Source organism: Papaver somniferum, unplaced genomic scaffold (assembly GCF_003573695.1).
Source record: "Papaver somniferum cultivar HN1 unplaced genomic scaffold, ASM357369v1 unplaced-scaffold_65, whole genome shotgun sequence".
Lineage (NCBI taxonomy): Eukaryota > Viridiplantae > Streptophyta > Magnoliopsida > Ranunculales > Papaveraceae > Papaver > Papaver somniferum.
The window spans coordinates 2652470-2724558 of NW_020649304.1; the positions used below are offsets into that span (position 1 = coordinate 2652470).

At 37.3% G+C, this 72089-nt stretch overlaps 2 protein-coding genes across 2 annotated transcripts; one reads left to right on the top strand and one right to left on the bottom strand.

Annotated features, from left to right (window-relative positions):
- Positions 1-27125: 27125 nt before the first annotated feature.
- Positions 27126-30191, top strand: LOC113343648. The gene is made up of 4 exons (XM_026587778.1): positions 27126-27201; positions 27369-27545; positions 28431-29642; positions 29864-30191. The coding sequence occupies exons 1-4, from the start codon at positions 27187-27189 to the stop codon at positions 29891-29893; spliced, it is 1434 nt and encodes a 477-aa protein (XP_026443563.1). The 5' UTR covers positions 27126-27186; the 3' UTR covers positions 29894-30191.
- Positions 30192-31180: 989 nt separating this feature from the next.
- LOC113343764 (TORTIFOLIA1-like protein 4) lies at positions 31181-33516 on the bottom strand. The gene is made up of 4 exons (XM_026587897.1): positions 32513-33516; positions 32311-32422; positions 31645-32189; positions 31181-31515 (listed from the first exon to the last, which is right to left on the bottom strand). The coding sequence occupies exons 1-4, from the start codon at positions 33326-33328 to the stop codon at positions 31321-31323; spliced, it is 1668 nt and encodes a 555-aa protein (XP_026443682.1). The 5' UTR covers positions 33329-33516; the 3' UTR covers positions 31181-31320.
- Positions 33517-72089: the final 38573 nt, after the last annotated feature.

The following is a 72089-nucleotide window of genomic DNA, read 5'->3' on the forward strand; positions in this document are numbered from 1 at the left end:
GAGATTACAACTCGGTCACTAGGGCCACCTAGTGAGTTAGGATTTTATTTTCAAGATTAGTTTTGCTCGAGGACTAGCAAATAATAAGTTTGGGGGTATTTGATAGATACATTTTTGTGTCTAATTTGATCTCAATATTATATATTGTTGGCACTCGATTTTGTACTAATTTTGATGTTTTATGTGTTTGTAGGCATTTTTTGGGAAATAAACATTTTTGGAGAAATCGGCTCGAAAAGTTGTTAAAGGCACCTCTGGATGACAACTGCTATTCGGACCTCCACTTTGGTTAAGGGGCACCTCAGTTGCTAAGGGGTACCCACAGGATATTCGACACCCATGTACTTGGTTAAGAGCTGTCATTCTTCTCCTTCGATTGAAAACAGAAATTTGGCGGGAAATTATTATATTCACCTGCGTATTCTCTGTAATGATTTCTGTCAAGATTTTTGTGAGATATTTTCGTCAGAATCAGCTGGGAGTACCCTGTTGAGCTAAAACAGGAGCGGTAATTGACTCAAAACCGAAGAAACATGAGTCTGTTGCACACAACAAATCATGGGCATATATCGGGTTGTAACATGTTTTCCCGACAGTAACTGAGGTTGGTGTGTATATGGAGAGGATTCGACTCAATTTTCCCTGTGTTGGCAACATGTTTGAATGTGAAAGAGATAAAAAAGGAGAGTTGACTGCTTACAGACTCGTGACGATGTAAAACAGGGGAAGTATTTTCATGCAGATAGATTCCCGAGATTTTGAGCTATCTTTGGTCGATTTACGTGTGCATCACAGTGTTTGACTTCTTCTAGAGCATGTTTGAGCGTGTCAATAGCAATCCGACGCATTGAAAAGAAGAGAAAACGAAGTTATTCTCGTAACAGACGGTGGAGAATAAAAATAATTAAGGAAGAAGATACGAGAATTAAATTCGAGTTTTGTCCATCCTGTGAGTATATAAAGGTTGGTCAGAGGTCAGAAAAGATGATGGAGAGTCAGGGGTGAGAACATAGTGTAGAAATTAGAGTTGCAGAGAGTTGTTGCTGCTTCCATTAGAGAAGAACACGAAGAACAATAGAATGCAAGTATCAGTAGTTTTCTAGTTTCTTAAAACCGTTTCGTTTTCTTCCAGAAAAAGACTGTTTCTTCTGCGACTGTTTTGTGCTATAATTTTGTAACAGCTTCTTTGCAACATTTGTAACACCCGTGGACCATTGCAAATCTCTGTTTTATCTTATTTCTCCAATAAAAACACCATTTGAGCTATGAATTACCTTTTTTGAGTGTGTTTTCACTATGTGGAGCTAGAACCTATCCCTGGGACAACGGAGGAATCAGCTTTTCATGATTTTGGTAAATGAATTAATTCTTTATATTACTTTTTGCATAGATTTAATTGCTTTATGATTTTTATTAATTATTTGTTATTTTGTCTGATGTCGCATGTTTAGTTTAAATTACTTCTGATGCGTCATGCTTATGACTTACACATAATGTTTTATGAAATCTATTTTTGGCAAAGAATTAGAGTCACAACTTCTTTTGTTTGAGCTATATTGTCTAGAGTTAATGACTGAACCACAAGAATATGAAAAGTAGTGAAATCATGCGTCCTAGTGTCTCTTCATCTCGTGGCAATAATTTGTATATATATTTTTCTTTTATTTTAGTTTATTAATTCTTAAAATCAATCTCATCAAGTCCGAGTGAACGATAACTCTATTTACCACTATAAACATCAGATCAGGCATTCCCAAAATCAATGCAAAGATTGAAGGTGTATGTGGTGCCTGTTAAAAGGGTAAGCAAACGTAAGTTCACCAAAAATTATCTCGAGATATTCTCACTAAAGATCCACTTGATTTAATTCATATGGACCTCTTCGGACCATTCAACAACCCACTGTTGCTGGTAAGAAGTATGCTTTAGTTATGGTAGATGATTAAACCAGATTTACTTGGGTTGCATTCCTATCCCATAAGAATGAAACCCTCAGTGAATTCAAGATTATTGTTAAAAGGATCCAGAACGAACAAGGTCGCAAACTAAAGAAAATTAGAAGCGATCGTGGCACTGAATTCAAAGACACCAAGGTATTTGAGTTCTGTGAAGAACTGGGGATCATTCAACAATACTCACTACTAATTACTCCTCAAGCTAATGGAGTTGCTGAAAGAAGGAATAGGAACATCCAGGAAATGGCCAGGGTAATGCTCCACAACAAAAACTTACCTTTAAGATTTTGGGGAGAAGTTGTCTGTACAACATGTTACTTGATCAACCGTGTGTATTTACGGTAAAAAACCCTTAACACTCCTTATGAGTTATGGTATGGAAGGAAACCCAATCTACACTATCTCAGGGTGTTTGGAAGTAAGTGCTACATTCTGAAAGATCGAGAACAGAAAGGGAAATTCGACACCAAAAGTGACGAAGGTATATTTCTTGGCTATGCTTCTGATAGTCGTGGTTTTCGAGTTTTTAATCTCAGAACACAAGTCATGATGGAATCTGCTAATGTTATCATCGACGAAATTAGTAATTTTCGTCAAGATAGTTCTCCTACTGAGTTGCCTCCAACTGAGACAAATGAGAAAGTCAAAGAAATTCCAGAATCAGTTGAAGTTATCCCAACTGTTACTGATCCTGAAATTTCTAGTGATGAGGAGAAGAGCACTGATCAAGCCATTCCTGATGAACAAGAACGTGTCCCTACACGACATCTTTGGGTTCAAAGGAATCATGACCTCATCAGTATCATTAGGGGAAGGGATTCTACAACCAAAACAAGGGATCAACTTCAAAATATATGCAATTTTGGTTGTTATCTTTCGCAGGTGGAACCAAGGAATATTGATGAAGCTCTGAAATATTCCTTTTGGGTAAATGTGATGCATGAAAGAGTTAAATCAATTTGACAGACAAGATGTCTGGGAACGTGTACCTTGTCCTCCAAATGTCAATATTGTTGGTACCAAATGGATATTCAAAAACAAGTCTCATGAATTTGGCATAATTGTCAGAAATAAAGCTAGACTTGTCGCTCAAGGATATTCACAGATTGAAGGAATCAATTTTGACGAAACCTTTGCACCTGTGGCATGTCTTGAGTCCATTCGACTTTTATTGGCCCATGTCTGCTTTCTCAAGATTAAGTTGTTTCAGATGGACATAAAATCAGCGTTCCTGAATGGAATTTTAAAAGAGGATGTCTATGTCGCTCAACCTAAGGGGTTCGAAAACCCTGATTTCCCAGATCATGTGCTAAAGCTCAAAAAGGCGTTATATGGATTGAAGCAAGCACCAAGAGACTGGTTTGAAAAACTTACTACCTTTCTTATTAGAAAAGGTTTTTCAAGAGGAGGAGCTGATAAAACATTGTTTACCCAATGGAGTGGGAAAGATGTGGTCATTGCTCAAATCTATATAGATGATATCATCTATGGATCAACTTCTGAAAAATTCGCAAAAGATTTCCAAGTCTCTCTTGCTAAATAATTTGAAATGAGCAATGTTGGTGAATTGAAATTCTTCTTAGGATTACAGATTCAACAACATAAGGAGGGTATTTAATTATCCCAAGAGAAGTACGCACATAATCTTGTGTCAAGATTTGGTCTGGATAAGTCGTCTCCTAAGTTGACTCCTATGCCTACTACTGGTAAATTGCACAGGGATGAGAAAGGAGCAAAAGTGGATCAAAAATTATATCGATCCATTATAGGTAGCCTTTTGTATTTTACAGCTACTAGACCTGACATTTCTTTCAGTGTTGGTTGTTGTGCCAGGTTTCAGGCGGATCCAAAAGAATCTCATCTTGCAGCTGCAAAGAGAATCATACGATATATAAACCACACTGTTGGGTATGGTCTCTCGTACAATTTTGATACTAATGTTGACCTTTCTGCTTATTCTGATGCTGATTGGGCAGGATGTATAGAAGACAGAAAAAGTACATCAGGGGGCTTCTACTATGTAGGTCTCAATCTTGTAGCGTGGCATAGCAAGAAGCAAAACTCTCAATCCCTGTCCACATGTGAAGCAGAATATATTGCTGCTGGATCATGTTGTACTCAACTCCTATGGATGAAACAGATGCTTGCTGATTATGGAATTGATACTGGAATAATGAAGATCTTTTGTGATAAATCCAGTGCGATTCGAATTACTGAGAATCATGTTGAGCACTCAAGAACAAAGCACATTGACATAAAGTACCATTTTATTCGTGATCTTTATGAAAATGGTATCATCAGTATGGATTTTGTGCCTTCCGAACAACAATTGGCTGATATTCTCACCAAACCCTTAGACACTGCAACGTTTCAACACTTGCAGCAGTCTATTGGTGTTGTTTTGGTTTATTAAAACGTTTCATTGACTCTTGCCCCTATGCTTATCCTTATCTTTTGGGCAATTGAGTCTGAAACTCCAGTAGGTACTTTCCAGTTCAGTTTCTGTAGGATTGTCGTTACTGTCTTTTTAGTATCTCTTTAGTGTTTCAAAATCCTTTTTTTCTTTCGAAATTAAGGTCGCTCTTGTTGTTCCTTCGGGAATGACATCAAATGGGGGAGAGTTATTTTGAACTTGTGCTTAATGGTAATATCTTGCGGGGTGTGCGGCTGTGGAATTTTATAGGGGTTATCTTGTATCTTAAAACTCCTTGATGAATGCATTTAGCTTCGGCTTTATGATTCCATCTAAATTAAGTTGGTATGTATTTTTTCTTTTAGTCTATGAAATATCTCTTGTGGAAATTTCATTATGATCCCGTTCTTTTACCTTTTCCAATTTTATTGACAAAAAGGGGGAGAAATAATGTAATTCACACTACAAATACATATGGTTTTCGGATCATTTTGTAAGGGGGAGTGGTTTCCATGATCGAGATGGAGTATTGACTAAGGGGGAGTGATACTTATCACCATAGTATTGTTGTTAAAGTCGTGATGCAATTGGACTTTGATGTTACATAATGATACTATGACACTGTATAATAATGATCGAGAATCTCGATTTCTCTCATTGTTATAGCTACGGATCTTCAACAATGATGGTGCTAAACTTACAACCTTTGGGATCATTGGAGTACTTGGAAGGACGAAGATTTCAAGGAACGTTGAAGATTAGACTATGGAATAGGAGCCACTAAAGTTTATCTTTTTTGTATTCCATATGTATTAATATTTTTGTCACTAAAATTGACAAAGGGGGAGATTGTTAGAGCATAGATCGGTCGACCTCGCATGTGTTCCTATATCAAGCATGTTTGACAATGTTAATGATCAAAATTATGAGTCTTGATTTCTAGTCTATTATAGCTAAGTCTCGGACTAGGATAGAAAAGTGTAGTTGAGATCAAGGACTTCATGGAGATTCATCATATAACGACGAAGATCTAATCAAGGAACCGTGAAACTTCATCAACAAAAAGGTATGTGGAGAAATCTATCACTCAAAAGTCTATCTATTATATCTCCTACTTCTTATGAGACAAAAAGTTGTATGCTATATAGACTGGATCATATACATTTGACATTTCGAGCTGAGTATTCACTACTTATTTTTTTATCGAAATCGTGTGTTGGTAAAGCGTTTCGCTTTGATCAAGTTTATCTTCACCTAGTGACGAAAGTCATGAAAAGTTTCAATTACTTTGAGAATTGCTCTGACGTGAAACGGTCTGTGAATAAGGGCTATATAACGTCCTCTGAGAGTTTAGATTACATAACCATGTATTCCTTAATACGAAGTTTTCGAACTTTGTTGATTGAAAGAAACCGAAGGAATTGGCTTTGACAAGTCCGCGAACCCAGTTTGCGAACTCAGTCCGCGAACTGTCGGAAGTTCTTGTACCGAGAATTTCTACTGGGATTCCAAATTCGTTCATGAAGTTTAAGTCCACGAACCTAGTCCGCGAACTAGCGTAAGTCTCTTTTCCGAGATTTTCTGCTGAGTTTGGAAAACTCTGCTGGTCGCCTTAAGTCCGCAAACTTGTTTGTGAGCTTAAGTGGTTATGATATAAAGATGTGCTCTGAACATGAAACTTAAATTAGTAAGGAATGCTTTATGCAAACCGTGGATATAAAGTTCATGAGTCGATTCATCGAATCGAATCATCTTTATTTCAATTGTGTCTTGTGTAGTTACTTAAGATCTCATAGCAATTGAACAACTCTCCAACTAGTTCATTTGAGTCAATTGAACTAGTTATGGTGAAGAAGAACTAGGTTAATATGAATTGCTCATATGGTTAACCTTTTGGGTTCTATGTTGAACCAACATAAACGTACACGTTTGGGCACGGTTTTCACAAACCCAGTAAACGTCTACGCAAGTGTATGTGACAAGCTAAGTTTTCGATCTAACGGTTGAGAAATATTAGATTGAATCTAAATCAGATTTTCATCTAACGGTGAATACAGATTGCTTTGTAACTAAGGAAAAACCCTGATTTGAAGGCTATATAAAGGAGACATCTAGCATTGTGCAAAACTAATCCCCACACGTCTGTGTGATACTATTGCGCTCGCTAGAGTCGATTCTCCTTTAACCTTTGGTTTTCTTCTCTAAAACCAGGTTAACGACTTAAAGACTTCTTTGGGATTGTGAAGCCAGACCGATACTACTTTTATCGTAGTTGTGTGATCTGATCTTGCATCTTCTATCGTACGAGTACAATCTATTGATTGGCTTGAGATCGTGAGAGTTCTCCGATAGGCAAGATAAGAAGTCATAAACATCTTCGTCTCACTGTTTGTGATTCCCTGACAAACCGCTTGTGTAGTCAAGAAGGATTGTTGAGAGGTGATTGATTAATCTAGGTTGTTCTTCGGGAGTATAAGACCGGATTATCAATTGGTTCCTTTTCACCTTGATTTTATATCTTAAGACGGAACAAAAAACCTAGGGTTTTTCTGTGGGAGACAGATTTATCCTTTGATAGACTTTTCCGTGTGAGACAAATTTGTTTATTATCAAGTCTGTGATTTTGGGTTGAAGCAACTCTTAGTTGTGGGTGAGATCAGCTAAGGGAATCAAGTGCGCAGTATCCTGCTGGGATCAGAGGCGTAGGAGTACAACTGTACCTTGAATCGGTGGGAGACTGATTTGGGTTCAACTATGGTCCAGTCCGAAGTTAGCTTGTAGTAGGCTAGTGTATGTAGCGGCTTAATACATTGTGTATTCAATCTGGACTAGGTCCCGGGGGTTTTCTGCATTTGCGGTTTCCTCGTTAACAAAACTTCTGGTGCCAGTGTTATTTCTTTTCCGCATTATATTTTTTATATAATTGAAATAATACAGGTTGTGCGTTAAAGATCATCAATTAGAAATCCAACCTTTGGTTGTTGATTGATATTGATTGATCCTTGGACATTGGTCTTTGGTACTGTCCAAGTTATCTCTCTTTGATAAAGACTCGCAGATTTCCATTTGCTTGAGTAAAGATCAAATCGAGAGATTGAGATATAAACTCTTTGATATATATTTTTATTGATTGAGTCTAATTGTCTAGTTGATTCTCATAAAAAGTATATTGGAGTTTGTCCATACAGATTGTTATGCGAAATATTGTGTGGTGTTGTTAGACCCCCGCTTTTTCAGGAACAAGTTAAGTCTGTATTATTAACCTTGAACAGAAGGATGATGTGTTCGTTGATGATGATACGTCTTTAGGTTCTTCAGAGTAACACGACATTTCTAATATTCATAGTCTAGCCTAACAAAGTTGACTCTAGTAATCTAATCAATCATCCTCGAATTTTGGAGCTAAAATAATGGCAACCAAACTTGATATACCAACGCTTGATGGGTCCAACCGACCAATGCTAACATATATGGTGTATATAACTAGGCATTCATTAAATTTAATAAAATGAAATAAAATATAATAGTAAATAATACTGAGGGATTTTAGTTGAAAAAATTATGGAGAAAAGTAGAGTTTTTTCCCAACAAAATGGGACAAAAATGATGTTGTATAAATCGTCGGTTGTGATGCCGCTAGATCAAAAACAATCAAGTGGGTGAGTAAATGATTTCTTAATCTTATATCTCTTTAGTTTTTCAACTTCTGTGATGTTATATTTTATGATATTCGATGCTTTTTTAATCAATCCCCTTCTACTCTCATGTTTGGTATATCTTTTTTTACTCTCTAATCTTAGTTACTTTTTGTTACGGCGTATAAGAAATGGAACTAAAGAAGGAAAGTGAAAGTATATTGATGGGTTGTCAGCTATGTCAAAAAATTTCTTAACTTCCTAAAGTTATAAGTACGGTAATAATCAAGGGATTGTATAGAGAGCACGAAATTTTTTTTTTTTGTCAACTTCTTTCGTAATGAAAGACGTTTGTTTATTTTTTATCTAAAGATTCAATGATAAAGTAAGGACGATATTTAAGGAGTCATTATCCATCACTATACAAATGATTAATCAACAAGTCAGACTTATCTTTTTATCTTTCTATACCAACATTCCTAGAGCATCCCATCGTGGGCTTATTCCGCATAATTTTTAATCATCATGGACGCAAGAGTCACTTCTTGAGTCTTTCTCACTAAATAACCTGGCACAAGAGCCGCTTAAGTTTAACCTAATGAAAGCAATGGTATTTGTGAATCGGATTATTTTAAGCAAACTAGCGTAAGATCTATACAAATTTAATCTACGTTATGCTTCCACGTATATTTGCATTACAACTTCCCGTTATTAACAACTATACGACGCTAGTTGTGATTAAGTTAACTTGACAATTAATTATGGCTCAAACCCTAGAGGCCTAGACTAATTACCAATTTTCAACTTAAACAAACATGATTTCAATAAGACATGGCTATATGTAATAGAACATAATCGGTTAAAAAGAGCATAAAAGAATAAAACTTAGTTTTTCAGTTAAATCGTCATGTTTAGGACTTCATAGAACTACTAAAACCCATGGAAAATATACAAAGAAATAAGGAAAGAATAAAGAGAAAAGATCATAGTTCTCCCATTTAAATGGGTAAACCAAATTCTACCCTCTCATATGTTCGAGAAGTTGTATAGAAAATTGTATGTAGGTTCCCTTTTATATAGGGTTTTGCCACCTCCTCTTAATGTCAGATACTTACAGCTCCTCTTAATCCTTATCTAACTAGGATACTTAACCTCCTTTAAAAGCAACAAAAATCGATTTTCACATCTAAGTAGAGCCTAAAACGCAACTTCTTTTTCCCTTTTCACACAGGCCCAATCAGGCCCAACAACCAACAAAGACCAAATCCAAGTTGGTTTCTTTGTTTTGCTCATAACTTCTTCGCTTAAATCAAAACGACCTCATTTTTTATCCCTTGGATTCATCCTTCAATCATCTTCAAGAAAAAAAGCCAAAACTTCTGGGTTTGAACAAGTTACAGTTGGCCTTTGATTTTTCTTCATTTGCATATAAGCAAGATTTTACATTAAGAGTATGTAATTTGTGAACTTATCAAATTCCTTCACACTTACCTTTTACTAGTCCTCGAAACTACCTTACCTAAACTAACCTAACTAACTTTCGTACGAATCAAGGGTACATCGTGTACAACAAGCATTTAAACCCATAGGTGTCCTTAGTAGAGAGTTATAGTCTTGTCAGGGTTTACAGAAGATATACCCGCTAAATCTAATCCAACTCCTAAGTATACCATAATCTCAGGCATCCAAATAGCTATGAGGACATAAAAGTTTCTCCACCTAATGTCAAGAAGTTATAAGTACTACAAAAAATTTCAAATATAAATACGCTTATTGGAAAAAAACAAAAAGTAGTGTGTATTAAACTGAACCAATTCCAGCGATGCCTTTTGCTTACAATGGAAACCAGCATCAAGAGAAACTAGTAAGCATTTCTCCTCGACTTTCGCCTCACCGGTCGGTCACTCATAAACCGATAGATCGGAATAAAAATATTTACACTCAGAAAGGTGAAGCTTATTCTTAATTTCTAATGATGTCTAATAAAGAAACTTAACCATATGTGAGGATGAGAATGCTCACCCACCTTCTTATCTGATCTACATTCGATACTACTCTCACAGCGTTCAATAGGAACGTCTTCGGCATCAACTTTAAATGATAAACTTTCGAACTTGGTAGAACATTGTCAATTTGTATTATTTTCTTATTAAATTATTATTTATTTATTTATTTATTTATAGATTTCTTCTTCTCCACGGCCTTGATTAATGGATATATATTATGTATTTATTTATTTTTTGTTTTGTTTCTTAATATTGCCGCAAGATAAGGAACTTTTGCACTTGATTCTTCACAACTTTGGAATTGTCTTGGTAACGTAAACTTAAAATAAAAACTCACATTTTTTTTTGTTTTACTTTGGATATGAAATTTCTAACTTATTCATTGTTTCTTGTAAACCTTAAACGTCTTAAATTTCTTCATGAATTTGATGTTTCTTCACTTGTTGATGATGGTGGTATGTTTTTATTGTTATTTCTTCGAGAGTGGCACATCATGCAATTAATAATGAGGTTTATTCGCAATTATGACATCACCCTCATGATTGACAAAATTAGCACTTAAGAGATCAAAAAGTGTTGAAGGTGTGCGACGTTGAGTATCTCTTCACTCTAATTGTAATACCCTGTATTTTTAGTTACGGTTTCGGGTCGGGTTATATCCAAATTAGTTAACCATGTCGTTTAGGTTGTTTCCTTTGCCTTAACCTAGTTGGGTTGTTTGAACTAAAAAGGTTACAAATTAGGGTGGAAACAGAATAGTAATATTCAAAAAGGCGTTGGAGCCCAGCTTGTTGCTAGGTTGCCAACCAAAAGCTCTGTTTAAATCTTTAAAATATCTGAATTTAGTATAATTTAATATTAAATAAAATTAGGAGAAAAATGAAAAGACAAATAAATAAATAAAATAATTAAGATAATTAAAGTAAAAAAAAAGTAATAAATATGTGTTATTATAATTAGTATTTTAAATCTATATCTCATAATAAAAATGGGAGGAATAATTTTGTCAATCATGTAACATCCCGAGTTCCGGACCATGATCAAACCCATATGGAGATCAGAACTCGAAGCGTTACGGGTCGGAAGGAGACTTATTCATATAAATATTTACAAAATAATATTCAGATAAAATTACATTTCAAACAATACAATAAAACAATTCAATAACTAAGCTACTCAATCCTAGCTTCCGCTGCACAACTCTAATAAATCTGCAAAGAATGTCAATTGGGGTGAGGTGACAGCTCAGTAGAATGCATTCCCAATCTCAAAACAGCAAATAACATACAACATGAGCATACGACATAATTTCGATTAATCAATGATATATATTTTCTACCAACAAGATTACCACACATGTATTATTTTCTTTAAATCATCCAATTTCATATGTTCAATCATGAGTTCACAATACCAATAACAATTGTCGATAATTTATCAAATTAGATTTCAACACTTGAGTTCATAACACCAATAATATTTTCAACAATTCATACAATTAGATTTCACGTGTAAGTTCATAACACTATTAATATTTCATACAAATACTTCAATTCATATGTCAACGCTTGAGTTCATAAAACCAATAAGGTTTCCACAAATCATTCAATGAAAATTTCAACACACGATTCACAATTTAATGTTGTTACCAACAAATCATGATTTTACAATGCCAAAATATTTGTCAATAAGTCATTCATCAATGGTTCAACACATCTATTGACGTATTATTATAGTCACTGAGAAACCATGAGTCCACTAATCATCCATTTGGAATTTAACACATCAATTCACAATTCATCAATAATGTTTCCAACAACTCATCCTTTTAAGTTTCAAAACATAAGTTATATATTAATATTGTCACCTCAAACCATGAGTTCACGGTACGAAAACCTTGGTTCGTACACCCACCTATTGTTTATCGGCACGGACAGCCTCCATCGATGGTCAGGAACAAAAGTTCCTATGGGGATCATACCCATATGCTCTCGGGGATCATTACCCGTTTCATTCACGGTACGAAAACCTTGGTTCGTACATCCACCTATCGTTTACCGGCACGGACAGCCGCCATAGATCATCGGGAAACACAAGTTCCCATGGGGATCATTACCCATTTAACTCTCGGGGATCATTACCCGCCGTTAGCATGAAACCATATGGGGAAACACAAGTTCCCATGGGGATCATTACCCATTTAACTCTCGTGGATCATTACCCGCCGTTAGCATGAAACCATATTTCATCGAACGGTAAAACATGAACTCATTTCAATTTTTGAAATCATTTTTACAAACAATACAAGCAACCATGGCTTAATAGCATACTACAAACATTATGCATTTATCTCAGAAATTTTATCAAACACACTAACTGCATACATTTTACATTACGTGTTTCAGGTGATAACTTTGTCTGATCATCTTCATATTTTGCAGGAACATTCTTAATACACTAGATATCAAAAATTCACACAAAACCAATGGTTCAAACAAAATATATTCGGTTTATATGATCATTCTAAAAACTGGGCAGATTACATGTCATTACCAAACAATTCATGATAAATTCATAGAAATGTCAAATTGACTCAATCCAAAACACATTGATAGATAAATCACAAATCTACAACTTTTGTTAAGGACTCAAATCTTTTTAGCATCATTAATACTTCCTAAGAATATAAAAAACACAGCAAAGCGGAACTGTCCAGAATTTTAGAAACTATCATCCAAATTCAAATACACATCCAACGGTGAATTTGTGGTGTATTGTTCTCAAAATTTAACCATGGGTACCTAATCATGTTATCTAACAATTTCAAAATCCTGATCATCACTAGGAGATATATATTTGTGTGATTCAATTACTAAATCCCAACAATACAAAATCATACAAAATAAACACCCAAAGAAAACACCAAAAGAGAAAAGGGTTTCACATTCTACCTTTTATTAGCTATAATCTCCTCTACATTCTCCATAGAATTCTCCTCTAAAACCATGCTTCATCTTCTTCTCTAGCTTTTGGGTTTTCTATATCTAAAATTATTCCTCCCATTTTTATTACTCCTATTTATTACTTTTGGAGTATGAGATATAGATTTATAATACTAATTATAATAACACCTATTTATTACTTTTTTTTTACTTTAATTATCTTAATTATTTTTTTTATTTATTTGTCTTTTCATTTTTCTCCTAATTTTATTTAATATTACTATTCTATTTCTACCCTAATTTATAACCTTTTTAGTTCAAACAACCCAACTAGGTTAAGGCAAAGGAAACAACCTAAACGACATGGTTAACTAATTTGGGTATAACCCGACCCGAAACCGTAACTAAAAATGCAGGGTATTACACTACTTAGTGTGAATGCAGAAAAATACATACTCCCTCTTTCCTAAATTATTTGTCCTAATTTCTGTTTTAGTCTGTCCATTTTTATCTGTCCGCTCTGTTTATAGACATACTTTACCCTTAAACTATCAAATATACCCTTTATTTTTAATAATCATAAAATCATTTTTAATATAAACTTAATTCAAAATCTTAAATATTATCATCATATATAAGAAAAAAACTTACTCAATATCTTTTTTGTATTAATTGTCATTCCTTTTCTTTAAATAAAAACACTTATGGATAGTTATAAAATACTAATAAAACTTCTACTTATTCTTACATTGTGGATTTCATAATAAAAGCAGTATAATTTGCTTTTATTTCTTAAAATAATAATACTATCCAATTTAGAATTTTTAACACTAATAATTTTAGTTTTGGTAATAACATAACATTAAAAAGGCTAGTCAAGGGCTAGTCATGACATTTTAAAGGATTTCCTTAATATCTTGACAAAATCAAAACATACTGTTAATTTAGGACGGAGGGAGTACAAAACATGATATTGAAGGTTTGGTCCCTCACCCAAAGGGTAGTCTTCACTAATAATTGGTTAACTCTCTAATATTGCATTTTTTTTTCACCTAATCGTCACCGACATGGTTAAGTCAATCATAATTACTCTCTCAACGACCAAGAATCCCGGATATAAGTTCGTGCCTCAAATCTTGCAAAATACCCAAGTTATGGCAAAATATCGTCACATGTAAGCCCAAAACGCAATCCTTCTTGTCCTTCACTCGCATACCCAATTAGGTCTAACAAATAATAAAAGCCAAATCCAAGTGGGTTTCAGTGTAATTTTACCCATAACTTCTTTGTTCTGAATCTGAATTCAGTGATTGTTGGCTTGTTTGAATTGCATTTTATCTTGGTCTAGATGGACTAACCAAGATGTTTTCTCTTCCTTTATCCACCTTTGCCACGTATTCGTCGCTCTCCTTGGTCTTGGGGCCTTGGGTACTTGTAGTACTTCAATCTATTGGCATCTTTAGAGTTGTTTCCATTAATTTTTATATAATTCATCTAATTAAAATAAACAAAAATAAACAAGAGTAATACAAGGTACAAAATAACCAAAACAAGTATGAATTCAACATTACAAGTATATAAATTAGGAACTTATGAGCCCCTTTAGCTCCGTCTATACCAACCATTTTTATTGACAACACATGCTCGCTAATTTTAGTCAATCAAAAAATGAAAGATATTTATTTTTGACAATAAAAGAAATATTATTAATTTTGTAAGCTTAAATAGACACTAATGGATTAAAATGATAAAATACTTAATTTTCCTTACATATACATGACTACCTGCTCTAGGTGTCCAGGATGATAACGATGGGCTCTGATCAGACCTTATTTAGTTATCCTGTGAACATGCATGTTTCCTTTCGGGCATCTATCACCTAGGCTAAAGATTGATTACTTATTGTGTGAGATTGGGGATATAGTTTCATCATTCATCTTTTTATGCAAAATTAAAAGAATCATTTCATTAGTGAAGATTTTATGTGCCTTGAAAGTTATCACCATAATTAGTTATGTTGATTGCAATTCAAGCCTCAAATATTTTATGAACTGGGAGTTAATGATCCATGAACCATGAGTATATTTCATGTTTATTATATGGGTTTATGTTCTTAAAAGCACAAGTTAGATGAAACAATCAAAGTCGAAGACTTTAATATTGAATGAAATGCAATGAAGGTTCTTGTCACGGATTAGCTAATTTGGATAAGTTTAGTGAAGTTTCGATGTCAATGTTTTGCTTGTCGCTTTTAGAATCAATTAAGAATACTCTTATCAGTTTTTAAATTACACTCATTGAGTTTGCGAAACTAAGTTTTCAGTTCGTGAACCTAGAAGAGAGAAAGGTTCCTGAACTCCGGTTATTATTTGAGTTCGCGAACCTAGTGGAGAGGAAAAGGACCCTGAAACTCGACATCTTACTTGAGTTCGCGAACCTAAAGTGCTAACTCGTCCAAGACTCGTTTTCGGAAATTGTTTCAGTTTCCTTCTTTGTCTTAAAGGCAAACTTTTTACATGCTTTTGGTAGTCATTCTTGATGATAATTGTAATACTTGATTTTCATGATTATTTCTTTTGTATATTGCTTGGTTACTAAGAGATTGTTTAAATTACCATTTTTTTGTGGTTGATCTCATGATGAATCTTCAAAAGCTATGTTTTTAATCATTAAATTTTTAGTTGAAATAATCACTGTATAAGATGAGAAACTTTTGATGATTGAGTTTTAGCTTACATTTCCTAGTGAAATTTGCTAAATCCGAGAAATCCTTTACCTGAAAAAGGTCGCCTTTGTTGTTCTTTTTTGAGAATGACATCAAACGGGAAAGAGTTCTTCAATGAACTTGCTTTTAATTGACATTTTTGTGGGAAGTGTGGTTGTGGAATTTCCGAGAGAAAAGTACCTTAAAGATCTCCGTGGTGAAAGAAGCTAAGTTGCAATAATTAGTAGAATCATAATTCATGATATGTTGAATCTTTGGTTTTGGTTATCTCTTGATGACTTAATTCATAAAAAAACCTAATTCTCTTTACCCTTTGTCAACTTTGTAGTCTATTAAAGTCCGTTTCAAGCTAGATTAGATTAGGCAGTACAGTTTTAGGACTCTCTCAAGTTACCGTTGAAAACTGAAGATTAAGGATCATATGAAGACATCATTGAATAACTTCATAAACAAAGGTTATTTACCCTATTATGTAAACTCTTTCATTTTTTTAATCTTTATTTCTATTGAAGCAAAGAACTCACTTATTGGAACAATACTTATGACGATAGATATATGTTTCTTGTATATATATCCGGGAAGAATTGAGCCTAATACTTTAGCTAAAATGACCACTGACCTTTTAAGACATCCTGTAGAGAATGAAAATATGAATTCAACGAGCCTAGAATCACTCAATTCCGTTGTATAACAAAGAAGTTATGGATGAAATACACAAACTGAAGAAAAAAAAATAGTACGTCTAAAAATTGGTTCCCATACTAGGAAAAAGACCTAAAGCGTTGAGTTATTAAACCTAACCTCAGAAATGTAGCAATTATATTTTATTTAAGTTTTTGATGTTTCATTTCCTTGGAAAGGCGGCTATTTCCCCCACAAAATCTAGTGCTATGTTTGGCTAGTTTCTAAACTGTATAATGTATTTCTTCTTTCCTAAACCAAGATCTAACTAATTTTATATTATTAAGAGACAACTATACCTTAAGAAAGTACAATTTATGCTAGTAATTATTTATTTAATTAACTAAGCTAGTATTATACAACTGTGGAAAGTTAGAAGCCATCTTTGGAAGATTTTATTTATGTAATTACTTGATGCACAATTCTACAATTCTAAACTTAAGAAAGACTCCTTATGTAAGGAAAGGTTTTAATTAAGGAAGCAAACCTGTTTTGTAACCGAGAAAAGATCTTGTTTTAGAAAATATTGAGAATGCTTACAATTGGAAGAAAATTTTGCTTATATCTCAAGCGACCTATAGCTTTGGTCATTCACTATAAACAGAGAATTCATGTAGCTCTACAATTTATCCTTGGAAAATTGTATAAGTGTTGCATAAGGTTGTTTTTCATCTCTTCTGATCCTTTAGATCAAGGGTGATACTTTAACAACTTTACTTAGGGATCGTGAAGCACAACTTGAACTATCATTTTGATAGTTCTGAATTATTATCTTGATTTGGTCATTAATATAACTCTTTTCTATTATAAGGTTATTCTTTATGGTTATAATGTCATTCAAAAATTATTGATATGTTCATGATTCGATAGAACTTCAATCTAAGATTGTACTCCAAAACTTGTTAGTCGATATCTGGATTTGAAGTTTCCATAAGAATTCAACTAAGACTAGTTCAAGGTTAATTGTTCTTGTAATGTATATTTGGTAGAAGCCTTAAGGAAAAAACAACACGATTAGTTGTCATGTTGAAGTACGGTAAAGATAGTATTCTCGCCAAAGATATTGAGGAGCATCTTCAAAGAGAACATGTTTCTGCTAGAATATTTACAACAAGACTCCTAAAGATAATAAGCATTCTGCTAGGGGTTATCACAGGTGTATGAACACAACTGAAGCGGAGTAATTTGGAGGCTATACTTCGTCTCAATTACATTCAATACAAAGTTTGGTAATAGGAAAAAGGTGTAACAACTTAATTCAGTGTGTGTTCAAACTAGAAGAGGTCCTGGGAATTTCCTACACTTGCAGTTTTCCTCGTTAATAAAATCTCTGATGCCTTAATTTTATTTCCGCTTAATATTTAAGTGACTGATTGATATAACTGAAGTGGATTGAAATCTTGATTAAGTTCATCCAAGCATTGTCTTTTTTTTTATTTGAAGGGACAAGGGGCTATAGAGAGCCCCTAAGAACCATTATATTAGAAAACATCATTAAACTTGAGGTTTGAAGAAATACTAACAGTAGGTGACAATGAATCCCACCATCCTGAAACATTCTCATGAAAATCAAACTGACATAAATCACGAGCAATGAAATTTACATTTTCAACGACAAGGACAAATCTAACTTCTTCAAATCTGACTATGATATCTTTAAGCTTCATAACTGGGGAGTGAATGCTCCATTGAATACATATTTCCCTGATGTCTTCGACATTCAACCGTATATCAAATTCCATTGATGCATTGCTACAAACAACTTTTCCCTTGGACAGTTGAACAAACGATGAGAAATCGACTTCTCTTCTTGTATGAATTTCAAAAATGAATCCGATGATATTTGAAAAATGCCTTCTAGATTAAGATTTCGCCATTTTGGTTTATCTTCTCCTTCATTTAAATTAAAGTGTCCCAAGAGAGGATAATATGCACAGAACATCGTCATAACGATCACCACCGGTATCCATGGATTTTCAAGAGAATAGAAAATCCCGTCATGTTGAAGTGAATCTCCCCAAATAATAGATTTGACACGATTAAAACAAACGTATGAAACTCCCTCCAGAATAAAAGCATACAGAGATCAATCTTGTTTGGATGAAAAACTCATAAGAATTATTATACATACAAAAAGAAAACCCAAAGCATATCGTTTAATACCACGATTTGATTTATTGATACTAAATAGTAGAAATATGTACATTAAATACTGTATACTTCCCAGATCTTTAGGTATGAAGAATATCTGGGCAGGAAGTCGTGTATTTCACAGAAGATTCGATCTAAGAATTAATTTTCTGGAGAAGAATGAGAATAAAAAAGAAAAAAAAAACGGTTGTGCAGAGTTTTGTTTTTACGGTTTTGATTCTACTCTTTTTTTGTTTCTCTTTAAGTTCCAGATTATAGCTTCCACGCATTGTCTTAGATTAAAACGAAAAGGTTGGAAGTGTACTTGGTTACCCTCTCGTTTTTACCATAAATTATTTGGAAACTTCTATGTGTATACGCATTTTACATGTGGGGTGCATATATACGTTAACAGTTCAGTAGTGGGTCTATGTATTACGCGAACTTCACCTTTTCCAAAGCTAAAAAAAATTACTTATTTTCAGAAAATTCTTAAATACTCCAAAACTTTTGTTTCACTTTAAGTTTCCAAAACTTTATTTATACAATAATGTTATGATCAAAATAACTATAATCATCTATAAATCCATAATATGAAAATTTCTTTCCACGATAATAAGTCAGAAATTCAACTGAAAAATCTTTTTCTCACTCATCATTAACGTGGTCAGAGGCCAGAAAAGAAGTCAAAGAAGTGCATCTAGGACACTGAGGGGTTACAAAAACTAGAATCCTTCGGCAAATGCTAAAACCAAATTTGCCTTCTTCGACTGCGATGTCCTTGTTGATACATGAAAATATATCCCTTAACAGGTTTGGGGTGCCCCTAAGAATAGAAATGAGTTTGGTATAATGTATGGGGACTTGAGGACTTGGGGACTAAACCCAAGCCCAAATGGAAAATACCCATGAGGAAGGAAGGACAAAGAAGAGATTAATAAAGAAGAAGGAGGCTATATTAAGGAATAACATTAAGGGTAATTAAGAGAGGTCAGGGCATGTGTCATGATGTAGTAAAAAAAGGGCTTTTAGGAAAGCCTATATAAGAAAGGATAAGGTACAATAGAAAGGCAACTCTCTCTCCTACTATTCTTAGTATAGTGAGGTTATTTGGTGTGGCTAGGACGGGTAGAACCTGAAACCGAATTCACCCCTCAACATTTGGCGACTTCAATCGGAGGCTCGTGCCTAGCCCACCATGACACACCCGGAAGGAGCCAGCTCAGGCGCGATAGGAAACCAAGCGGCCAATCAGCCTATCAACCTCGACGAGGTAACAATGGAGGATGATGACAGCGAAGAAGAAACACCGATCCTAGGTGTTATCAAACAATTGACAAACCATAGATCCCAAAGCCGAGGGGCTGTAGCAACACAGGGAAAGAACACGCATGTAGTTCAATTATCGAAACCCACGTCATCAACTTTGCAGATCATGCAAGAAGAATTGAACGAACGCCTGCATAGGAGGCAAGAGCTGGAAGAGTGGATAGCACAAGCGGTGATGGCAGGACAAGACACCCCCGAAAAAGTAACAAAAAGTGGAGAACATAAAGGTGGCAAGACAGCAGTGATGGTGCAAGAAGAAATGGCAAAGTACTTAGAACAGAATTATCATGTGGTAAAACAAGACAATCACTATTGCGTAAGTATCCCATACCCCGCGTACATCCAAGAATATCAATATCCCGAAGATTACACCTCTACAAAGTTTAAAGCATATGATGGACAAGTAAACGCGCGAGAGCATCTTAGCCGATTCTTATCAACCATGAATGACAAAGCTACTGATAAAAGGTTGTGCCAAAAAGAATTCCCCAAATCACTAACAGGCACGACATTCACTTGGTATGAAAACTTGAAAGAGGAGAGCGTGGATTCCTTGCAAACTATGTCCACACTCTTCCTCCGGAAATTTTACTCATCCAAAAGGAAAATCACGGCGATAGATCTAAGCAAGAGCGGACAACTAATGGGAGAGGAGATAGTAAAGTACATTTTATGGTTTCGACGCTTGGCGCTGGATTGCCACGAAGATATCAATGAAGAAGCGCTCGTCGACATTTGTATACGCGGAATGATCCCAGCTTTCAGGGGGAGTTTGATTAATTTCAGATTCCAGACCTTCGTCGAGCTAGAAGAAGCAGCGGAGAGAATATCCGACTGTATAGAAGGGATGCCTATGGATTCCGCTTGGCGCACCACGGTTAGCACTATGTCTGAAGTCCCGCGCAATGTAAGGCCTAACACCAATAGGGAAAGGAGAGACCAATCCCAAAGTGACGGCAGGAACCAAGGGAGGAACGGAGGAGGTAGGCGCGACTTAAAACCACCGCCCCTCTTCCCTGCAGCAAAGAGCGTGCGATTAAACTACTAAATCAATGGGTCGCCGAAAGGGAAATCCAACTACCCCCGACTAACGTAGATATCGACAAAATGGATAAAAATTCGGCCAAGTCCTTCCACTATCACCGAAGGATGGGATACCCAATAGAAGAATTCTTTTCCATCCGGAGCATATTCGAACGTAAGCGTGCATCTGGGGAACTCGAGGCAACAAAACAGACAATCGAGCATGACCTTTTTCCTCGCCATTGATTCAAAAAAAGGGGAAAAGGGAGAAGGCGGACGATAAGACTTCAAGTTGTAAACGAATCTTTTTTTTTTTTAATGGTAAGAAAAACTTCTCCTTTTCGAAATTTGCGGGCAGACATCTAAAAAGGTCTCGGGTATGCCAAAGGCGCCCGATTGAATGACAAATTTAGAAAAGGTCTTGGGTACGCCAAAGGCGCCCAATCGACTGACAAATTCACAAAAGGTCTTGGTTATGACAAAGGCGCCCGATTGACTGGCAAATTTACAAAAGGTCTCGGGTACGCCAAAGGCGCCCGATTGACTGACAAATTTACAAAAGGTCTCGGGTATGCCAAAGGCGCCCGATTGACTGACAAATTTACAAAAGGTCTTGGGTCCCAAAGGCGCCCGATCGACTGACAAATTCACAAAAGGTCTCGGGTATGCCAAAGGCACCTGATTGACTGACAAATTTACAAAAGGTCTCGGGTACGCCAAGGGCGCCCGACTAACTGACATTCACAAGAGGTCTCAAGAACGCCAAGGGCGCTTGGTTGACCGACATGAAAAAGGTCTCAGGAATACCGAAGGCGCCTGCTGAACCAACAAGCCTACAAAACTTAGGAAAGCCAAAGGCACCTACACGACGAAGTGGACTTGTGTCCACCAACCAACACCACTCCGAAAAATAAAGGGGGCAGTAAGTGAGTTTACTAACGCCTGCTCCTCCCACCGCTTTGATAAAAAGAAAGGAATGAGCGCGTTTTACTAGCAATTCCTTTCTCCCACCGCTTCTAAAAAAAAGAGGAAAGGGAGTAGCCGCCCAGCAAATGGCATACTTAAAAAATAAAATAAAAAATGATAATAATAATAAATATACAATAATGATAATAATAAAGAAAATAGAAGAAAAAGAGAAATAATAGGGATGAGAGCACTCGCCCAGCCTCACGCACCTCCCAATAATAAGACAAGAGAACTACGCATATCCAAAGCAGTTAAGAATAATAAAAATACCAGTAACAGAAACAGTTAATCAAACACCACGAAGCATCCCACAATCCAAAAAAAAAAAACAAAAACAAACAAACAACGAGCGCAACACCTGAAAGGCAAGTTCAACGAAAGAAAATGAAAGGGAAGCCAACACAAGGACAAAGCGCCTCAAGCAATTTAGAGCCTATCTAGCTCCTGTTATTTCTTCTCAAGCTCAGCACGAACTGTCGCTTCGGCCGCCTCAACACGTAACACCTCGTCATTAACTAATCCGACATCAGCTAGTAATAGATTCAGCACCACCTTCTTGCTAGAAGTTGTCTCCGCACGCTTCTTCAACTCCTCTTCCAACTGAGAGATTTGGCCCGTAAGACGGCTACGAGGATCATTACGGCCCTTCACCTTCGCCAGCATCTCCTTCAGCCACATTATCGGGAACTTAACATTGAGTGCAGATTGCACAGCAGCCTCCCAACCGCGTAACATCGCTGCGTCAACATGATCATCCCCTAGGCGCGTAAGCTGGTCCGCGATCTCCAAAAGATTTTTACTCATATAGCACAAAATAGGAACGACCAAAAGGCCCTCCTTCGCCATGTGACCACCGCCGCGCTTGACGATATCCCTATAAGTGGAAGCAAAAACAGTTGGAACCCAAAAGCCATGAACGAGGGTGTGGGTAGCAGGGTCCACTCCAGCCTCGGCGACGCTCACCACAAGAGGAAACGAAACCGCGCGTCTTCAGAGTCTCCTGTTACAACAGGGTTGGTTGGTGTATCATAAATATGAGTATCCGTCTGTTTCTCTAAAGGAACAGACGAGTCGCTGCCATCCATCCTGACGCGCTTGGAGGAACCATCGCCACTAGGGACCACGCGCCTTGTGCCGTCCATGTCGGGCTTCGCGGTTTCCTTGCGCTTCTTACCCATATCCTGGCGCCAACAATGACATGTCAACAAAAGGAAGGGATAATAAATTGGCACAAGCAAAAAGGAAAGAAAAGAGACTAACCTCTGGAATCGACGAGCCTAGAGGAGTATCAACGACTTTAAGGCGAGACACAGAGGAACTAGAAGAGGACTCAGAGTCACTAGTGGATCCTGACAAATGAGAGAGGAATAACAAGAACGAAGACACATATTAAATATGGAGTTACCTGAAGGATCATTAACGGTTAATGCCACGTGGGATGAGGACCCACCAAAAACTGACCGGCTAGACCCAGTAAGGCTCATTGATTGCAGAATGGCACTAGGAGACACCGGAAGTTCACCCCTTCCACGAACGGTTTCAGCCCTAAGAGGGTGAACTGACGATATATGAAGGCGCGATGATACCCAACCAGCCCCCGTGGGGAGGCTAACCCCTAGATCCCTCAACTGGTCCACAAATGAAGGAGTTGCGCTGCTACTTTCACCTCCAGGAGGCTGTGACGCGCTTCCCCGATGGCTCGGCTGGGGCTGCAAATATGAGGTATCAGCAGAAAAACAAGGACGCAGAGCAGACGATTGATTTGCCTCTCGCCTGACCTTCTTCTTTAGACTCCTCTCAGTCCAATCACACTCGGTCTCTTCCATCACATAAGAAGGGTGCTTCCACCCAAGGCGATTGGAAGGAGGAGCTTCCTGAGAAAGTGATCCCCGCCAACCATTTCGTCAAAACATAGGGAGATGCGTAATAACAGATAACAGAAACGCAAAAAAAATAAAAGAAGAGAAGACAACAAGTACCTGTGATGCTAAAGGACTAGCGGACGATCTCACATCTATCCACGGAGGATTACGATCGGAAAATGCTCCCTTCTTCGGTTTTGCAGGCTCATGACCCTCGGGGCTCCGAGCGACCTTTATTAGCCAGAACAAGGCGGTGCTCGGCGGCTACATCATCATCAATTTTGATTCGGCCAGACGCATGAAGTTCTCAAAGATCTTGAACAGTCAAGTCACGAGGAGGAGACGATTCGCGCAAAAGAAAATTCAAATCTCGGCGTCGTAAGAAATCATGGTACTCGTGGGCCCTTTCAGTAACCGCTAAGGGCCGCGCGTAGATGTGCTGCTTAAACGAAAAATTAATTCCTCGATCGGACAAGCGAGTCGCCCTCTTAAAGACATAAAGATCAAAGCTGGCAACGACGTCCTCGATGTTGGAGTTTTCCGGAGGGGGAAACCTATAAGGAACCCCTTGGTCGAATCCAACTTGCCGAGCTGCACGATCAGGGTTGTAAGACATGGCGATGAACTTACCAGCATAAAAACCAGGAAGATAACCGGGCAACACAGCCATCGCTGAATCAAAATCCGCCTCTGACAAGAGCTTTGTTGAATCCAATTCCGCGTCAAAAGGTGCAAAAATATCATAATGCGCTGGACCCGATCGACCGTCTTGATAGGGAAATGGTTCAAAATCCTTAGCCACGTCCAAGTGCTTACCAAGATCGCCCTTGGGTATTTTTCCGTTCAAGTTCCAAAGAGCCATCCGCGGGTAACCGTAAACAACGGGAAGTCTTTTAACTGAACCATCGTCCTGCCTAATGTCTTCCTCGCGATAAATTGCAAGTTCATTAGGTTCAGGCGCGCATGGGGGAACATGTTCCCAATACCATGCATGCATGAAAGAAGCCGGGATATGGGTTTCGATCTTATGAGATAAACCTACTGTCTGAAGATCCCCGACATAATAGATCAAGATGACGGAATAAGCCACCTAAAAACATCGGCGCAAGCGGGAAAGAGACACCACGAGACAACAACACCGCTATTGGCACGAACTCACCCTTAATGGTATCCTGGGGACTGTATTCGAATACATCGTGACAAAGCCAAAACAAGATAAAGGAAGCTAACTCCGCGTGGGGATTCTTCTCTTTGCGTTTGGGAGGGAGCACTTTCCCATTAACTATCTGAGGAGCCCAATATTTTAACCAGAGGGGAAAAGAAGCACGGCGATTGATTTTAACAACCCATTCAGAATCAGCCTCTGTTGGAGCTGACGAGCCGCGAATCGCCTCATAGGCACGGATGGAGCTAGCTAGTAATCGATCGCCCGTTGAGCGCGCAGGAGGAGCTTTCTTCTCCTCCATCCACTTGGCTTTCCCCTTCACAGCGGACGAAGATGCCCCCTTTTTACCCAAGTTAGCGGCCTCATTGCCTTCGTTTCGCTTCGATGGCACCTTGTTCTTCTGTACTAGGTCACGACGGGAATCATCTTTACACTTCAACAAATAAGTACACGGCTCTTTATCCTCATCATCCAGCGCCCCGTAGATGGCCGCCTCATCATATGAATGACTGTCGTGAATAGGTAGCCCCGTAAGAGCGACTACATCTTCTAAGACGATGGTTGCTTCTCCCACGCCGTAAAAAGGGTATGAACGGAAGGAGCCCAACGGCAGAAAAGCCGCGTTATATAACGGATGCACCTATTCACTTCCCGCTTAAGGGATGAGTTTATAGCTTCATCAATACCCGCCCTCCGAAGGGCAGCAACGTGGCTAGGGTTGGAGCGTATGTGAGACGCCCAATGTGGCCACACCGGATGAGTCTTTGATTTGGACTGAATACCGATAGAAGGAAGATTGTAGTCGCCACGATGAATGGACATCCGTGGTACTGTTTTGAACGCAAAAGCGTCCATGGTCTCCGACTCGGGTCGTATGAGCCATCCAAGAGCGGAAGGATAAGGCAGCACAAGAGGATTTAGAAGGCGAGGAACTAGGACATCCTCAAGAGGGAAAACACGCTTACCTCCGCGGAGCTCTCTTAATCTCAGCGCGCGCTTCAAAGCGGGTCCACTCGTAAACTCCGCGATTGTATATGATCTACCGTCCGCTGGGGCAGGTAAGATGATTTTATCCTGCTCGGAATACTCGGTCTCTTCGGAACCCTCGTTCCTGGACTCTTCGGATTCACTAGACTCTTCAGATGAAGAACTACTGGATGAACTGCTAGATATGGCGAGTGTATGGGTACGTTTGAAAGAAAGGAAGAAGAAGAAAGATAAAGGGGAAAACAAATTGACAGCTCTCTATATAGAGAGCTTCAGGGATTGAACGTGGCAGTTATACACAGGGGATAATAACCGTCAGAAACCGAAAAGAAGAAGGAAATTTTGCACAATGGGAGGTTAAACGTCGCCCACGATCATAGACTCAACAAAAGGAGGAGAACCACCACGTTAACGGGCCATTAAGGGAGGCGCTCGAAAAAGATTCTTTGACTATTGGATCATCTGATAATTGACCCAATAGTCAGGGGACTAATGTTGATACATGAAAAAATATCCCTTAACAGGTTTGGGGTGCCCCTAAGAATAGAAATGAGTTTGGTATAAGGTATGGGGACTTGGGGACTAAACCCAAGCCCAAATGAAAAATACCCATGAGGAAGGAAGGACAAGGAAGGAATTAATAAAGAAGAAGGAGGTTATATTAAGAAATGACATTAAGGGCAATTAAGAGAGGTTAGGGCATGTGTCATGATGTAGTGAAAAGAAGGGCTTTTAGGAAAGCCTATATAAGAAAGGACAAGGTATAATAGAAAGACAACTCTCTCTCCTACTATTCTTAGTATAGTGAGGTCATTTGGCGTGGCTAGGACGGGTAGAACCTGAAACCGAATTCACCCTCAACAGTCCTAAGAAGTTATTTTCTTGGCAAATATTAGAAATCCGAATGGTTATTTTCTTGGCAACTTGTTGTTAACCGTGCCACTTGACAGTGGACACAACACAAACCACCATATCTCTACCTGTTAAAGAATCTCATGATCCTTCTCCCAAGATTGCCTTCGTGCATAGGGTGCATTATAAGACCCAGACGGAAATCCAGCGATAATTAAAACTCCAAACCAAGGCCAGCATGAGAAACATACTAAAATTCAAAGTCGTTACCTCGAGTCAAACACTAGCAACACATTCATGGCGCGTTTTATAGTCAAAACTGGTAAAACCTAACTCAACCGTAGTGTCGACACCGTAATTCCAGTCAAAATAAAGGGTAAAAATGTAATCTGAAACAGAATTTTCAGTTCATAACAGAATAGACATTTTGCAAGGCATAATAGAAAAACAAGGACAATCTCTCTTACTCTCGCTGCACAACCTAAGTCGAAACCGAAACCCATTCATCAACAATGGAAGAAGTTGAGGTACATACAGAATCCAACAGCCGATCAAATTCTCAATAACTCGCTTTTTATATCACACGAAATGCTTCAATTTTGATAAGTTTAACTCATTTTAAAGATTGGATTTTCAGGTTTTTGGTAATGGGGTATTGTTTTGATCTTAGGTTTTTTTAATCTAAATTTTGCAGAAAATGGAGGCTTTAAAGAAAGCTTATGCAGATATAATTCTGAATACAGCAAAAGAGGCGGCTACTAGAATTATGATTGCAGAAAGAAAAGCTATCGGTTTTCAACAACAAGTTTTTAGTGTTAAAGATGAAGCACTTAATATGCTTCTTAGACTCAAACAAATGTCTGATTCTAAGGTAATGGGTTTGATTTCGTTTGGATTCTGAAATGGGTTTTGATTGGGTCTCTTGAAACGTTCTTGTTTGTTTCCTTGGAATTTCGATATAAATGGTCCTTCTTTTTGAAGAATTTAGGTATTTCTTGATTGTTGTTTGATGATGAAATGAATTAGCTTTTGCTTAGAGTGTAATGAGATTGGATTTATGTAACTGTTAGTTATATATAGTTCTTTTGTTTTACAGTTATCGACGTGTTCTAGTTTTATTAACTTTCGGGTTTCATCTATTGTCACAAGTGATTCTGTTGAGTTCCGCATTGGTACGAAGTTTCTTTTTCAGCGAATTTGATTTGCTTCCTTTTCTAATAGCGCGACGGTTTAAACTAAATATCTTTGATCAAGGGTTAGAATTTGTGTGAGTTACAGTGCTGTTTGAGTTCTTTCGGTTCTATGGAGGCATATCTTAGGTGATTTCGGTGATCTATTTCTCCCTGTTGGGTCACTGTTTGTACTCTAGTTTCTTATCATTACTGAGTCTTCTCCGTAGTGTTTACACTTGAGATCCACATTGATAATTTATGTTTTCTTTGAGTACTTGCGTTTTGTTTGCAGTTTTTGTTTCTTTCTTCAATAATGAGCTTAACTTGACATTTAGAGCTGATTGAATTACTGATTGGAGACATGACTATCTTGAGAAGCTAAAATAGTACGAAAGAAATTATGACTGTGGAGTTACTTCCTTCTAGTATCATGTAAACAAACTACCGATTTTGTTGATCACATTCTCTACTCACGAGTTGAGGCAGTGGAAGCTTTACCTTTCTTCCTTGCTACAAGTGACATGTTTGGTTATTCCTACATTTCCTTAAAGAATTTCTACTAATAATGCAAACGTTTTGTATAGGTTGCTCAAATTGAAACTGAATCCGCGAATCAAAGAAAAAGGATCAAAGAGCTGGAAGCTCAGTTAAATGAAGCGAAGGCTATTGAAAGAGACCTAAGAGTAGAGTTGAAAGGAGCACAGGTTGAATTGGAGGAGGTAAAGAACAAATCGATGCAGACTGCTAGTGAGTTACCAGTATCTCCTGGCACTAGTAATGCAGGTATGAATCTGGAAAATACAGGTGATAACTGTTGTTCCATTCGTGAAGATTCTACAGAACCAACCGAACAAGTCACAAGAGATTTGGAACTATTCGATGACAACACTGATTTAACCTCTTTAATAATGAGAAGCAAAAAGCCTGAACTGTACAAAAATGGTTGTACTCAAAGAATTCGTGCATTTGAACGGAAGTTAAACAAGAGAAATGTGTCTAATCCAGGGCTAGCAGATCCTCAGTTTACAGATCCTATTAAAGAGGATGGTGCTGTTGATGGAAACTGTGGTGTAGCCGCGCCTAAGGATGAAAACATGGGTTTCAACGAGAAGAAGCTTACTAAATCCAATGGTCAAGTGAATAATTTTTTACGAAGATCTTGTAGAAAAAGAAGATCTAAGTACAGTGTTATTGAAGTTATTTCCAATAAATATAAGAAATCTAAGGAAGCATCATCTAAAATTGCTCGTTGCTCAAATCCCAATGGCATAGTTGAATTGGGTAAAGGGTTACCAAAGATGATTGGCGAAAGGGGAAAAAGAAAGTCCAAGTCACCCTTGTTTGCCGTATCCTCCTTAACTTCAACCAGCATTATTTCATCCTCAGAATGTGAAGATGGCACTGAGAATAAGCCGTGTGAAGTTCTGGTTGCTGTCAAAGACAGGGAGTTGACAGATGCATCACTGGTTAGTCGCAGTGTAGTTGAAGAGAGCTCCAGGGTTTCAGATTGTGAACAGCCTATGGAAGTTGGTGTCTCGTTGATGGATTCTAATTTCAATGATGCTAAAAAACGTGAATTGAATAAAAGTACAGATGATAAGCTACTCAAGTATACATTTACGCGTAAGCGAAAGAAGGAATCCTTGACTAGCCCTGACAAAGGGGCATCATCTGTTGAAATAAAGAACACTACAAAAAGAAGGTCTGGGGAGAATCAAAACAGTGATCCAGAACCTCAAAAACCGCTCAATGACTCTTCTCGGGATAGTCGACGACTGGCCCAAGTTGCTCGTCAGGTTTGTGGAAATGATCTTTTTTGCATTTCTATTTCAATCTCTTTCTTTTTTTCAAACCAAAATATGTTGCTTCTTTGTGTTCGACGTTTTATTGGAGAAAAGTTTTATTGTTGGCGTTTGCATATCAGCAAACCCACGTACATATAAGGACGTTGAACACATTGTTCATTCCAAACAACCCAGTCTTGTCTTCTAATCTTTTGTTTCTTTGTATTGGACAGCTCATTTCTTTGTCTGAGAAGAGATGGTGATTATAGTCTTTAGAGCTGGCTGTTTCGAAAACCAAATAGAAGAAAGCTTCGTGAAAGCTGCGAATGAGAAACAACCCCCATTGCAGGATTTGGTATCACAAGGATGCCTCTTTTTATAAGAATGGTCGACGCTTGTGAAATCAAGTCTGTCATATTCAAGTAATAATGTAAGCATATACTATGCAATAAGCTGCGGTGGACTCATTCTTTATTCTGTAACTTGCCCTTTATAGTTATCTCATATCCCTTCTGTTTGTCTTCATCTTCTGATTGGAGATGAAGCATTGGCATTAATTGTCATCGTGTTGTTACCACGTAGACAATTGTAAAAAGCTAAGTATCTGAATATCAATATGACTCTAAGCAGAGTCCACTGAAGTATGCAAATGAGTCCTATTTTGTTCAAATACTCTTGAGCTTGATAACCTTTTGATATTGGTTGTTTGCATTCTTGTTCGCCAACTTGAGCAAAGCATCCTTGACAAAGCAGCAACTGGAAGTACTTGTCGCGCAAAATCGAAATAATACAAGTTTTGACTATGTTGTGGTTGTATGTCATCACCAGCGTTACAACACATTGAAATTTGTGGCCCATTTAAAATGTACTTACTGTGTAGATAATTAACATCCTTCAGAGTTGAACAATTTAGGGGCAGACAAAAAGTATAGAGGTCTAAGTAACAACTTTTAGCTCGAGGTATCCATAAAACTAGATGTGAATCAGTTATCTAGTCTTCGGCATAAGTTGCTGTCTGGACGGGTACATGCTCCACTAAATGTATTCTTTGGAGTATGGAGATGGAAGATGAAGATAAGCTTTTTCAGAAATGCAGATTTTCAGGAGAGATCTGGAACGTATCTTGTTCAACTTGGTTATGCAAGATCAATGAAGCTAACATGGACTGAGGAATTGCAGCTGTGTGTTGATTCTTCCAAGTGGTTTAACAATATTGCCGCTCTAAAGAAGCCATCATTAAATAGTTTCAAGAAACTTAGAGGAACCCCAGCATCTGGTGATCTTAGATTCAATTGTTTCGGACTTGACTGATTGAAAGATAGCCAGATTAATGTCGAAGACCATCCTGCATTTTCAAGATACATGGGATGTGGCTTGCAATTGGAATATGCAGGAGGGGAAAGATTTGTACATGGCCATATTCAAAACATGAAGAGGTGGTGTGATTTATACCGATGGGTCCTTCAGTGATGGATCATGTGGGTGGTTCTAGAGCAACTAGTAAAGATTGTAAGATATAAGATTCAATACTAACTGTTAACTTGCCAAGCTGGGATCAAAGTGGACTTGCGATGTTCCTTATTGTTCTGGTTTCGAAAAAATTACTGTGAAATATGATTACATGTGGGTAATAAAAAAATGCTCTCTCTAATAGTAAAACATTGTGTATACACAAATTATGCTCACTCAGTCACTCTTCATATCTTCTGTAATCGTCCTGAAACAACGGGGATTGGATTCCAAATCTACCGGACCAACATTCACCATCTGGCACCCTTCTTGAGGACATCGCTAAGTCGTATGAGATACCGTCCAGTGCCATTTCTAAACCAAGTACACGCGTTTCAAGAGATTTAATACCATTCCTGGAGCTTCCAATGAATTTCTGAAATCAAGAACACAAGAAGTTAGCAAAGCATTATCTTGTTTACATGTCAAGTATGGTTAGTTGAACAAACTAGTAGGATGCCAAGAGAATGCTTGAAAAAGTAAAGAGAAGATATCAAGTGCATACCTGAAGGATATCAAAAAGATTAGATTGTTGATTCTCTATATGAAGAAGCTGCTTCCTAATGAACAATATTTCCTCATTGTCTTTTTCATTGTCGTCGAACTCCTTGGTAACACGACTGACAGAAGCTTTGGACTCTGAATTATCCTCCTCCTGCACCGCAAACACGCGAGAACCGGCCTTGTCCATGCCAATCTTCCGCATCTTCCCTTCACTCTTGTTACTTAATGGAACTCGTTTGTTCTCAACCTTCAGGCAACCAATAATTTTCTCTTCAAATAATTCCGGCCTACCCAAATTTATCTCACTAAGTTCCTCCTCAGTAGAAGATGCATTTTGATCATCGACCATTTTATTACTAAAATCCAATTTTCGAAACAGTACTGGACTAGATTTCACATCATTATTACTCTTCTTCCTGGCAGTCGTGGTCGTCGTAGACGCAGAATCACGTGGAGGAGATTTACTTATTGGAGATGATTTTTTCCTACTACCCCGGTGAGATTCATCGGTTGTAGTGGTACTAGAACTTCTGGAACTAAAATTCTCTGTCACAGTACAATCAAAAACTCAGTCAATTAAATTGAAAATACACCACTAGAAAATTTGGAAGAAAAAAAAAATGACAACTCTTCCAAGTTCCTAGGCTACAATGCTTCAAATTCTTACCAGTTGACGATGAAGATTTTGACAACGAAGGCGATGAAATCTCATTAACACATTCAGGAATGTCTTTCCAAACTTCAATCATCTCATTCATCCTGTCCCTAACAACCTTAACCTGTACCAACAAGTAAAAATCAGATTTCAACAAAACTCGATGAAAAAATTCTCATAAAAACAGAAGAAAAATTAATTATTTCTAACTTACCTTATCGAATCTTCTACTCTCAAAAGCATTAAGACAAGGAGATTTAAACTCAACTAAGATGTCTTTTTCTTTAACACCTAATTTGGAAAAAGTTTCAGCAGCAGCTTTTCTAGTATTCCAATCTTCATTACTTAAAAACTCAATCAAACAAGGAATTAAATTTTCCAAAACATTACTCACAATTCCACCAACACCCATAATGCTTCCAATCAAAGTTATTAAAGCTGGTTTCGCTTTAAAACTATCACTTTTCAGTAACTTAATCAATTTAGGTAAAACTCTTCTCAATTGCACCAACTCAGGATCATTAGAGCCTTCAATTACTGAACTCAAACAAAGGGCTGAACCTATTTGAATATTGAAATCCTGTTCAAATTGAATCGCTTCCATTAACGGTTTCGTGAAGCTTGTAAAAGGAACGTTTTCAATCTGATTCACCATAGCTGAGATCGAATCAACACAAGCTAATCTAACAGCAGTATCTGAGTCACGTAATCTCTTTATAATGTTTAGAACCATCTTGTTTACGAATGGATTTAATGAATCACCATGAGTTTCTGATAAGAATCCCAGAATTTTCACACATTGTTTACGAACAGGTGTTTTTTCTGATGAATCGGTGTCGTAAATACAATTCAAAAACGGTAAAAATGATTCATGACTCAGGTTTCTTGCTATTGATTCTAACTCTGCTGTTGCTATTGTTTGGGTATCTCTATCTGATAATTTGTTTAAGCATGTAATGACTCGTTGCTTCAGATTTTGAGTCGACGCGGTTTGGTTTTGTGTTTGCGTGGATCGTTTTGGAAAAGCCATTGCGCTGGTTGTGGTTGAGACGGTGGCGGTGGCGGTTGCGGGAGAGGGGGTTTATGTGTGTGTAAGATTCTGGTGAACTATTCTACAGAGGAAGTGGTGGCGACTCTTGTTTTTCTTCCCACAACAATACAACATTATATGGTTGAGTTTTTCTTGTTCGGGTGTCTCTCTCTTAAATTGAAAGGAGTGTCTGCTTTCCAAACTTTATATACAAAACGAGGGAAAGTAGTTTAGCAAGTTTCCGTTTTTAATTTTGTTTAATTTATTAAGGCGAGCTTCTATATTTTACTTTTTCTATTCTTTTATTATTTTATTTTTCTATTTTTAATTATCAAATAATTTTTTTGTCCGAGTTACATCCAAACGATATCACTAGCTGGATATTCTGTTTATTTTTTTTTATTTTTTTTGGATAAGCTAGGATCCTTTTCATTAATGAAAATTCGAGGTTACAATCAGTTTAAGATCGAAAATAAGAGAATACAAAGTAACAAGAACATACCGTAAAAGTACAATACCGAGAAATCCGACAAGAGAAAAAGAAGGATTATCGGAGTAAGACAAATACAAGTATGAATAAGATCTGATTAATCGGAAGAAGGATGGTTTTTCTCAGAATTAACTTCCAACCATTTAGTTTGATTTTTTTCTATAGAAAGATGCGCTCCCAAAGTAGGAGTGATTTGCTCAAATCTCTTGTAACTAGTGATGAAGTTTCCGTCGTCAAAAAGATCACCTATGGAGATTCCGTCGCCGGATAAGTTGATGATGAAGATTCCGATGAAGATTCCGTCGCCGGAGACAACCAAGATAAAGATTTCGTCGTTAGAGAGCATGGAGAGCACCACTATTGATCTTAAAAGCCAACCCAATAACCAAGAATCACCATTAAAGCGAAGATAAACCTCAAAAGAGTAGATAAAACCACCATAATGGTGTAGATAAGTAAGAAACATGATAAAAACTACATTAAACTACTAGCTAACCTAAAAAACAAGGAATAAAGAAGAAATCTGCTCGGATCTAGTCAATTTCTTGATGGTTTTGTTGGAGAAGAAGTGAGAGAGAGAGGAGAGAGGAGGAGAGAGAAAATAAAAGGAATGTTAATTCTTTTTAATATTAATGTTTTCCCAACAAATTAATTCAAAAACAAAATATACAAAAATTCTCCCTTAGGAATTAAGAGAAAGGCTCGTGCCATTTTGAGTCATGAAAACCTTTTTTTTTTAGCACAAACCATTTGTAGGACGTCAAGCTACAACAGTGTAAGTTATATGTAAAAGCAAATCTAATGATGAAATCCAAGATAATTCGAGCTTGGAAAATGGGTGGAGTGTCAAGTTTAATGACTTTCAAGTTGGTATTATTCATATTTTTTTTTCAAGATATGTTCCAAGTTTATGGAAGATAGGTTGGAATAAATGCTAAAACGCAGTTTGAATTTCGTTGAGAGTCATTCTGAATCGTGCTCAATTTTGTGGTTGAGTTTGTTTCGAAAGGATTATTCCTTTTTAACCGTCGATTTTGTGAGCTAAGATTGAATGCAATTTGAAATGGCTTTCAAAGCAATTCGGCTTGGCATTTTGGAGTTCATTTTACCTTCCGTCAATAGACTTGGACTTGCATATATACCTAATCCAAGTGTTGAGCTGTCATGGAACTTGGAGGAATTCTTCAATCATAACACTCACTTTAAGAACAACCTTGGGGATTACAGAAAGTTACTCAACTGATCAAAAAAATAAACATAAAAAGTATTCTTATATGACGCCTTCTCTTGTATGGAGGTTGTTATAAATGTAAATATTCAACAAATATGTAACTTGGAATCTTGGGAGTGTTCAAGTATAAGAAAAAATTTCGACTACTTTTGGTATATTATATACAGTGAATTAAGTTAGTTTACACAATTCATACAGAATATAAATTTGTGCACCCATATATATCCCTTTTGTTATTGGTTGGTTCATTCTAAAGACCATTATGCTTTAACTACGAATAGAAAGAATAATAATTTTAAAATCAGTCACCCAATAAAAGAGTGGTATTTATGCATCCCCGTTTTTATGGGGTGAACAAATCTGCATTCATTCATATAGTTACCAATCGTAGACTATATTTGCATGCTTAAAAGATAACATCAACTATATTTTCTTTAATAATATATCATATTATTCTTATATAGAGGTAAAACTTTAGGACATGAAAAACTATAGTTATTCGAAATTTTGGTGACTCAGTGGATTAGTTATCTCATGTCTAATTTTCAAGGAAAAATACCAATTAAAATAACAAAAAGTTGAATTTAACAAAAATAACTTGGACCATTTGGTGCGAAAGAAATACTCGTGTCTTCTGATAAAAATCAAGAAACTTTTTTAATGTGGTGGCATATCATTTGTTCTCTTAGACTTTAGCTATTAAATATTTTGAATATCTTCTATAAACGAATGTTGATTTTTATGACAAAATTCATTAATATTAATCATTATACAAAGCTTTTGGTTGGTAACCTAGCAACAAGCTGGGCTCCAACACCTTTTTGATTAACTCAAATGACTTATTTTTTAAATCTCATACTCGTCTGCTCATGCTTTTTGTTTCACTAGCTTAATCGGGTTTTGTGTATTTCATCTTTAGGTGGTTCAATCTTTTTTAACTCATCTTTTAATCAATAAATCTTCTTTGTTGTTCAAAAAAAAAAAAAAAAAAAAAACTTTTAGGGAAATATTATTTTGAAGAAAGAAAAATGAGGTGCTTTTTTTTATCGATCACTAGAAATATAGATGAGCTAAATTTCATGTTACACCATACAATGCTATTAAAAAATATATGTTATGCATAGATTATTGTTGTCTAAGAACTCAGGAGTATGTCTTTCTTACTTATATGGATATGGGACTATGTATCAGACATTCAACATGTAGACGACTCCGACTCGTGCCCAATATGTCGTGGACAAAACACATGTGTGTGTGTTCCATATTTTTTAGGGTTTTGGGACTCCATGTAGGATATTTATTCGTTTAGCAAAGAATAAACCATCAAATTTGCACAGTATAATTGAACCTCCTTAATAAGGGTTATAAAAAAATACTACATATTATACAGTTATATTCAATAATCCAACTGCATATGTTAATGAAGACATGAGTATCGATGAAAACCATGAGGGTTTAGTGTTCCTTAAACAATTTAGGAAGTTTTTCCAACTTTTCAAGAGATTTTCCTCCTCAAGTTTATTAAATTTTTTATAACTTCTTATCTATTGTTAGAGAATTGTTTTATATTCAGTAAATTTATTATAAATTCATGAAATTTCTAGATTCATATTTAACGCTTCCTCGTAAGTTATTATTTTGAGATTTTACATGTCCTCGTAATGATATCGTGTCGTCTTATATCATGTTTGTACAACATAGACATGAGAAATGTTTTGAAATAATTTACTTTATCTCATTAAATTCTGAAAATTCAGTATCTCAAATTACTGTTATATCTCTAGTCAATCTTAAAACTTAAATCGGCTCGGATTCCTAAATTACCATCGCTAACAAATGTTGGTGACTCAGCCGGGGAAAATTTAACGGTCTGTTTGATGATATATATATATATATATATATACCGTTCTTATATCGTCTTGTGCTTGTGTTTTCTTTTGTTAGCAAAAGCTTTGAAATCTTCGATTAACGGTTTTAACCTTTATTACAGAAATTTGATTTGACTTTGTTATCCACTATGTAAACATGACATAAAGAAGGCTTGAAGTTTCCAAGCAGACGATGCTTGTTATGATATGAATTCCTTAATCACAAAAACGCTGAAATTTATGTTCTTGGTAGTGTTAACTATAAATTAGTATATTCGCAACATGCCTAAAAAAATTCACCAAAATTTATGGAAAAACTCATAGTACTGATAACCATGAAATTCACATATCTATTCTTTTGGTAAACACTTCCCTTCTTGTTTTATTTATACCTATTGACTTAGAAAATAAAAATAATATAATTATTTTATTCTTTTATCTGTGCTTTTTTCTTGAAAATACTTTGAAGAGTAAAAAATTAAGGTTTAAACTTTAATGAAACTGACTAATAGTTACTTTATGGTTGAAAATGTCAATCAAACATCGAAAGGAAATTAAACCGATTTTATGTGATGTATTTGAAAAAATAAGAATTGATTTCAGTTTCCTCTAAAAAATACGTTCGCAATTAAACTTATTTTCCTAAAACTAGCTTCTCTTGAATCCTGGTTTCTCTTTCTCTTTCTTAAGAATATGTCACCAAGCTCTTAGTCTTCCTCTCCCTGTTGGCCATGTTCAGACATACAATTCTTCCCAATGTGGTAATCTACCGTCAAATCAGGTATTAAGTAACAATCTGTTTTATATAAGTTAGATTGAAAAATGTTCAAGCAATATGTGAGTAAAATCTTTTCCAAAATCAAAGAAATATTTCTCGTTTCACAGACACTTATCAGATTCATAAGCCCCGATAATGTGAAGTTGTAATATTAGTGTAACATGAAAAATTTCATGATTGCTATTTAAGGGTATCAAAATTCATATAAATGAAAAAGTTCTTTTATCTTATATTATGTACCATCAATCTAGCATCTCCATCAGCAACATTGGAAATTTTGCACTTGCTAAATTCCCCTTGACGCCATGCTGCAGGGACACAACATCAACTAAGTCGACATGAAAATAGTCTCATATTACTAATATAGCACCGATTAAAAATAGGTAGAATATTAGGTGCTGTGTCAGTGCAAGAATCAGGTAGAGATTTATCTAGTCAAGCTGATGTTCTCTTTTTCTTGTGAAAAAGAGTCAAGCTAATGTTAGTACCACACATGTACTACTGTGACCAAGAATAAAGATTTGATGATGTGGGTAGTTGTCCTACCTCTAGCACAATGGTTATTTAGTCATGACTCATGAGCACATTTGGATGTCTACATACGATTTGACATGCGTCATACATATATTTCCAACACATCATATGACTGCTTTTTGAACAAGCGAGTCTTACAGCAAAATCTCCATCATTTTATTGAGATGACATGAGTTAGGCCAATTTACCTTTTCCCCTTGGAGTTTGATTATGCTCATTCAACTTGAGATGACGCATCGAAGCCTTACTTGCGGACCATTTATCAGGCCATCTGATTTGTCACCCAAAGAAATTTGCATTATCATCGATAAAATTACCAAAGGCACGCATCATTCTGACTTGACTCGGCCTAGTAGTGAGCATAACACGCCAGAATCATATGACTATAAATCATAGGTGACACACCTAACTGGCAAGTTTAAATGACGAGTCAACAAAAACAAACTTTCTGTACGAGTCCATCTCTGGCCATCAGTGTCATGTTCTCCTTCACATTTGTTGTCTCACTGTTACAAACTTCCGCCCCATGTTGCTCTGCATTTATGAGTTTTAGGTGCAAGTGCCGAAAAACTTGACTCATCCATCCATAGAAGATGATCATTCATTTCAAGTGAAAGCAATTAGAAAGACAAAGAAAGAAATTGACTGTTTCTTTCTTTCACAAAAAAACTGTTTACAACTTTTTTTACTTTTGTATCCCTTGAGGTTTTTAAGAGGGGGGAGGGCGGTAGAGATAACGACACTGAATAGAATAAGTTGAAACCATGTCTGAACTGACATCGTCAATTTGCTCGAGCTGTTATTATCAGATCATGTTAATTTGTTGAAATAACAAAACAAAACAAAAAACAATTATATAGTCACAAGTATATTTGTTTGGTATCTTTCGTTATTAGAAAGTATAGATATTCATGTTTATTCAATGAACAAACATTAATTCCATTTACAGCTTGATCGTGATGTAACCCTAGAACCAAACACAATTGTAAAAATTTATATAATTGACTGGGTGGGCAGCAGCAAAAGTGTGGTTACCAATTAACACATGAAGTTATCACGAGAACCAACGGTTTAAACTAGAAACATCCATCAGTTGAAAAGAAAACTAGCTAGAAACATCACCCCATTAATCATTTTCTCATGGTTATAGAAATCGAAAAGGAGGCTGAATTACATAAACAAGAGTTTGAAGTAACAGAAGAAGGCTGTATGCATTGCATGGGAAACAAAAAATGAAGAGCTTTAGTCATTTTGTTTGTCAGGTGTAAGCAATCTGTTGCAGTTCCGGAGAGAAGATAAGGGGGAGTTAATATCAGATAGAGTAGAGCAAGGCCAAAGGAGGTTAAAGGATGGGGGGGAAGGAAGATGGATAGCTAGATAGATAGTTAGGATTTGGGGTTTTCATCTCTGTCACACAGTGTCCTCTCATGTTATGTTGGTTGACCCAAAGACACTCCCGTCTTACAAGCTTACAATGTTCACATGGGGATAGGACCGACCTAGCTTATTGTCCCATTCCTTCACTCTGCCTGCTTCCGTTGCTAGATCAATGCTCTGATCAAGCACTGGTACTAATTGGTTTAACCCAAAAACCAATAAAACACTGACAAGTATGCATAAGATAAGATTGGACCCAAATGTTTTGAATATTCACCTATTTTGTACAGTGTGGTCCACATGTGATTAATACAAATGGCAGTGTTGTATTGGATGGTTTTTTTTTTTGACACTATTGATCGCATCCAATATTTACATATGCTCTATCCATTTCTTTGCTCACTCTTTTCCATGTGCATCTTCCTTCTCAAGCGCGACATTTTCACATGCTTCGGTATAGAGACAGTGGCTAAAGAAAGAAAAACATTCTCCCAAAGATGCTTGTGTACCAAGCACATGGTTTTAATAAAATTCAACAGTTCTAGCTAGCTAGGCAACTTGATGAGTTATGGGCAACCCAATGAGTGGCGACGGAGCAAGGCAATGGCGTCTTAAATACGAGAGGTTATGTTCCGTAAATAAGCAAAATGTCCTCGAATTGATTAGATACACTCCATAGAAGAAAAGGATTTATGTTTCCAGAAAACTACTAGTAGAAAGTTCCTTCGGGGATGAACTATTGGTAAATCCTAGGCTCTTGCCTCTTGGCATATCTGTGGGAACTCGAAGTGAGGTAAAACTTCCACGGTAAGTTGGTTTGCAGGATAGAATAGTGAACCAAGGACGTGGAACGCAGAGAAAGAGAATAAACTGGAATCTTACCGTAGTACCAAGTCCCGAATATAGTACGGCAGAACTAACTGCTGCTGAGCAACATGTATATTGATTCGATCAAGAACATGGCACCAACTGTTTTCTCTCAGTACAGCGTTTCCATTAAACTATGTACTGAAGCGGCTGAATTTGTCGGTCTATACGATTTATATTACGTCATTATTAGATTAGTCTAGTTAAGATCTGTAAATAAATACGTTGTGAAAATCTACGAGGTTGGCATGACTACCGTGTTATGCTGGAGCTCGAGCATCAATGTTGTGGGCGCCAACAACTTGCACAGTAGAGTGACCAGTCCCCAGTTTGTGGGCAGTATTAGAATTACGTAAGAAACATATTCATGAATTTGTCAAATCTGCATTAGAAAATAGAAAATCACCCAAGTACTTGGATACCACCGCCGCACACTCTAGCACTTGCTCCATTCATTTATAAGAATTTCTTTCCGACACGGATTTAATTTGAATCTACACCTAAAATCACCCAAGAAAAAATCCGATGCAAAAAGAAGCAAATATATTGGAAAACCCCCGAAGAATGAAACCAAAATCACTTTAAAGGGGTTTAACTGGATCTTATAGTAGTTCACTTCATTTTAAGGAATTAACTTCAAATGGGGATGAAAAGAGATCTAATAAGCTTGCTGATAGGGTTTAAGAAAGCTGCAGTGACTTATATGAAAAATGACAGAACATATGATTGACCATGTGGTTTATTGTGTTGGTTGGTGTGGTACATGCTATGGACCCGTTGTGTCGGATGCCATGTATACTGTATACAAAATATACAGTAGGTACGCTCACTAGCCACATATTTTTTAATCATAGCCTTCTATTACTCCACATGCAGATTAATCATGGAGAATAAGTCATTCTTAATGTTATGAAAAACAAGAAATATCGAATCTAAATTATTTGATTTGTTTATATCCTTTCGAATTTGTATATCTCTTTCGAAAATTGGCCAGTCCATGGAGAAACAAAAATGGCTAAGATGTCTCTATCCGTGGATAGTTAAGGTGTGTCTATCAGTAGTCGTAGATTATTCAGAGATTAAAATTTGAATTTCTTTTCTTTTTTTCTCAAATAGGGCAGAAATCAGCTCACCACTAAGATAGCGAAGAGATTGAAAAAGAGATACAAAAGAGAGTCATTTGGCTTAATCCAGAGAAGTAAAATTGTCAAACACACTGGTAAAAATGAAATAAAAACTGAGAAACTCAGAACATATATTATCTCATTATAGCTTCTCAATTATGAAGCACTTTGTTTAGAGAGATGTCTCCAAACACACTAGTTCCAATGCACCAATTGTAGATGTAAATCTTCACACTGTCAATGATATATCCAAAGTGTTGTATTTTCAATTGAAAACCCTTTCATTTCTTTCAATCCAAATTGCCCACCAAATAGCAAATGGATACAAGTCCTAGATACTCCTCCTTATAGAAGAATTCTTGCACTTTTTCTTCTTCCATTCCCACATATTACTTCTGACTGAGTCATGAAACACCCATTTCATATTATAGAAATCCAAGAATTAATGCCATACATACCTTGTAGTTTCATAATGCAGAAAAACATGCTGGTTTGACTCAGCTGCTTTCTTACACAATAATCACCCTTTCTCCATTATGATATACCTGCAAGAATCCATTGTACGAGCTGCATTATAACATAGAGTCCAAACAAAGAAGATAACCTTCTGAGGAATTTTTGGGTTCCACAGACACTTATAAGGAAACATTAACAGACCATCATCCTCAAAAGCCTTATAGCATTCAGCCACAGAAAACCCCTTAGTCCCTACATGCTAAACTCTCTTATCACCACCACTATCCCTGTCAATTGTAGGAAGTAAATTTAAAAGATGAGCAACTTCTTCAATTTCTTCCTCCTTAAGTACCCTGCAAAAAGAAAAGTTCCAGATGTATTTGTTGCTAACAACCATCATATCCTGTAGAGTTGCATGCTTCTTATTACTGATCTTAAAAAGAGAAAGAAACAAAATCTTTGGAGCTTGACCATTCAACGTCCTTCCAAAACAACCCCTTGTTGCCATTATTTACTTAAATAGTAGAACATTGCTCCACACTAAAATATGATTTGAGAATACCATCCCACAAGCTCTTTCCCACAGACTTCTTACTTGGATTAGAAAAAAAAGTTCTAGGGTCCCACCAAATTTTTGGTTCACAATTCTTCTCCTCAAAGCATTTTCTTCGTTTCCATACCTCCAAATCCACTTGGCATGGAGTCCCCTGGCTCAGATGGTTTCACCATGGAATTTTTCAAAGAAGTTTGGGACATTATAAAACAGGATTTGATGGCTGCAATGAAGGAGTTTGAAACAACAGGTTCTTTGGATTGGATATTGAACTGCACAAACATAATTCTTATTCCTAAGTGTGAAGGGGCTACAAGTATTCCCAATTTCAGGCCGATAAGTCTTATTTGGGGTGTTTATAAGATAATTTCTAAATTACTTGCAGATAGGCCGAAGACATCATATATCTACTTGAGTTTGGTAACACAAGACTTGACTTGTTTCCAATTCTATATCGTTACTTTCAAGTCGTTTAGATTGAAAACATAACATATGAAGTTATATACATGAAACTCTAGTATTAGAGATTTGATCATATTATTATGATCAAAGTGTCCAGGAAAAATATATAAGTTGTTGTAGAACTTCGGTATATTGATTTACGAAGTATAACGCTTATCTTTTGAACTTCGTAATTGCGACATAGACATAATTTTTGTAACTTGTTTACTAGATTGTGTAATGAATTTAGGATAGATTTCATGCCTAGAAAACTATGTTTGATTACATGAGTTTAAGGAAGTAGATTTACGAACTTGTTTCGTAGTTGAAAGAAATCAATAGGACTTGTGGTCTATTCTTCATTGAATATCTAAGGAATGACCAATCCTTACTTATGTTGGGAGTTAAGGTGGTACCAATGCTTACCTATATTGGAAGTCAAGGTAATACCGATCCTAACCTATATAGGAATCCAAGTACAACCGATCCCTACCTCCATTGAGAGTCAAGGTAGAACCGATCCCCATATGCAAAACCGATAATTATTAGTCACATACACTTAAGGTTTGTGTGACTTTGGAAATTGGTTTTGAAAAATAGGAAAGTTGAATATGTCGACATAGTGAGTAATTTGAACACGTGATTAAATATTATATTTTGTTGTTCAAAGATATTCCTTGATACTCAAGGTGAGATCCCAAACTGAAATGTTTGAGAGTCTGTTGTTAAGATTTTCGAATATATATGTTATGTTTTTCCAGCAAGCAAAACATATATCTGAAAGATATATTAGTTAAGTATCTTGTATGATATCTAATATTGAGTTATATCTAAGAGGGATTTCGGTTATACAGTTGAATATTGGTTGGAATTAGAAAAAACTTAATTTAGGTGCTTTATTGCATATCTTGAGAATATATTCGGTTATGGAAATTCCTTGGTGTCCAAACTACCTTGGGCTTTAAATAGTGAAGTTTGTTCTTCTTACAAACTTATCCTAAGGCTGGAACTTTATCTTGTAGTCACTGATATAGGCGACTAATATTATTACTTGTAATACTATCTTGGAGAGGAGAGTAACTTAATTAGGAGTAATCTCTTACGTCCGCTAGTTTAAAGACTTCTTTAGGATTAAGAAGCGTATACTATTTCCGTTGGTGGGAAACTAGAATTGTATTGTTATTTTAGTTCTCGGTTATTAATTTTGTGGACTAACGGTTGTTAACTCTTGATTGCACCTAGTTTGATTATTCTTGAGAGCCTTTAATTCTGACATAAGGTCACTCAAACTAGATCAAGAGATTAGCGGTAGTTCAGATCTGTTTTTAGATCTGACATAGTCTTGTAATCATTCATTGTTAATAGACGACATTCTATGTGTGATCGATCATAAGTTGGAATCAAGTTTGTTTGTGCAGGTACAAAAGAAGACATTGAAGAATTGAAGACAAACAAATTTCTTATTAATTTCTTATCTTTGTGATTTGCTTCATGCACAAACTTGATCGACTAGGATCCGAATATATCTCATTTATCTTTGATAGCCGATTGATTGGATAGTCGTAGTAGATCAACAAGTTATCATTTGGTGGTATTATTCAGTATCCGAATCTGATAGCTTGTAAATATAGATCTGATTATTTCAGTAATTCAGATCTTGATTAATCTAAACCAGACAAGGGATTTTATTATTTTAAATGGAAGATCCTTTGTCGTACTCAATAAAATCTCTGATTTACTTCTTGAGATTGATAGAGCGGTTACGAAACAAATTAGTCATTTACTGTTTGGAAGACGATCCGAAGGAGTTGAGTGCTTGAAGTCTTCACAGTGACTAAAGCAACTTAAGATAGTAGACTTTATCTTAGGTTTCGCGTGTGTTGGACAGATTGGTTGTAGGCGCAGGGATACTGATAAAAATAGGTAACTAGGGGTAGATTACTTGGCCTCAACTATACAAAGTTGGTAGTGTTCTTTGTATAACGACTTAGTTCTAAGAGTATTCAAAACTGGAGTAGGTCACGGGGTTTCTCTGCATTTGTGGTTTCCTTGTTAACAAAATCTTGTTGCGTGCTTTTACTTTACTTTTCGCATTTGTTTAGGTTATAATTAAAGTAATTACACTTGTACGTTAATCCAACACTTGGGTTGATCCATATAGTTGTGTTCGGTTTCGAACCAAAACAATATATAGACCAAGTGTATACCTTGTGGTTTTCTATCTTCTTGACAGTCTCTGTTTAGATCACACAAGGTATGAAACTTATAGGTTGATATCGAAAAGATTGTGGTATACTTGGTACCCTCGTCATTTCATCTTCGATATATTTTCAATTTCGGTGAATCTTTTTCATTTCCTAAATAATTACCAAATGGACATAGGATATATATCAAAACACCATTTGAATGGGTTTTGAAACTGTAATAATATGTTTTGGTTTCCGTGGATCATACTAAATTTTTTTTTTTTTTATGTTTACCAAGAATTTTGTTCGAGCATTATTCGGTCCAAGCTTGTTGTCAATTTTAGATGCACCAAAACGATATTTTGATTCCTAGTCCACTAAAGTCAAGTCTCTAACTCGGATTAGAGCATGGTAGTTGAGTATCAGAAAGAGGTACGTGAAGAGTAACCTATCATACTAATTTTCGTACCTTTGTCAATTTTATTGACAAAAAGGGGGAGAATTAATGTGTAGTTCACACTACAAATACATATGGTTTTCGGATCATTATGTAAGTGGAGTGGATTTCATGTGAGATGAAGTATTGACTAAGGGGGAGTGATACATATCGACATAGTATTGTTTTCAAAGTTGTGATACAATTGAACTTTTATGCTGTGTAATAATACTATGACACTGTATAACAATGATTGAGAGTTATAGTTTCCTCATTGTTATAGCTACGGAACTTCAACAACAATGATGCTGAATAGAATACCTTTAGAATCATTGGAGTACATGGAAGTGACGAAGATTTCGAGTAATGTTGAAGAACCAAGGAGATCAAGCATTTGAATGAGAAGCTACAAAGTTTATTATTTTGTATTCCATATGTATAGATAGTTTTGTCACTAAAATTGAAAAATGGGAGATTATTAGAGCATTGCTCGATCGAACTCGCAAGCGTTTCTATCTCAAGCTTGTTTGTCAAGTTTAGTTTCCAAAACTATAAGTCTTGATTTCTAGTCTACTTATAGCTAAGTCTAGGATTAGGATAGTAAGTGTAGTTGAGCCTTAGACTCCACGGCGTTCATCGATCGAAGATGAATAAAGACTACAGGGAACTTGTGGAACTTCATTAACAAAAGGTATGTGGAGACCTGAACTTATATATTACTCAAAAGTCTATATATTCTATATCCTATTTTGAGACAAAAGTCGTATTGTTATATAGACTTCAATTATACACATTTTCTATTTCGAGCCGAGATTATCTCGCTTATCAATTTATCGAAATATGTGTTGATAAGCTTTCGCTTTAGCCAAGTTCATCATTACTCGTGACGAAAGTGATGTTGATTATTTCAATAACTTGAAAATGGCTTTGATGAAAATAGTTCGTGAATAACAACTATTTTAACATCCTCTAAGAAAGTTTCAATGATTGAAATGAGAGTTTAAAACATGTAAACATCTTTGGATATAAACATAGTGTGTTCTTATATTTGTCCAAAAGTCCAAAACTGGGAACCCAAGTATGCGTACCCGTACGCCTACTGGAGGTTGTTGGAAATCCGGGTGAGTATGCGTATCCGTACGCATACTGGCGGAAAGTTCACGTCAGTGAATTTCTGCTGGAGTTTGAAAGTGAAAAACAAACTCAATGTGGTTACTTAAGTATGTGTACCCGTTTGCATACTTTGGTAGGTTACTTTCTAAAATCGGTTTGTTCATGAACTAAAACATTTATATAATAAGGAACGCAATTTTTGCAAACCGTGGCTATAATGTTCATGAATCGATTCGAGTGAATCAAAACCGATTTTGCTTCGATTGAGTCTTGTATACTTCTATAAGATCTAAGCAATTGAACAACTCTCTAACTAGTTCATTTGAGTCATTTGAACTAGTTATGGTGAAGATGAATAAGGTTGATACGAAAGTGCTCATATGGCTAACCATTGGTTAACTATTGTTGAACCAACTAAGTGTACACGTTTAGGTACGGTTACGCAAACCTAAATGAAATTACATTTCATTTGTGTATAACAAGCTAAGTTCGATCTAACGGTTGAAAGATATTAGCTTGAATCTAATCAGGTTTTCATCTAACGGTGAATATTGAATGCTTTGTTACCAAGATAACTTAGATTGCAAACCTTGATTTGAAATCTATATAAAGGAGAACTCTAGAAACTGATAAACCTAATCCCCACACCTCATGTGTGATACTAGTTGTATAAGCTAGAGTCAATTCTCCTTTAACCTTAGTTTTTCACGAAACCCTGTAGGTTAACGACTTAAAGACTTCATTGGGATTGTGAAGCCAAACCCAACTATTTTCTTTGTAGTGGTGTGATCTGATCTTGATGTTTCTATCGTGTTTGAGTACAATCATAAGATTGGCTTGAGATTTATATCTTTGATAGGCAAGATAGAAAAGTAGTCACAAACACCTTCGTCTCATCGTTTGTGATTCCACAATATCTTGTTTCGTTAATCGATTAATATTATCGTGAGGTGATTGATAATTCTAGGATGTTTTTCGGGAATATAAGTCCGGGTTATCAATTGGTTCCTGTTCACCTTGATTTATCAAAAGACGGAACAAAAACTCGTAGGTATATCTGTGGGAGACAGATTTATCTATTCAATAGACTTTTCTGCGTGATACAGATTTGTTTATCAAGTCTTCAACTTTGGGTCGTAGCAACTCTTAGTTGTGGGTGAGATCAGCTAAGGGAATCAAGTGTGTGGTATCCTGTTGGGATCAGAGGCGTACGGAGCGAAACTGTACCCTGAATCAGTGTGAGATTGATTAGGGTTCAACTACAGTCCAAACCGAAGTTAGCTCTGTAGTAGGCTAGTGTCTGTAGCGGCTTAATACAGTGTGGTGTTCAAATCTGGACTAGGTCCCGGGGGGTTTCTGCATTTGCAGTTTCCTCGTTCATAAAACTTTTGGTGTATGTGTTATTTATTTTTCGCATTATATTTTGTTACATAATTGAAGTATCACGGGTTGTGCGTTGAATCGATCAATTGGTAAATCCAACCTTTGGTTGCTGATTGAAATTGAATGATCCTTGAACATTGGTCTTTGGTACCGTTCAAGTTATCTCTCTTATATTTAATCGGGCTCACAAATTATTATTTGTTTGATTGCGGATTTAATTGATAGATTGAGATATAACTCTTTGATATACTTTTTATTAAAATTGAGTCTGACTGTCTAGTTGATTTTATTGAAAGTATATTGGAGTTAGTCCATACAGATTGCTAAGCGAAATATTGGGTGAGGTTGTTAGATCCCCACTTTTTCACATTACTTTTGTGAATTCTTCATGTCTCAGGTATACAACTACAATGTGTCCAACAACACTTTCTGGATTCTTATGGTTATGTCGATCATTCGCAACATGATTTTTCCATAGATTTTTAGTCGTGCAAAAGTTGAATACAAGATTGTCGTAGCATTTACTTCTTTGCTTTAGTCTTATATACTCAAAGTGTTGCTTTTTATAAAGATAATCCTTTGGATTGTGAGCAATGCTTCCTACTTCACTTGCAAACCAACTTAAAGTGCATAAGCTTTGATTTTTTTGTTTGTGAGTACTACGCATATGATTTCTCTTTCCTTTTCCACACCCTAATATTTTGTCTCTTTTATAATTTTAAATTTTTATATATTGTGAAAACAAAAAATTATAAAACTTCGAAAAGCATATAGATATTAATCTACCAAATCATTAGAAAACTTGCTTCAAAAGTATTTATTAGAAAACCTACCAAATTATTAGAATAGTGTTGGAAGTATTGGGTGCAACTGAAACACGAGATCAGACTGATCAGTATTTGTTGTTACATTCTACAAAAAAGAATCTGTTGTTAGTTAAAATAATAAGAAATTAATATAATCGCCGACAAGGTCGAAGGTACACACCATGCCTACGTGAGATGATCTCCACAGTCGTAAGTTCACTCATTCACATTGTATTTTTCACGTTAAAGTTGGCTTTATGTTCCAAAATACCAACGGGTCGGCAGGGGATGAAAATGCACACTATAATTATTGTGGTACTTAACACACTTGTACGATTGTTTAAGTCCCACAGTCAAAAACGTCTATTGGACATGTTTTCTGGGTCCAAATCAACAAAATTCTGCAAGGAGTTCTGAAAAGATGAGGGTACCCAAATACACCATAATATTTAATTTATCCACCTATAATTCCTCTTACCGAAAGTGATTGTCTATGGACAAAGTCGAGACAATACTATAAATCGGTATTCACACTTTGTGAGATTTCTATGGATACGAGATCGAGACAATACGACTACCAAAGTGTGATTACTTTATAATAGGTTCGGACTTAACCAAACTCTATAGGATCACTATCAAGTAAAGCGGAGTTAACGTTTGTGTATTTTACTTCTAATTATAATAAACAATTATAATTTCGGAAATAGAAAAATAAAAGACACAACAAGATTTTGTTAACGAGGAAACCGCAAGTGCAGAAAAACCCCGGGACCTAGTCCAGAATTGAATACTCTCAGAATTAATCCGCTATACAAAATCTAAACCAACTTCGTATAGTTGAGACCAAGCAACTAACCCTAGTTCACTTAGTTTCCTCAGTATCCCTGCGCTTTCGACTTCGATGAGTGCATGCACTGGAACAATTCCTTTGGATCGTATTCCAAACAGTAAAGGAACAAAAAATCTGTTTGGTAACAACTCTATTGATTCTTTAAGATAAGATATCTCAAGTCATATGCAAAGGCTCTTCCGTTTAAGCTAATAAACTCTTTTTCCTGGTTAGATCAATCTATCCAATAACCACAAAAGTAGTCAAGTTTAGATTCGCAATCAATCGATATATATTCCAACAAGAAACTATAAACTGATGCCGGTCTCACACAACTAATCAATCGAATAAATTCGATTCTAGTTGGATCCCAGCCGGTCAAGGTTTGTGCAACACAAAGATATGAGAAACTAATAAGAAATCTTTTTCGTCTTCAAATCTTCTTTAATCTTCAATTAAAACCTGTATAACACCACTTGAAACTCTTCTGATCAATCACGCATAGAACGAATTCTGTTAACAATGGATTATCACAAGATGTCTTTAGATCTACAAACAGTTCTAAAGATCTCGTCAATACTTCGTTCTAGTTTGAGTGAATCTTATATCAGAAGAGAAGATTCTCAAGAATAAACAAACTAGGTGCAATCAAAGTTTCAACAACCGTTAGTTAATCAAATCAATCGAAAATTAATAACACTACAATTATCTAGTTTCCCACCAACAATACTCGTAGAGCTTCTTGATCCCACATAAGTCTTTAAACGAGCGGTCGTAAGAGACTTCGCCTAATTAGGGTACTTTTTTCTCCGATTAGACGTCTCCACCAAAAACAATAAGAATATAAAGTTTGTTTGGCTCTTAGGATAGTTTGCTAGTGTTGATACATGAAAAATGAAACCCCCTTAACAGGCTAGGGATGCCCCTAATGGGAGAGACAAACCTAGTGTGAGATATGGGGACTAGGCCCAAGTCTAATAAAGGAATACCCTTGAGGTAAAAAGGACAAAGGAGGAATTAAAAAATAAGAAGGAGGTTATATTAAGGAATGGCATTAAAAGTAATTAAGGAGGTTTAAGACATGTGTCATGATGACATAAAAGGAGGGACTTTTGGAAAAGTCTATATAAAGAAGGACAAGGTACAATGGAAGGACAACTCTCTCTCTCACTATTCTTAGTAAAGTGAGGTCACTTGGCTAGCTAGGACGGGTAGAACCTCAAACCTAAAATCACCCCTCAACATTTGGCGACCACATCCGGAGGCTCGTGCCTAGCTAACCATGAAAACCCTGGTACAGTAGAGAATCAAATAACCGACCGACCCATCAATTGAGAGGAAGTAGAAATAGAGGATGTCAACGAGGAAGAAACATTGATCCAAGGCATTATCAAACGACCGACTGGATATGGGTCCCAAAACAGAGAGGTAACGACAACACAAAGAAAGAACACACAAGTAACCCAATCGCTGAAACCCATATCACCAACCCTGCAAGACATGCAAAAGAAAATGGAAGAGCGCTCACGCAAAAGGAAGGAGCTTGAAGAATGGATTGCACAAGCAGTAATAGCAGGGAAAGACACCCCCGGAGAAAAGACGAAGGGTGAGGAGTACAAAGACGACGAGACAATGGCGATGTCGCAAGAAGAAATAGCGAAATACTTGGAGAAAAAATACCATGTGGTGAAACAAGACAATCATTGTTGCGTAAGTAGCCCATACCCGATGGATATCCGAAAATACCAATACCCCGAAGACTATACATCTCCAAAATTCAAGGCATATGACGGATAAGGAAATGCCCGAGAACATCATAGCCGATTTCTATCAGCAATGAATGATAGAGCCTCCTACGGAAAGTTATGCCTGAAAGAGTTCCCCAAATCGCTCACAGGCACGGCATTCACTTGGTATGACAACCTAAAGGCAGAAAGTGTGGATTCCTGGCCAACCATGTCCACGCTCTTCATTCAGAAATTCTACTCAAATTTGAGGAAAATGACGACGATAGATTTAAGCAAGAATGGACAGCGGATGGGGGAAGAAATAGTAAAGTATATCTTATGGTTCCGGCGCCTGGCTCTAGACTGTCATGAAGAAATCAATAAGGATACATTCGTTGAAATTTGTGTACGGGAAATGATCCGGCCTTCAAGGGGAGTTTGATAAACTTCAGATTCCAAACCTTTGGCGAGCTAGAGGAAGCAGCTGAAAGGATCGCCGACTGTGTAGAAGAAATACACATAGACTCTACTTTGCGCCATACAGTCAGTACCGTATCTAAGGGATCGCGCAACGTATGACCCAACACTAACAAAGAAATGAGAGAGAAATTCCGAGCAGGCGGAAGGGGCCAAGGAATAAACGGAGGGATTAGGTGCGATTTTAACCCACCGCCTCCTCTCCCTTGCAGTAAAGAGCGCGCGGTCGAATTACTAGATAAGTGGGTCACCAGAGGAAAAATACAGCTTCCCCGACGGTACTGCCACTATCATCGAAGATTAGGACACCCAACAGAAGAATGTCTCGCTATAAGAAGTATATTTGAACGTAAGCGTACCTCTGGAAAACTCGGGCCAGCTAAGCAAACAATCGAGCATGACCTTTTCCTCACCACTGATGTGAAAGAAAGGAAAAGAGGGAGATTGTGAGTATAACACCAGAATTGTAAACAACTTCTTTTTGTGGTAAGTACAATGTTCCCTGTCAACAACGAATAGACATCTACAAAAGGTTTCAGGTCAGCCAAGGGCGCCTGGTTGACTGGCAAATCTACAAAAGGTCTTAGGTTAGCCAAGGGCACCAGATTAACTGACAAATCTACAAAAGATTTCAGGTTAGCCAAGGGCACCTGATTGACTGACAAATCTACAAAATGTCTCAGGTTAGCCAAGGGCGCCTGATTGACTGACAAATCTACAAAAGGTCTCAGGTCAGCCAAGGACGCCTGATTGACTGACAAATATACAAAGGGTCTCAGGTCAGCCAAGGGCACCTGACTGACTGAAAAACTACAAAAGGTCTCAGGTTAGCCAAGGGCACCTGATTGACTGACAAATCTACAAAAGGTCCCAGGTCATCCAAGGGCGCCTGATTGACTGACAAATCTACAAAAGGTCTCAGGTCAGCCAAAGGCGCCTTATTGACTGAAAAATCTACAAAAGGTCTCAGGTTAGCCAATGGCGCCTGATTGACTGACAAATCTACAAAAGGTCTCAGGTCAGCCAAGGGCGCCTGATCCACTGACAAGTCTACAAAAAGTCTCAGGTCAGCCAAGGGCGCCTGATCGACTGACAAATCTACAAAAGGTCTCAGGTCAGACAAGGGCGCCTGATCAACTGACAGATCTACAAAAGGACTCAGGTCATCCAAAGGCGCCTGATCGACTGAAAAATCTACAAAAGGTCTCAGGTCAGCCAAGGGCGCCTGATTGACTGAAAAATCTACAAAAGGTCTCAGGTCATCCAAGGGCGCCTGCCTGACTGAAAAAAAACTACAGAAGGTCTCAGGTTAGCCAACGGCGCCTGATTCACTGAAAAATCTACAAAAGGTCTCAGGTCAGCAAAGGGCGCCTGATTGACTGACAAATCTACAAAAGGTCTCAGGTCAGCTAAGGGAGCCTGATTGACTGACAAATCTACAAAATGTCTCAGGTTAGACAAGGGCGCCTGATTGACTGACAAATCTACAAAAGGTATCAGGTCAGCCAAAGGCGCCTGATTGACTGATAAATCTACAAAATGTCTCAGGTCAGCCAAGGGCACATTATCGACTGACAAATCTACAAAATGTCTCAGGTCAGCCAAGGGCGCCTGATTGACTGACAAGTCTACAAAAAGTCTCAGGTCAACCAAGGGCGCCCGATTGACTGTCACATCTACCAAAGGTCTCAGGAAAGCCAATGACGCCTGATTGACTGACCAAAAGAGATGGGGGAGCAGGCGCGTTCACTAACGCCCTCCCCATCCAAAAACCTCTCAATAAAAAGAAGAAGGGGAGTAGGCACGTTTCACTAATGCCCGCCCACCCAACACCCCTTTAATAAAAAGAGTGGGGAGGGAGTAGGCGCGTTTCATCACCGCCGGGCCCACCCAAAACCCTTTTGATAAAAAGAGAGGTGGGGGGCACCCAAAACCCTTTCACTAACGCCCACCCCACCCAACACCCTTTCGATTAAAAGAAGAGGGGGAGTAGGCGCGTTTCACTAACGTCCGCCTCACCCAACACCCTTTCGATAAAAAGAAGAGGGGGAGTAGGCGCGTTTCTCTAACGCCCACCCACCCTACCAGTCCTTTCTAAAAAAAGAGGGAGTAGGCGCACTTACCCAATTCCCACTCTCCCTACTACTCCCCTCAGAAAAAAAGGGGGGGAGGAGTAGATGCCCCAACAAATGAAAAAAAAAGAAGAAGAGGAGAATTATAGACAACCGAAGCTACATGGAACCAAAAATAACGAAAACACTAACAACAAATAAATAATTAATCAAGCACCATAAAAATATCCCACAATTAAAAAAAAAAACAACACAAACAAACAAACGTAAACATATCATCTGAAAAACAAGTCCAATAAAGAAAGATGAAAAGAAAGCCAACACAAAGACGAAGCGTCGTAAACAAATTAAAGCCTAGCCAACTCCTCCCGCTTCTTCTCAAGCTCAGTGCGAATTGTTGCTTCCGTGGTCTCGGCTCGTAGCACTTCATCATTAGCTACTCCAACATCAGCAAGCAACAGATTCAGCACCTCCTCCTTGCTAGAAGTTGTCTCCGAACACTTCTTCACCCCCCCTCCAACTAAGATATACGACTCATAAGCCGACCACGAGGGTCACTGTGGCCGTTCACCTTAGCCAACAATTCCCCCAACCACACTATCGGGAACTTGACATTAAGCGCAGACTGCACAGTAGTTTCCCAGCCACGCAACGTCGCTACGTCAGCAAGATCATTCCCTACTCGTGTAAGCTGGTCCGCGATCTCCAAAAGGTTCCTAGTCATATAACACACAATACGAATGTCCAAAAGACCCTCTGTCGTCATATGACCCCCACCGCGCTCGACGATGTCTCTATAAACAGCAACAAAAATGGTTGGAACCCAAAAACCGTGGACGAGGGTGTGAGTGACAGGGTCTACTCCAGCCTCGGCGGCACTCACCACCAAAGAGAAACGAAGTTGCGCGTCTTCAGAGTTTTCTAACACAACAGGGATGGTTGGTATATCAGAAACAGGAGTATCAACCAGCTTCTCCGAGGGGGCAGACAAACCACTGCCATCCATCTTCGCGCGTTTGGGAAACCCATCGCCGCTGGGGACAATGCGTCGCACGCCGTCCGTGTCAGGCTTAGCAGCTTCCTTACGCTTCTTACCCATATCCTGGCGCCAACGATAATATTTCAGCAAAAAAAACCCAATGATAAACAAGAGAAAAGAATAAGGGACTAACCTCAGGAATCGATGAGTCGGGCGGAATATCAGCGGTTTTAGGGAGAGACATGGAGGAACTAGAGGACGACTCAGAGTCACTAGTAGAGCCTGAAAAACGAGAAATGAGCACCATTGCAAAAACAACTTAGATTTATAATAGAAAAAGAGAGAGAAGAAGAGAGGAGAATAATAAGAACGAAGGCACGTATTAAATAGAGAGTTACATGCAGGATCATTAACGGTTAACACCACGAGGGATGAGGACCCACCAAAAACTGACCGGCTAGACCCAGAGGGGCTCATTGATTGCAAAACGTCACCAGGAGACACCGAAAGTTCGCCCCTGACACGAACGGTTTTAGCCCGAAGAGGATGAACTGAAGATATATGAAGGCGCAGAGATACCCAACCAGTCCCTTCAGGGAGGCTGACCCCTAGATCCCTCAATTGGTCTACAAACGAAGGAGTTGGACTGCTACCTGCGCCCAAAGGAGGCTGTGACGCGCTCCTTCGATGGCTATGCTGAGGATGTAAGGACGAGATATTAACAGAAGAAAAAGGGCGCGGAGCAGACGACTGGGATGCCTCTCGCCTAGCTTTCTTCTTAAGACTCTTTTTATTCCAATCACACTCGGCCATGTTCATGTACACTTCCATCCCGTAAGAAGGGGGTTTCCACCCCAAGCGATGGGAAGGAGGAGCTTCCTGAGAAAGTAATTCCCGCCACTCGTTTTATCAAAATAAGGGAGGAGACGTGACAATAGATAACGGAAGTGCAAAGCAAAAGAAACAAAAAGTACTTGTGGTGCCAAGGGATTAGCCGATGATCTCACATCTATCCGCGGAGGCTTACGATCGGAGAATGACCCTTTATTCGGCTTCGCAGGCTTATGACCATCAGGAGGAGCCCAGGAAGTCACTAAAGGCTCTAAGGAGCGACCTTTGTTGGATGGAACAAGGCAGTGTTCGACAGCCATGACATCATCAAGTTTAATTCGGCCAGATGCATGAAGCAACTGAAGGTCTTGAACAGACAAGTCACGGGAGGAGAGGATTCACGCAAAGAAAATTCAGATCTCGACGTCGTAAGAAATCATGGTACTCGTGGGACCTTTCAGTAACCGCCAAGGGGCGCGCAGAGATAGGCTGCTTGAATGAAAAGTTGATTCCTCGATCAGACAGACGCGTCACCCCCTTAAAGATAAAACAATCAAAACTAGCGATGACATCCCCAATATCGGAGCTTTCCAGAGGGGGATCCCTATAGGGAACCCCTTGATCAAACCCAACTTGTCGAGCTGCACGATCAGGGTTGTAAGACATGGCGATGAACTTGCCAGCATAGAAACCAGGGAGATAACCAGGTAGCACGGCCAACACCGAATCAAAATCTGCCTCTGATAAGAGCTTTGTCGAATCTAACTTCGTATCAAAAGGCGCAACAAAATCATAATTCGCTGGACCCGATCGACCGTCTTGGTAAGGAAATGGTTCGAAGTCCTTAGCCACATCCAAGTGCTTTCCAACATCGCCCTTGGGTATTTTCCCCTTCAGATTCCAAAGAGCCATCCGCGGGTAGCCGTAAACAATAGGAACCCTCTTGATGGAACCATCACCTTGTCTAACATCCTCCTCACAGTGAATTGCTAACTCATTTGGATCAGGCGCGCATGGAGGAACATGCTCCCAATACCACGCCTGCATGAAGGAAGTCGGGATATACGTATCAATCTTGTGAGATGAACCCACCATTTGAAGGTCCGGACAAAACAAGTCTAGATGACAATACAAGCCACTCAAGAACATCGTCACAAGAGGGAAAGAGACACCACGGGACAGCAACACTTCCATTGGCACAATCTCGCCCTTAATGGTACCCTGGGGACTGTATTCAAACACATCGTGACAAAGACAAAATAAGATAAAAGCGGCCAACTCCGCGCGTGGATTCTTCTCTTTTCTCTTGAGGGGAAGAACTTCTCCGTCAACTACCCGCGGAGCCCAATACTTCATCCAAAGAGGAAAGGAAGCACGACGATTGGTTTTAATAACCCTTTTAGGATTAGCCTCTCTGGGAGGAGCTGATGAGCCATGAATCGCCTCATATCCGCGGATAGAGCTAGATAGTAGTCGTTCGTCCGTGGGGTGCGTTGAAGGAGCCTCATTCTATTTAACCTCTTGGTATTCCCTTTCACAACAGACGAAGGCGTCCCCTTCTTGTCTGAGCCAGCAGCCTTCTTGCCCTCACTTTGCTTCGGCGGCACCTGGTCTTTCCACACTAATTCACGACGAGAATAATCTTTACACTTCAACAAATAAGTACACAACCTCTTGTCCTCGGCATTAAGTGCTCCATAGACGGACGCCTCATCATACAAATGACTACCATGGATTGGTATCCCTGTAAGGGCGACCACATCCTCTAGAACGATGGTTTCTTCTCCCTACGCTGTAAAAGAGTATGAACAGGAGGAGACCAGCGGAAAAAAATCCATGTTATGTCACGTATACACCTTTTCACTTCCCGTTTGAGGGACGAGTTTATAGCTTCATCAATACCCGCTCTACGAAGAGCAGCCACGTGGCTAGGATTGGAGCCTATGTGGGATGCCCAATATGGCCACACTGGATGAGTTTTCGACTTGGACCGAATATCGGTGGGAGGAAGATCATAGTCTCCACGATGAATAGCCATCCGCGACACCGTTTTAAACACAAAGGAATCCATAGTCTCCGACTCGGGTCGTATGAGCCATCCAGGGACGGAGGGATAAGGTAATTGATAGACACATTTTTGTGTCTAATTTGTCCTCAATGTCCGTATTGTTGGAACTCTATTTTTGTACTAATATTGTGTTTTTATGTAAGGGGTAACCTAATTACTAAGGGGCACCCCCAGGTCACCCCCAAGGAATCTGCTATTCGCACCCCAATTCAGGATAGGGGGCATATCATCTTCAACATTCAAATTCGTTTTTTGGCGGGAAAACCATTTTCACTCCTGGCAGATTTTCAATCAACAAAATGAAGGTGTTTTAGGGAGATTCAATCGCTCAAACTTGGTAGGAAGATGTGATATGGCATGAGGAACACATTATGCGCAGTGGGTTCAATCAGAAGTGGCTGGAAAACGCGTGATGATCCTTGAGCCCAAAACAGAGCACGTGCACTGTAACACGAGCAAAAATGGAGTTCTTGTGTGCATGGAAGAGTCCTACTAGCGTTGGAAGAGTGTTGAGGCGTGGAGAAGACATTTGGGAGCGTGCATGATCAAAGTTAACGCGTGCATGGGATTAAAAATGGAAATTTTCGTTATTATTGGCAGCCGAGAATATTTGGATTAAATGGAGAATATATGCAATCAATGGTCGGATTTTTGCCTCCAATTCACTATAAATACAAGTCAAAACAGTTTGGGAATGGTGTCGAGAGTGGGGAGGAGAAGAGAGGAAGCTGCAGAGGAAGAATCACCAATTCTCTCTGTTGCTGCTGCTGTTCGTGATGAAGATGAAGAACACGAAGAACAGACACGCAAGAACCGTCGTTTATTGACAGTCGTAGTTACAACGCGCGGCAAAGACACTTCAGCTTTTTATCGTTCCTTTTGTAACGGTTGAACAACACCTTTGCAACAGTTATTTCTGTTGTGATTTTTCTGTTCAATTGTTTTACTCCCTTTAATCAACTTTTGAGCTTTATACATGTATTTCGAGATTATGATTAATATGAGGAGCTAAACCCCAACACTGGGGCGATGGAGGAAGCCTTATTTCACACTTGGGTAATTATATTTAATTTTTTTCATGAGTTTTGCATTAATTTTAATTGAAATTATGATTTAAATTAATTAGTTGTGATTTGATTTGATGGGTCATGCTTAGCTTAGATGATTTGATGTCCCATGCTTAACATTTACGCCTAATATTTTGAGAATCTATCCTGGAAATAAATTAGAGTCGATATATTTAATATATTTTTCGAGCTATTATTGATAAAAGAATTATTATTTGAACCTTAAGAAATGAATTTGGCGGAATCCTAGTCCTAGTACCTCTCTACCAATTTGTCAATATTTTTGTATATAATTTTTATGAATCTAAAAATCCTTCACCTTCACAAGTCTTAGAGTTAGAACCATCCTTACCACTACTACTACAACCCCCATTAAATCTTTAATCATTTTGGCACCGCCGACGCGGATTTGTGCCTAGGTAGAATTTTTAGGTTTTTATTATTTTTTTTTACTATTATTTGTTCCTTTTTACGTTTCTTTTTGTGTCTTTGATTTACATGTTCGAAGTGGAATACTAAGGACTTGGGAACAAAAAGCTTAAAGCTAAAAGCTAAAAGAGAAGAAAAAAAAAGACATAATTTTTTTTTAGGATTTGTAAATAGGCTTTATTTTTCATAATTTTTGTAATTTTTGGACTTTTTATTTGGACTTTATTCTGGAAAATTGGACTTTATTCTTTTTTTTAACCCTACGGAAGGGTATTATTAAAAAAAAAAATTATATAAATTGTGTGCAGGGAAGGACGACGATTACTATATCGTCTCGGCCCCTCGGGTTCGTACATGACATAGGAGTCGTGGCCCGAGTCGACTTCAACGGTTCATCCCCCGTCTGGTACGGGAGGTAAGTCCATCGAAACACTCGCGAATCTCCTGTCAGCGGGTTTACTGTATTCCTTAAGGTGATTCATTGATTGAGGACGAATTTGGACTGTTTTTAAATTCTTAGTAAAGGGCAAGGCCTGGACAATACAAGATAAGGGTTCGGATTTCATCACCGCTCCCTTCTTGCCCGCCTTAGGAAAACGAAACCTAACGTGAACCCAAGCTTTAAAATTTGGAATAGAACGAGACCGATAGGATAACGAGCTTAATAGGAAACTCGTTCGAAAAATATTGGTTGCTCTTTAAGCACACTTCAAAGTTCATGATGGTTTCTGTGAGTTGAATGCGTGACTGCGCCGCCTTCTAATGCGGTGAGGCCTTGGGTATCAAAGCTCTACTAAGCTTCCCTCGCCTCGATTCAACTTACATTAGCTCGGATTGATTCCAAAGGGGTGTGCTCAAATTGTAACGAATTTCTTTTCGAAGGAATAGAAGCTGGTCTAGAAAACAATCTAAGTGAAGCCATCATGCTTTTTGTTTGCTAGAAATCTTTAGGTTTGTTTTGGTAGAGTCGAGTCGGCCTTGTTTGTGGTTGTGTAGAATTCCCTTGCAATTAAGAATGTCGAACTGGTATGATATAAGCCAATACAATGAGTATCGACCTGAATTTGAATATGGACATCATCAGTTTTATGACCATGGTGGGAATAGTAGTTGGGAACGCCAACCTTTTCAAGGTTATGGTTCATACCATGGTGAGCCCAATTACTATCCACACGCGAATTGGTCTTACGAGCAAGAAAATCAGGAACATTGTAGTATTGGTTACTCGTTTTTGGAAACTAGTCCTGATTATGATATTTCTGAACCTGTTCCATCTCTAGAAAAGACCCAACAACGGATTGAAAGGACGTATACATGTTTAGTTGCAATGAATAGTTCAAAAGAAGAGTGTACACGATATTCTGAGATGATAAACGAGAGTGGTGAACGTATAAGTGTTATGCTCAGTGAAATTCAGGCACGTCTAGAGGCAAAAAATGAACAGTTGGCTAATGCTGCTCGAAATAATCTAAATTTCCAAAATAGGGTTTCTAATTCTACGCTTGATATCAATAGTGAATATTTGCCTAATTTAGAGGACGAGGTTAGAATTGGTAACACTACTTGTTTTGATAAGGTTCGATCATTTTCATATTATTATAGTGATGATTATGATGAGGATGGTATTGATGAAGAACATGAAATATGTAGGCATAGTGATCAGGAATTTGTTACTCCGATTGAGATTTATAATGATAGTGTTGTTTCTAATACAAATCCAAATAATTTTAATAATTATTCACCTATTCAAAAGGATGTGGATTTGACTAGAGATACCACCGTTTTAGACGATGTAGTTCATGATCCTTTAGCCTGCAGTATGTTGGATAATCCATTATTTGATGTGCCTATCAGTGAATCGGAGGAGGTAACTATGATTAAAACCTTAGTTTATGAGCCTTTCTCTGATAATCCTTTATATGATTTTGATGATGGTTTAGAGGAAAGAGTTTACCCTGAGAATACTGTTTTAGAATCTAGCGATTTAGAAACACTAGTCTTAGAAGATGATAAACTCGTAGAAATGAGTGAGGATGAACCCAACTTAGAAGAATCTATTGACCATTTCCAGGAATCTGATGACCTAGAAATTATGGAAGTTGTGACTAGTCTTTCTAGAGACACAGAAAACTCTAAGTTTGGGGGTGATTATCATTCTATGTGTGCTTTAACTCTTAGAAAGTACCCTCCTGTAGGACTTGACATTTGTGCCTCAACCATCTTACAAGATTATCTTCATACACGTTTTCCCGAACCTAATGATGTCCAGAAAGAAGCTCAGTTGCTAGAAACCCATCCTCTGGTTGATGTGGTTAACCCAGGCTATGATACCAAGATTGACTTTGTTTTCCCACCAAAAACTTTTCAACCAATTGTGGGAACTTTTGATTTTAAGATGTGTTGGTTATTAAGTTTTGAGACTAAACCTAATCACTTTAGGATATTAGGGTCGACACATTTTCTTAAGGAAGACCACCTCTTTCACTGTGGTCAACTATGTAAGTCATATCTGATTGACTTAGAGGATCCGCAATTATTTAGGTTATTACTTCGTGATTCTAAGTTCGTATTTGAGTTTTTACAGACTCTAAGACCTAGTGATTCGGATCCCATCTATGAAGAAACGCAGCCAATGAAAATATTATATTTAGACACTTTCATAGAACCTGAACCTGAACCGCAATTAGCGATAGTTTTCAGGAAACTAGGTAAGGGCATGCTTTTCTTGTCCATTTTCTTGGTTCACTGCAGTTTCCTATGGTCAGCTCTATTTGGTTTTGAAGACCCACAGTTATTTCGACTGTTACTTTATGGTTCGAGTTGACCAATCCTTTTCTAAGTCTGGCTGAAGACTTTAAACTGACCACTTCTTGGGAGGTAACCCAATCTCATGCAACACGGTAATATCCTTCCTTAACTCTTTTGCTTCAAAACCGTTTCTCCTTGTTCATGCTTTCAATTTCATCTTTAGAACATTGAGGACAATGTTAGATTTAAGTTCGGGGGTATGGGAGAAACTTTTTAGTTGCAATTAGTAAACTCCAGAGCCTAGAAATTTATGCCTATTAAGGTTTGCACTAACCAATCTAAGTGGATGGGAACATCTTGGTTATAGGAGTTGAGGAACCAATCTGATTAGATGGAAACATCGAAAGAGTCTATTCATAAAAGCACAGAGCTCAGGTGTTAGAAATAACATGATAGTTGCACCATATCTCGTTGAGTCCTTTTCATTTTTTTTTTATTTTTTTTCATTTTAAACTATGTTTCTCTAAGTGATTAGGTGGGGCACACGATTCAAGTTGTTACCACTGCTAGGGTGAATTAGAGTGACTGAGTTACTAAAAAAAAAAAAGACCGGACCAGTTAGACCAATCGGAATAAGTATTAACACTTGGATAGCAATATGCGTGTGTTCTCCCTGTTTCCGTCGCCTAAGCAAGCGTGGAATGCAGGACCCGTGGGAACTATCGTGTAATATGCTGACAAGAAGCATGCGCTTGGATCAAAAAGATCTATTCATGCCGTTAAGTTAAAAAAAAAAATTGTTATTGTTCTGTATAGTCAACTGCTGGTTTCCTTGTATTTGCCAGTTTGTTGATCTAGATTTAAGTTATCGACCACTGGTTCCCTTGTATATGCCAGTTGTGTTGATATTAGTCAGACCGGTATCGCAGTCCATTAGGATAGGTTCATTCTGGCAGTGGCCTTCAGACAGATATGTGAAACATCGATCATTTGGTTAACATCAAAACCATCTACATTTTTCTATTTCCATCTCCTTTTTTCTATCCATATGATTAGTTTGACTCCGAATATGATGTCCATAGTGCAACTATCTGAGTAGAGCTCTGTCACTTTATATGAATTTTAGTATGCTTGAGTGTAAACTCGTGTACAACAATTGGAATTTCGCATCAGGGTACTTCCTCCTGTAGTCAGTGATTGTAAGCCAACCAAGGAGATTCTTTAGTGCCTTCCAAGGTTCGTTGTAGATAGCTAGGGTCTGGAGTAAAGGTTTTGTGGGTACACCTCTGGTAAACCCTCAGGAGACAACACTGCACTAGGGCCACCTAGTGGTTTAACGGCTTACTGCACGTGCTAAGTGTAGTCATTTTATTTTAGATTAGATTTGCTCGGGGACTAGCAAATAATAAGTTTGGGGGTATTTGATAGACACATTTTTGTGTCTAATTTGTCCTCAATGTCCGTATTGTTGGAACTCTATTTTTGTACTAATATTGTGTTTTTATGTATTTTTAGGAAATAAACATTTTTGGAAAATTCGGCTCGAAAAGTTGATTTTGGCACCCGGAGGACAAGTGTTATTCGGACTCTCGCTTTTGGATAAGGGGTAACCTAATTACTAAGGGGCACCCCCAGGACACCCCCAAGGCATCTGCTATTCGCACCCCAGTTCAGGATAGGGGGCATATCATCTTCAACATTCAAATTCGTGTTTTGGCGGGAAAACCATTTTCACTCCTGACAGATTTTCAATCAGCAAAATGAAGGTGTTTTAGGGAGATTCAATCGCTCAAACTTGGTAGGAAGATGTGATATGGCATGAGAAACACATTATGGGCATTGGGTTCGACCAGAAGTGGCTGGAAAACGCGTGATGATCCTTGAGCCCAAAACAGAGCACGTGCACTGTAACACGAGCAAAAATGGAGTTCTTGTGTGCATGGAAGAGTCCTACTAGCGTTGGAAGAGTGTTGAGGCGTGGAGAAGACATTTGGGAGCGTGCAGGATCAAAGTTAACGCGTGCATGGGATTAAAAATGGAAATTTTCGTTATTATTGGCAGCCGAGAATATTTGGATTAAATGGAGAATATATGCAATATCGGATTTTTGGCTCCAATTCACTATAAATACAAGTCAAAACAGTTTGGGAATGGTGTCGAGAGTGGGGAGGAGAAGAGAGGAAGCTGCAGAGGAAGAATCACCAATTCTCTCTCTGCTGCTGTTGTTGTTCGTGATGAAGATGAAGAACACGAAGAACAGACATGCAAGAACCGTCGTTTATTGACAGTCGTAGTTACAACGCGCGACAACGACACTTCAGCTTTTTATCGTTCCTTTTGTAACGGTTGAACATCACCTTTGCAACAGTTATTTCTGTTGCGATTTTTCTGTTCAATTGTTTTACTCCCTTTAATCAACTTTTGAGCTTTATACATGTATTTTGAGATTATGATTAATATGAGGAGCTAAACCCCAACACTGGGGCGACGGAGGAAGCCTTATTTCACACTTGGGTAATTATATTTAATTTTTTTCATGAGTTTTGCATTAACTTTAATTGAAATTATGATTTAAATTAATTAGTTGTGATTTGATTTGATGGGTCATGCTTAGCTTAGATGATTTGATGTCCCATGCTTAACATTTACACCTAATATTTTGAGAATCTATCCTGGCAATAAATTAGAGTCGATATATTTAATATATTTTTCGAGCTATTATTGATAAAAGAATTATTATTTGAACCTTAAGAAATGAATTTGGCGGAATCCTAGTCCCAGTACCTCTCTATCAATTTGTCAATATTTTTGTATATAATTTTTATGAATCTAAAAATCCTTCACCTTCACAAGTCTTAGAGTTCGAACCATCCTTACCACTACTACTACAACCCCCATTAAATCTTTAGTCAGTAATACATGAGGATTTAAAAGGCGAGGAACTAAGACATCGTCAAGAAGAAAATCACGCTTACCTCCACGAAGCTCCCTTAGCCTCAGTGCGCGTTGCAGAGCGGATCGGCTTGTAAATTCCGCGAGTGTATACGATTTACCATCTGCTGGAGTAGGTAGAAGGATCTCATCCTGCTCCGAGTGCTCGATCTCCTCGGAACCTTCATTCATGGTCCCTTCAGATTCACTAGATTCTTCAGACGAACTACTGGTGGAACTGCTAGACATGGCGAGTATAAGGACGCATTCAAAAGGATGTAAGAAGAAGGAAGATGAGGGGGAAACAAACTAACTCCCATATATATAGAGAATCTCAGGGACTGAACGTGACAGTTATGCGGAGGGAATGACAACCGACAGAAACCGAAATCCACATAATGGAAGGTTAAGCATCGCCCATGATCATGGAGTCAATAAGAAGGAAGGTATCCTTGTCTCAACTGCTTGTAAAGGGAGGGTCATCCAGAAAAGATTTTTATGACTATTGGGTCATTTAACAATTTACCCAATAGTCAGGGGACTAATGTTGATACATGAAAAATCAAACCCCCTTAACAGGCTAGGGATGCCCCTAAAGGGAGAGACAAACCTAGTGTGAGATATGGGGACTTGGGGACTAGGCCCAAGTCCAATGAAGGAATACCCTTGAGGTAAAAAGGACAAAGGAGGAATTAACAAATAAGAAGGAGGTTATATTAAGGAATTGCATTAAAAGTAATTAAGGAGGTTTAATACATGTGTCATGATGACATAAAAGGAGGGACTTTTGGGAAAGTCTATATAAAGAAGGACAAGGTACAATGGAAGGACAACTCTCTCTCTCTCTCACTCACTATTTTTGGTAAAGTGAGGTCACTTGGCTAGCTAGAACGGGTAGAACCTCAAACCTAAAATCACCACTCAACAGCTAGAAATGCAAACTTAGGTATTTATAGACCAAGGATGTTTGGACACCAAGGAATTTCCAAAACCGAAAGTATTCTCAAGATATGCAATAAATGCCAATTCGGCTTTCATAATTCCAGTAAATGCTTTGTCTAATATTTCCCTAAATACCTCAATAGAAAATCTCCAATTAGTAAATGCATATTACTAATTTTTATTCTCTAGAAATATGCATTTAATTGCTGGTAATTAAAGCATATAAAACTAATAACCTTAATTAAAAGATTCTTAATTTATTTCGGAACAAGATCTCCTTGAGTACTAAGGAATATCTTTGAACAATAAAAGATAAGAGTTACTGTACGTGTTCAAAGAATGTTGACATCTCTTCTTTGTAAATCCTCTTTCATATTTACAATCTTGGAATCGATTATACCACACTTCCAAACAAGTTTAGATTTGGTTCACCTGTATTCCAAGACAACTATGTGATTGATCAAATATCAAATCACATTCATGTGTTCAATCGGTTCTACCAATCACTTGGATCGGTTATACCCTAATATGGAAGTACTTGTGATCGGTCACACAAGTTACCAGGACCGGTTTCATCAGTTACCAGGATCGGTTACATCAATTACAAGGACCGGTTACCGTATACACATGGTATTGCTTGTGATCGGCCACACCAGTCACTAGGATCGGTTACACCAGTTACCAGGATCGGTTACACCAATTACTAGGACCGGTTACACCAATTACAAGGATGGATTACACAACTTCTCTATGATCGGTCACACCAATTACAAATATCGATCACACCATCTCAGGTGATTACTTAGGATCGGTTACACTAATTAATCAAAACTAGTCATACCAAATCATAAGTCAGGCATTGTGATTAGTTGTACCAAGATACATAACAAAGTTACGATCGGTTCTACCATCTCACACATATTGGTAATCCAATGATTTTTAATGAATATCCGCACCAATAAGCCTAGCGATTTCCCTTTCGCTTCATAAAACAAGTTCATGAATGTACTTCGTTTAAACAAATGTAAAAAATTGTTTCTTAGGATGAAATTCTCACCTTTACCCATTCACATAATCATAACAGCATTCATAAGAGTATGTCGATGTCATATCTACGAAGTTCAAAAGATAAGCGTTATACTTCGTAGTCTAATTCCCTAATACTATGATCATGTGATCGTGTCTCACTACTAGAGTAATATATCCATACATAGCTTCGTAGTTATGTTTTCAATATAGCACGACTTGAAAGATATGTTAGGAATGAAACAATTCAAGTCAATATTACTAACCTCAAGAGGAAGGATGACTTCGTCGTTGTAGCTCGTTGCTTATTCACATTCTTCAGGTCTTCGAGAAATACTTGTATGTCTCAACATTCCTAGACTTTCTATTATAACCTAAACGAAGTTGTCTCTAGTACATAATCAAGCGACTCTTAGATGAGTTTTGACTCACTAAAATATGACAACCAAACTTGACATACCAACGCTTGGTGGGTTCAACCGAGCTATGCTCTAACATGTTCTTCATTTCCTTTCCAACACTAGTCAAATATTTATGGGGCTAATAAAAATCGACAAGGCTAATTTCCTCACTATTTTTGGAGAATAAACAGGGCAATTTATTCGCTCTTGTGTATTCTTGGATATGCGAAAGGTATATAAATATTTTATTTTACCTACTTTTCACGTTTTTAGGCAACCAACATGGGATTTACAATCCTTAAACGTGTACCTGATTATTTGTAGCATTAAATTTTTCATATGACATATTTTATTTGCCTCGTTCGATTCCCCATTTTCCTCATTTTGGATTTATAAAATTTTAATTATTTCAAAATCTTCCAATTGCGAATCGTTAGCAAAATTAAAATACATACAGTTTTATTTGCGAGATGAAGATTTGCCTACTTCAAAGTTGTCACTGGAATTTTTCACTTTGCTATAAACTCTAAAACTTATTTTTTTCAACATCACGTTGTTAGATAAAATAATAAGAAATTAATATAACAGTCGTCAAGGCCGAAGGCACACACCATGTCCATGAGATGATCTTTACAGTCGTAAATTCATTATTTTCTCATTGAATTGTTCACGTTAAAGTTGGTTTTATGTTTAAAAAATACCAACCGGTCGGCAGTGTAATACCTTGATATTCGGTAGTGCTTGGCCGAATGGAATATATGTAATCGTTTCTCCTTTCCTAACATCGAAGCTTTTTCAGCATAATTGGCTCCAGAGTTCGCAGAAAACTCTCCAGTTAAGCGTGCTCGGACGGGAATAATCCAGGGATGGGTGACCTCCTGGGAAGTTTCTGCTGGATTTCTGCAGATGTGCCTGTTAGAAACCCCACACTGTCGGATAACCGCATTGGCTAAGTGGGGACAATATCGGTGGAGGGTTGGGTCATTACAAATGATATCAAAGCCGACAACTCGTCACTTGCAGATGGTGGGAAAGTATGCCGGACGGGGTTAGTCCTGGTGTTTGTCTCATGAGGGGCAGGGAACGTTGGAGATCTGGGCTCGTGTATATTCTGGAGCCGAGGACGTCTCCAATTTGAGATGATGGTATTGTAATACTCCGATACTCGGCAGTTGTTTCCCTTCTAACACTAGTTAAGTATTTACGGGGGATAACAACCATCTACAAGGTTTTAATTGAACTTTCTTACTAGTTTTGGAGAATCAACAGGGTAATTTATTCGCTATTACCTATTCAAGGATATGCTAAAGGTATATAAATATTTTATTTTTACCTAATTTTCACGATTTTAAGCAACCAACATAAGGTTCACGCTCCATAAACGTGTACCTGAATATTTGTAACATTGTATTTTTCATATGATATGTTTAATTTTTTTATTTGCCTCGGTTGATTTCCTATTTATATCATTTTGGCTTTATAAAATTTTAATTATCTACAAAATATTCTAATTGCGAATTGTTAGCAAAATTAATGTAAATACGGTTTTCTTTGTGGAAGGAGATTTGCCTACTTCAAAGTAGTTACTAGAATTACTCACTTTATTATAATATCTAAAACTTGTTTTTTCAACATCACGTTGTTAGTTAAAATAATAAGAAAGTTTTATAACAGCTAGCAAGGTCGAAAATACACACCATGCCTATATGAGATGATCTTCGTAGTCGTAAAATTCACTTTACCATCTGTATTGTTCACGTTGAAGTTGGCTTTATGTTCTAAAATACCAAACGATAGACAAGGGTCAAAAATGTACACTATGGCCATTGTAGTACTTCAAACACATTGTTTAAATTCCACAGTCAACAACGTTTCACTGAACATGTTTTCATCAACAAAGTCTAAAAGGTGTTCTTCATTTCCCTTCCAACACTAGTCAAACATTTATGGGGGATAATAACAACCGACAAGATTCTAATTAAAGATCCTTACTAATTGTGGAGAATCAAAATGGTAATTTACTCGCTCTAGCCTATCCTAGGAGATAGAAAGGTATATAAATATTTTATTTTTACCTACTTTTCACGATTTTAAGCAACCAACATGGAATTCAAGCTCCTTAAGTATGTACCTGGTTATTTGTAGAATTAAATTTTTACGACTTGTTCGATTAATTATTTTTCTTGTTTTCTTCCCCACCCAACTTGTTGTTCTTCTTGTCTCTACAAATAACACGGTCTCAAAAATCTAATCAACAAAACCTACCTCTAATCTATAAGTTAAATATCATCGATCCAATTCTACTCATTAAATTTATTAACCCCTTATTAAGTGAGGAAGTTTTGCTATTATATAAAATGTATGATAAAGTGTTGTTGGTTTTACTATGTATATAGTAATTCTATTTTATTTTATCATGCAACTCCTAGTTGCGCGTTCTTAAAAAATCATTGTAGATGTTCTAAGAGCGAGTCATGGTATATAGACCTGCATGGTTCAACCAAACCGACTCTCCACTCTTTTTGACAAGATGTCTTTTTATTTTATTTTATTTTTTCGATAAGTAAAATATTTATTAGAAAGAAGGAGAATGTACAAAAGCCAACTTACAAGGAGTAAGAACCCAGAAAACAACTCAAGTAAAAATTACGCGCCAGCTGAAAATAAATTGCTCGTAATCCATATCAAAATAGATATAAATATTGAATCCCAAGATAGGAGTGAAGCTCTTACACTTAAAATAACCAGATCAATGCTTTCAACTTTCTCTTCAAACATGCACAAATTCCTTTCATTATGGACCAAAGAATAGGAATCAAAAGACCACACTTTTTTTATTATTATCTTCAGGAGCTTTCAATGATTGTTATACTTGCATCGGAGTGAATACAAACATTGGCCATAAGATGGAAGAAGACAGGACGATATTATTTTTGGAAAGAAACATTCAAAATATAAAGTATGACATTTTGTTCCCACATAATAAGTATTTGTTGACAAAATTGAAACGCCAATCAACAAATTTATCTATGGTTATAATTATATCATGAACATCAAGTCAAAGAAATAAATTTATTTTCCTGGATATCTTATTATTCCAGAATGCCCAATGAGGAAATTGTGAATGATGGATGCCTTGATGTTTCGCAGATTTGAATACTCAATCAAGTATATATATATATATATATATATATATATCAAACTAACTAATTTATTCATATTAAAAAAAAATTACACGATGACTTCCAACAGAAAGTACAACAAACAACAAGAAACTCAATAAACTATTACAATGAAAGATACAATAAGCAAGTAAATCGAGAATAGAAAGATCCAGATACTACGAAAATTATACCAAATTCGTGTATGATGAATAGAGTAGAGAAATAGTGTTGGGAATTAAATCCAACCATTTTGAATGATTTTCTAAGGCATGCTCTTGTAAATGTTAAATAAGAGTAATTTGCCCAATATCTTGTCTACTTGCAGAGGGTAATTAAGTGAAAACCTTGTCAATCTCCAAAGTACTTAAACCCAAATCAACGAACCACGAACATAACTTCAATAATAAAAAGAATCCCACAAACACGGAAGGCTAGAATCCCACAAACAGCGAACACGAGAATCGTAAAGCGAGACACTAAGTACAACAATAAATTAGTAACCTAGATTTAAATAAGAATTAAAAAAAAAGGTACTTACAACCACCAAACCTCAATAAAACTAGAAATCTTGAGCAAGAATGAGGTTAGGGTTTCTCCTTTTTTTTTATGAGGAAAGGAAAGGAGGGCAGAGAGAGAAATATTTACTAGATACTAGTTATTGCTTAAAAAAAGTACTAGTTATTTAGTAATAAACCTCAAATGTTAATACTTGGAAATATTATGTCTATTTCTGGATAAGAGTTACAATTACTTTTTCATTTTAGACTGAAAAAAAGCCAAATTTAAAAGAACACGCGATTGGGGGATACTTATATTAGTTGGGGGATATAAATTACTTTCCCCAACCAATAGTGTCTGCTGAGGAGTTTTTTTGGGGGGTAAAAATACTAAAAATACCCTTCCCTCAAAATAAAAATCAAAAAACAAAATCATATCCCCATTTCCATCTTCACCTCTTATTAATCTCTTTTAGGGTTAGGGGTTTGAAACCTAAATATTCCCCACTCCCTTTCAAATTCTAATTTTCCCCACTCTTTTTCAAATTCTCTTCTCCTTCTCTGCCGACTCCTCACTTTGAAAACGATTTTTTTTTTACATTCGCAAGTGATGAAGACCATGCCGGTATAGATGAAGACCATGTCGGTAGTGATGAAGACCATGTCGAAAGTGATGAAGACCATGCCGGTAATGATGAAGACCATGTCGGAAATAATTTTTTTTACATCGCCGGAAGTGATGAAGACCATGCCGAAATTGATGACCATGCCTAAAAATGGTCCCGACATGCTTGGTAACTAACATTCAATGCCATAACTAAATGCCGGCATGCTCGATAGAAATCTATCAATGCCGATAGTCAAGTGAAAAGAAATTCTATTTTCTGGATACTTTATATCATGTGCCGGAAAATAATTTTAAGCAACATA

What these genes read in the sequence shown, in the direction of transcription:
- LOC113343648 (XM_026587778.1), top strand. An exon ending in AACAAATGTCTGATTCTAAG is followed by an intron (nt 27,546 to 28,430) that starts GTAATGGGTTTG and finishes CGTTTTGTATAG; the next exon opens with GTTGCTCAAATTGAAACTGA. An exon ending in TGGCCCAAGTTGCTCGTCAG is followed by an intron (nt 29,643 to 29,863) that starts GTTTGTGGAAAT and finishes TGTATTGGACAG; the next exon opens with CTCATTTCTTTGTCTGAGAA.
- LOC113343764 (XM_026587897.1), bottom strand. Translation starts at nt 33,328, where the DNA reads ATGGCTTTTCCAAAACGATCCACGCAAACACAAAACCAAACCGCGTCG. An exon ending in AAAATCTTCATCGTCAACTG is followed by an intron (nt 32,190 to 32,310) that starts GTAAGAATTTGA and finishes GTACTGTGACAG; the next exon opens with AGAATTTTAGTTCCAGAAGT. An exon ending in ATCTTTTTGATATCCTTCAG is followed by an intron (nt 31,516 to 31,644) that starts GTATGCACTTGA and finishes TCTTGATTTCAG; the next exon opens with AAATTCATTGGAAGCTCCAG.